Below are 72089 nucleotides of genomic sequence, written 5' to 3'. Positions count from 1 at the left end.
TGGTGTTGCACCTATGGCAGTGTCTAGATCTCGACATCCTACAGTTCTCTATGGTATTGGCTTTACAAGATGGGTTCCCAAGAACGAGAATTGAATGAAAAAAGGTTTTGGATTTTCCAGCGGGTTCGCTTGCTTTTGCGGCGGCTCCAGCCATGAACTATGGTGAGTAAGGTATCAAACAACATCTCCTTGTCGAGCTCTACATGACTGTATCCCTGATTTTGAGTTTTGATTAAGCTTGAAGAAAATGAAAGTCTAGAGGAAGAAAACTTGGGTGTCCAGAGTAATTCCGGAGTTTTGGACTAGTGACTGTTCTAATGGTGTTGGATCAGAATAGCTGCTGTCAAATTGTTTTGGTGCTCATAGTTATCAATTGATTCAATGAATGAAATCTTAAGGGTTATTTATTATGAACGAAGAATATCTGCAGTATCAACAAGGCCCCAGAATTGAGTCATCAAAGTAGTGTTGGTGATGTGTTGTTGCTAATTTGAAGCTAATTAAGTTTGAATTGGATTATTCTTGACAAGAATCAGTTATTTTAAAGAGGATTTGGGTGTCATTAGAAATTATTAAGGCCTGCACCAAATGTACATGCAAATATTGGTACTACAGAAAGATTGAATGATTACTGGCAATAAGCAGAAGGATAAGGATATTAGAATGTGAGTCGCATTGTTACTAATTCTAAGCTGCATTGGAGTTGGAGCTTTGAATTTAGGTAGGGTCTCTCAAGGAACATTTTCTATTAAAATGTTAAATAATATTATAATTGAGATTGGTGAATTGTTTGGCATTGCTTAACTTAAATCTTGATGTTATCGCTTTCTATAACAACATTTGTAGTCGATGAATTACATGTTGATTGTTATTGTTTTCTATAAGTGAATTTACAAGTGTTATGATTATGATAACATTCATCATACATATGCATTGTGGGGAATTGTGCATATGGATTGGAGATTAGTATAGAAGAATATGAGGGATGTTGATATCAAAATGGGACGAAAGAAATGAATTTTTTTGTGTAGTTGAGTTTGCATCATAAGACATTTAGGATTCATGATCAGCCGAAAATAGGTTTAGGAACTAAGATTATAGTTGGCATGTAAGTGCACATTAAGGGAAAGTAAGCCCTTGTAACAAATTAAGAGTGTTTATAGAACAATCTTATCGGGTTTCGGGTTTGAAGATCAGGAATAAACAAGATGACAACCTAAAGAGGTTTGTGGATTGAACTATTACGAGTGTTAGATCATATATTTGAAACATCTAGAGCGACTCCTAGTTGGTGAAATTCAGGGTATGAGACATGTAAGCTCTCTTGTTTTAATATGAGGACAAATGAGTAATTAACAGTCCATTTGGTGTACATGCATCAAATTGTTATCATTTATAAAGCATTGGTTGATAACTTGATTGTCTTACATAGTTAAGAATGACCTAATTAAAGAGGGAGATCCGTGTGAGAATTGAGGGAGGGGTTTTCACTAAACACAGAGTAGTCAAGGCATTGGAACAAGTTTTATCGCTTAAACAAGGAAAAGAAATGAGACATAGAGTTGTAGTCCTTAAACAGCTTGCTCAAGAGGCGTTTGGACCAAATAGGAATTCAGCTCAAGACTTGAAAGCTTTGGTAGAGATCATCAAATTCTGATGATGACTAAGTTAACTCTGGTTTGTATCTTTCCTATGTATGTCTTGATCTTCAAATGGGTGAAAGAATAACAAGAATGTCATGATATAGCAAGCTCAAGATCTAAAGTAAAAGGAATGGTAAGCTGGGTATTCTTAATTTTCCTTTAGATAAATTTTTTTTTCAGCATTGAGAGTCTTGCTTTTTTGTGTGTTGGTGTTTATTTTGTTTTTTGTGAAGGACGAGATGTTGTTTACCCGCCATTCTTCAACATCGGTCCTTTGGTTTTGAAGGGATAAGACTTAGGGCTGGCAATTTGGGCCGAAGCAACCGAATGGGCCGAAATTCGAACCGACCCGAACCGATTTGGGCCTAAAATTCGGCCTGCTGACTTTCGGCTCGGCTGAGCCGTACCGTTTGGCTCCATTCGGCTCGGCTATAGTATGCCATACTGTATACCGACGGTATACCGTACTAGCTGAATATAATGTATACATACCGCAAAATATACATATATGTATAAAATTGTGTAAGAGGCAGGGTTCGAACCCACATCCTCTTCCACAAAGACTCAGCTCCCAACCACTGGAGCACAAGCTGCTCTCGATATATGATACTACAAATGTTATATTTATTTCTCACTTAGTTCTTATTGTCAAAAGTCAAAACCAACAAACCCTAAACCCTATCACTTTCTCACTCGACCCCAGCCTCATTTCTCACTTCTTCAGTTCTTCGTTTTGCTCGACCTAAACCCGCCTCCCTCCCCAAAATCATCGATCCCAGATTCCGGCCCCTAAAATCATCAAAACCATGGACAAATCTCTTGCAGTACGTCATATCCCAAATCCCCAGCCTTATTTCTCCACTATTTTGACAAATTAACCTTTGTTGTTTGAAAATCCCCAAACCATCGAAACCTTAATTCTGGAAAAGTGTTGTTTCCTTCACCGAAAGGTAATCTCTACCCCTATTCTATGTTGTTATTCAATTTTTATTGTCGATTACTTGATTTTGATCAAAAGAAACTCCAAGGTCAAGAAGGTCAAGCTCACCGTCCTCCAGTTCTACAAGGTCGACGACAGGTGCAGAAGCTGAGGAGGGAGTGAAAGAGAAGGCAGAGGGAGAGCATTTTTCTGGATTAAACCCTAGATGTTTAGGTATGTTAAGTTGGGTCCTCATTCCTTAATCCCATAAGATGATTTTGGCCTTCTTCTTGATTTTTAATTTGGTTTTCTTTATCTGAGAAGGTAGTTTTGGAGCTAAAAAGTACTATTGCAGGTGAGAATCACTTATTCTCCTTCAATTGCGTTAATATTTTGTTTCTTGTTTAGCTTTAGGTTAGCTATAACTCGAATAAACTGGTATATGATTTGTGGTGGCGTTGAGGACTATATAGTTTGAGACAAACTTGTATGTATTTGATAGCTTGTGAACCCCCAAAGACTGAGGCTTTTGTCTATTTTTTTTGGTGTCTAATTCAACTCTTACCAAGAATTGTGATTTCCAATTGCAGAAACTTCAGAGAGAGCCAGGAATAGAGAAGGAACAACTCGATGATGTTGTTCTTCGCCAATTAACAGAAAGGTTATTGACTTTTTTTTTACCCCCTTTTATATTTTTGTTCATTAACAGACTTTTGATGTGGAAATTGTGGTTTCTAACATTACTTAATTTCTTTGCTAGGCAAGGACAAAACTGGTAGGAGCTTTCGTTGGAGCATACGTTGGAGCTTTTATTTAAAAGGTAATAGACTAATAGTACTTGAGCTGCATGTGAATGATGAATGCTATGGGTAGATGAATGCTATGTGAATGATGAATACTATGAACTGTTTGATGTATGCTGGAATGATTAATGGTAATGATTAATGAGTACTAGGAATGTCTGCGAATGGTAATGAACTGGAATGCAGATTTTTGTTTCTTGAATGCTAATTATTAATTGTGAATGGTAATGATTAATGGTAATGTTTTGGTAATGAATTAGAACTGCTTAATGATAATGAATTGGATACATTAATGCATTGGACCTGGTTTGTTGTTGTGTTGCTGATAAATGAATAAAATGATAGTGTTGCTGATCAATGATAAATGCTAATATTTGATTATAAGTAATGAACTGCTAATGTTTTGGTAATGACACTTGGTTGTTTTTTTTTTTTTTTGCATGTTTGTGTACATGGCATCTTCTTCTAGTAGCTTGAGTACCCCCTCAATATGCAGTAACCTTAATCACACCTCTACTTCATCTACAGTTCAGCCTTCAAACCCCAACCCAAACCCTGACCCTAACCTAAATATCATCCCTCAAGTAGAGTCACAGTCAGTCCCAACCATTCCTACGCATGAAGGGCATGATAATACATTTACATTTAGGGTAGGTGGAAAAAGAAAGAAAGCAACTAGGGTGAGGACAGGGTTAAAAATGCAAAGCCAGCGTTAGGAAGAAGCAAAACCTGGGAGTGTTTCACTAGGTCGAAACTGAGTGATGGGAGTGCTAATCAAGAGGTCACACAGTGCAATTTCTGCCAAGAAATTGTACCTGCCTCCACCACTGTGAATGGGACTTCTTCAATGTGGTCTCACGCAAAAAGTGCAAAACCAGCCCTCTTTACCAGCCACCACCAGAAACGAAGGGTCAAACCACTCTTAAATCAGATAATGTGAGTGGGGGGGTTACTTACCATAAATTCAGCCAACCTAGATGTGATTTAGGGTGTGTTAGGATGATCATCATGGATGAACTTCCTTTCATGCATGTTAAAGGGGATGGGTTTAAATAGTTTGTTAAGGAGTTGCAGCCTCAGTAGAAAAGAATGAACAGAAAAGAGGTTGCGAGAGGAGTGTGGGAGTTGTATCAAATTGAGAAAGCCAAGCTGATGAGTGATTTTGCTGCTCACTCAACAAGAGTGAGCATTACTACTGATACTTGGACGAGTATTCAGAACATAAACTACATGGTTGTCACTACCCACTTTCTGGACAGTGACTGGAACCTTCACAAAAGAATAATTAACTTGTGTTCAATCATTAGCCATAAAGGGGAGGATATAGGGAGGGTTTTAGAGCAGTGTCTTCGAGAATGGGTTATTAACAATGTCTTTACAATAACAGTGGACAATGCATTTGCAAATGATACCGTTGTTTTGTACATGAAGAGAAGACTTAGGAGTAAAATGACTTTATGCTTTGACGGTGACTTTTTACATCTTCGGTGTGCTTGTCACATCATAAATCTGATTGTGAGAGATGGAATCGATGAGATTGAGGATGGGATAGAGGCTATTTGGCACTGTGTGAAGTTTATCCGGTCTTCTTCAAGCAGACTTGATAAATTTAGGGATTTTTCAGTGCTTGAACAGTTGAGCAAGACTGCAAATGTTCCCTTTGATGTTATAACTAGGTGGAACAGCACATATTTAATGTTGGATGCGGCATTAAAGAATGAAAAAGTGTTTGAAAGGATGGCTGATGAAGATGACGCTTTTAAGAAGTACTTCGACGAGACGGATGCCAAAACTAAGAAGAAAAGGGCAGGTCCTCCTTCATCACAAGATTGGAGGAATGCACAAGCTTTTGTGTATTTTCTTGGGAAGTTTTATGAAGCAACCATGAAGTTGAGCGCTTGGAAGAAAGTGACAGCACATCTGCTGTTTTCTGAGTTGATAGGGCTCCAAACTGAGATTGATAGCAAGATGAAGGATGTTAGAGACCCTATTTTGCAAAGGGTGGCTTGTGGGATGAAAGCCAAGTTCGATAAGTATTGGGGTTCATTTGAACAAATGAACAAAATCATCGTTATAGCCAATGTGTTAGATCCTAGGTGGAAGCTGCAATACCAAAAAAAGGCATTCCCCAAAGTTGGTTCCTCACCGATGAGAGTTGCAGCAATAACCAGCGAGTTAAAGGGGATTTTAATGATGATGTACGAAGAGTATAGGCACTGTGATCCTGCCTCTTCCCAAACCACACCCCTTGAAGGAAGTCAGCTAATGGAGGGGGTTGAGTTTGACGGTGTTGATGGTGGACAAGCTGAAATTTTGGCTGATTTAATGCAAGAAAGAATGGATGAGCAAAATGAGATGATATCGAATGAGGTTGACAAATACTTGGCTGATCGATATGTTAATCCACTAACACCGGGTTTCGATGTGACAGTTTGGTGGAAAGTTAATGCAAATGCATATCCGATACTTTCAAAGCTTGCAAAGGATGTATTTGCCATCCCTTGAAGCACTGTCGCAAGTGAAAATGCCTTCAGTTTGGGGAAAAGGGTGGTAGATCCTTATAGGAGTTCCCTAACACCTAAAATGGTGGAGTGTTTGGTCTGCTCAAGTGATTAGTTAAGGGCTACAACACCTAACTTCTACAAGGAACCAACTGTGGTTGAGCTGGAGCAGTATCGCGAGCTAGAAGCAATGGAGAGAGGTATAATTCTGCAAATATTTGATTGAATTTACTCGTTTCTACGATTTCTGCAATTTTCTTGAACTTTTACTCGCTATCAATTTTCTGTTTTAATTTGTAGAAACTGCTGGACTTAGATTGGATGAACCAAGCTCTTCTACGACCACTGCTACAACATAAAGAAGATGCACATTTTAGTTTTTTGCTGGTGCAAAGGTTTTGGTATGCAATCAGTCTTGTCACTTACCTCTTCAATTTATTTTCATCATGTTTTCTTTAAATTCATCAATTCTGGGCTGCTGCATCAAGTTGCTGCATTCTGTTTTAGTCCAATATTGACAAACTGAAACTGTGCAGCGGCATCCCCATACTGGAGAAGATGAGGTGATGGCTGATCGGAACATTAAACCAACCTAACTTGTGTTTTTTTTTCTTCTGTTTTATGTATAATGGGGCTGCGTATTTTTCAGTTAATTGTTGGTCATGTAATTTCTTTATAAGTGTTGTGTTATTCTTTTTTTTTTTTTTTTTTTTGGACTTTTGGATGAGTTGTAGCTTTGTACTTTGTTGTGGACTTGTTTAATATGGCAATGTGCCGTATGATGTACTTTTACACTTTTAAGTTCTATAACTTGTAGTTGTAGCTCAATGATTTAATGTGCGGATGATATGATGTAGTGGGCTGCAGCAGCAGTAAATATGGAAACCATAAATAGGCTAAAACTGTGCTGTAAAAGCCCAAAAACTGGAAAACTGATTAGTCAATAAGTATGAAAAAATTAGGCTGCTAAAAGTAAAGAGCTGGAAAATTGAAATGGGCCTTCTCAAACCCAAAAAATTTAGATGGCCCAATAGTTCGGTGGAAGCCCATTACCGAATCAAGCCAACCGAATAATCGGCATATCGAAACTTCGGTTTGGGCCTTGCTCGGCCCGGTTTCGGTTACAGTTTGGGCTTACCGACCCACTTCGGTTCGGTAGTGGTTTGGCCCAATTGTGGTCGGTTTTGGGCCGAATCCAGCCCTAGGCAAGAGTATGTCCTCCCCTATTTAATAAAGTATTACCTCGCTTTGTCGAGTTTTTATTCAATAAAAAAAAAACATTAATTTCAACTATTGATAAGGGGTAGACCATATATGACTGTATTTTTCCAAAATCTTATACAAAAATAATCTTATTAACCATGTTGTATTCCATCAATGATATACTCACTAAGTTCTATTTGTTGAAATTCATGGTGAAACATAAAAAAAGTAGAAGAAACTAGAAAATCTTAGAAAACCAGAAACCAAGGAAGAAGACAATGTACCTCACCGCTGAAGGTTGAGTATGAACTGGTTGCTTTGACCTCACCGGAGGAGGAGGAGTAGAAGCCCGGTCCAATTCAGGCCTCGTCTCCTCTCTGTTTCGTTTTTTAATTTTTTAATTTTTTTTAGGGATAAAATGGGGGCAAAAGGCCCATAAGGAAAGAAACAAGAAAAAAAAAATTGCAGACATGCTGGGATGAAAAAAAGCTCCGGAAAAAAAAAATTTATTTACAAGAAAGAGAAATCAAGTCTATGGCAGGTGAGCCCTCCTTAAAATCCAGCAACTAAGAGCCGTTTTCTATCAAGTCTACGATGACTCATTGACTTAATGCAATTTCGCAAAGCAATTAATAAATTTAATTAAAAGTAAACTAAACAATTAAAAATAGAGATATAGAGAGCGAGAGAAAGTTCTCTCGAAACCCTAGCACCGCCGCTTCAGTATGCGGCTCTCATGAAGGCTCTCGACACCTCTACTCCCTCGTTCGCCTTGCTGTACATCCGCACGGCTAATCGATGTCCCTCTCGACGTGAGGGATGGCGTGGATTGTGGTGGTTGTTCTTTGGATTTTAATAATTAATAAATTTAATTATTTCTTGTTAAATTTAATTATCTAAAAGCAATTAAAAACACTTTCATGCATGAGACATCCACCCAAGGACGTAGCTAGGATTCCTTGGAGGGTTGGGCTAATTTTAGCCTAACAAATATTTTGCGCAGAACTCTTTTTCTTTTTTGAGGTTTGGAACCCAGTGGGAGGCTCATCCTCACATCTTTATTATTCAAAACATACAATGGAGGGGCGGGGGGGGGGGGGGGGGGGGGGACATAAAACCAAAACCTCGTAAATTACAAATTACAAGCATAGATCTAACTGAATCGTACTCTCCAAGACCCACTAACTTCAAATTCAAAAAATCACTGAATCATTATCAATACTATCGAGAACTCTTTTTCAATGTTGAAAACCATCAAATCATCAAGAAAGTCATCTTCCATCTTATTTTGAAATTTTATTTTTATGATATTTGGCAATCCGTCATTTTATTCAATACCTATAATATATATACATATATTTCAATATAACAATTAACAATTGACAAGCAAGATGGAAATCAGTAATGTAAATATGCAATTATGCAAAATTAAATGGCCTAAGTTTAGATATTCTCTCATTAAATGGTCTAAGCAAAATGAAATCAGTAATGCAAATTAAATGGTTATCAACTATCACAGACAAACAATTATTATTTATCAAACGGTGTTAGCTCAGTGGTTAGAGCACCGACTACCTATGTACGAAGTCATGGGTTCGAGTTACCATGGGGGCAGGAGTGAAACTCTTTGATCTTCTTTAAAACAAAAGAAAAAAAATAAAAAATAAAAATAAAAAATTACCAAACATGGAGAAAGAACTGAAGGAATGGATGGATTTCAAAACTTTTTAATTAGTGCGGAATTAGTTTAACCATTAAACTACTAACTAAACATAAAATCCATTCCTTTAACCCATGATCTTGGCTTATTGTGATATGTATATAAACATAGCATGCATAGTAAGGAAGAACAAAGAAGTAGTTTATGTTCTACTCACCCTTGGAGCGTGATCTCAATCCGATCCAAGTGAACCACCAAAGTTCCTCTCCTTGATCTCTCCTTGTGTGTGTTTCCTCCACCTTGAAGCACCTTGAATTAAGAACTCCTTCTTGTACTCCTTCTTGTGCTTGTGATCTTCTCCTTGATGTAATAAGTAAAGCCACAAAAAGATATGGCCTCTAAGGATCTTCACCAAGTGAATCAAGAGATGAAGAAAGATGAAAGAAAAGAAGAAATTATGCAAGTGTTCTTCTTTCCTTTAATTTTGTAATGGACCAAGGGAGAACTCTTTCTCTCTATCTCAAATCTGAAAATAATAGTGTGGAGACACACTTATTATTATGTCCATGCTTTCACTTTTATATAATAGGAAATAACTCCAATTACTAAAAGAAAAATATTGACTTTCATAAAGCCAATATGTTGGCTGGTCCATACATGTTATTGGGCACTAAAAATGTGTCTTGGGCTTTCATTTAAATCTCATTTAGTGAAGCCCAAGTCCACACCAAAAACCCGACAATCGTTTAGGCCCAATAGGTTCGGTTTTACCCGAAAATCCTAATTATGTCCAAATAATAAATCTAATTAATTATTTGGTCATAACCAACTCTTGTTTAATCTTCTTCATATACAATCTCAAGGATCCACTTATATGGTGTGCGATCTCTTAGGCTCTAATTAACAAGGCAGTGAAGTTTATAGAAACCATTCTATTTTGTTTACGAATCAAAAACTCTATTTTTGATTCTCCCTTGTTATTAGGATTATAAATGTTTATTAATCCTCGGGGACTTCACAAGTCATGAGTGACGTCTTGCAACATATCATGACTACCCTAGTTAATGTAGAATGACAAAGAACCTATTCAATTGGAATTACAATACAATACGGTCCTTCTCTAACACTATGTTCTAAATCACATCATCGGGGTATGGAATTGATATGTCAATCCCCTAATGTGATTTTCATTCTTATGTGATTCTTAGAATGTGATTAGAAACTCCTTTTTAATCTCATTCAATGCTTTGGCCAAAGACTCATTGAATCACATCTTTGAACATACACCTTATTTACTTAAGGATAGAGATTCCTTATTGTACACTCACATGTCTCCACGACCGAATTGATTATACCAATGAATGCATCTATTATATCCATTAAGGGACACAATATTATTGCATCATCAAGAAATAATCAATTCACTCATAAGACAACTATGGTGTCTCAGGTCAAAGGACTAATTTGTATTATTGCAATTTAGAGTTCAAGTTTGACATGTAAGTAAGACTCCATACAAGAACTCTAATGATCGCGTTCAGTGTACTCTTTAAATTAAGAGCACCCACATACTTGTATTAGTGTCTCCACACAAATGACAAGAGACATATCATCCTCCATATTGAGCATACATAGTATGTGCTAGTCTTTCCGGATTATCAATGTCCAAGTGATAATCCTATGACTATGAACCTTTTAGGATAAGAGTGTGAAAGAGTAAAGGTCTCACACATCTAACTCTTTAGATTACTTTCTCTTTAACTCATATTCCTTGGACCTTGTTCAATCAAATAGCAAATATAAGCAATGAACAATAAACTTGCCCTTTTGATTAATAATCATTACAATAATAATTACATCAAAATGATTGTTTTAGGACACAATTCCTTCAATCTCCCACTTGTACTAAACCCAATCAGCCATGAAACGTACACCCATCTTCTCAAGATGTTGTTCTAGCTTTGCTTGTGATAAAGGCTTAGTAAATGGATCCGATATGTTATCAGCAGATGCTACTTTGAGAGTGTTAATGTCTCCACGATTAACAATCTCCCTTATGAAATGGAAACGTCTTTCGATGTGTTTGGATTTTTGATGAGACCTTGGTTCCTTGGCTTGAGCAATTGCCCCATTGTTGTCACAGTAAAGTGGAATCGGTGACTCAATGGTAGGAACAACATCAAGTTCAGTGATGAACTTTTTCATCCAAACTGCTTCCTTTGCAGCATCTGATGCTGCAATGTATTCTGCCTCAGTAGTGGAATCTGCAGTAACGCTTTGTTTGCAGCTTCTCCAATTTATTGCACCTCCATTCAAGGTGAAGACAAACCCTGATGTGGATTTTCTGTCATTCACATCAGATTGAAAATCTGAGTCTGTGTATGCTTCCACTTGCAACTCTGATTGCAAATCACCACCTCCATAAACGAGGAATAAATCTATAGTCCTTCTCAAGTACTTAAGGATATTCTTAACAGCATTCCAGTGTTCTAAACCTGGATTGGATTGATATCGACTAGTTATGCTTACGCCATAACTGATATCAGGTCTTATGCATAGCATCGCATACATGAGGCTCCCTATTGCAGATGCATATGGGATCTTGCTCATCTTTTGCACTTCCTCAATCGTTTGTGGGCACATTTTCTTATAAAGGTGAATGCCATGTCTGACAGGCAGAAAACCCTTCTTAGATTGTTCCATGTGAAATCTATTCAGCACTTTGTCTATGTACAAGGATTGAGATAATCCAATTAATCTTTTTGATCTGTCTCTATAGATCTTTATTCCTAGTACATAGGCAGCTTCTCCAAGATCCTTCATAAGGAAGGTCTTGGACAACCAAACTTTAATTGAAGATAACATTCCTACATCATTCCCAAAGAGTAGGATATCATCTACGTAAAGTACAAGGAACACAATGGCACTCCCACTAACCTTCTTGTAAACACAAGGTTCATCCATGTTTTGTGTGAAACCAAAAGATTTGGCTGCATCATCAAAACGGATGTTCCAACTCCTTGAAGCTTGCTTGAGTCCATAGATGGACCTATGAAGCTTACACACTTTATGAATGTCATCTTTAGACACAAAGCCTTCAGGTTGATCCATATAAAGGTCTTCCTCAAGGTTGCCATTCAGAAAGGCAGTCTTTACGTCCATTTGCCATATCTCATAATCATAGTGAGCAGCTATAGCAAACAATATCCGAATGGATTTAACCATGGCAACAGGAGAGAACGTATCTTCATAGTCAATGCCCTCTCTTTGCTTATAGCCCTTTGCCACCAACCTAGCTTTGTAGGTTTCTATTTTACCATCTGAGCCTATCTTTTTCTTGAAGACCCATTTGTTTCCAATTGGTCTAATACCAGGTGGAGGGTCAACGAGAGTCCAGACTTGATTGGTATACATAGAGTCAATCTCGGATTCCATGGCTTCTTGCCATTTCTTTGAGTCAACGTTTGACATTGCTTAATTATAACTAGAAGGATCATGCAGGTTTTCATTATCACCAAGGAGATTTAACTCCCCAAGGCTTTCATGACACAAACCATACCTCTTGGGAGGTATCCGGATCCTACTAGATATTCTTGGAGTTTGTGTTATAGTTGGTTCAGGAAGTTGTTCAACGGGAAATGAAGTGTTAGTTTGTGGCTTGTTGGACATTTCCTTGAGTTCTACCATTTGCTCAACATTTCCATCAAGGACGTAGTCCCTTTCAAGGAAAGTGGCATTCCTGCTAACAAACACCTTTTGTTCTTCAGGTTGATAGAAATAATATCCTAAACTATCTTTAGGATATCCCACAAATAAACACTTGCTTGATCTAGCTTCAAGCTTGCCTGCTTCTAGTCTTTTGACATAAGCTGGACAACCCCAAATCTTAATATGATTGAGACTTGGTTTCTTCCCATTCCACATCTCATATGGTGTAAGAGGGACGGACTTGGAAGGCACTCTATTCAACAAATAAATTGCTGTTTGAAGTGCATATCCCCAAAAGGATATAGGTAAATCAGTATAGCTCATCATGGAACGAACCATGTCTAACAAAGTTCGATTTCTCCTTTCAGAGACACCATTGAGTTGTGGTGTTCCAGGAGGAGCTAATGAAGAAACAATGCCTTCTTGTTTGAGATAATCAATAAACTCATTGCTTAAGTATTCACCTCCTCGATCAGATCTTAGAGCCTTAATACTCTTGTCGGTTTGTTTCTCAACTTTATTTTTAAATTCTTTGAACATTTCAAAGGCTTCAGATTTGTGCTTCATAAGGTATATGTAACCAAATCGAGAGTAGTCATCGGTAAAGGTTATGAAGTATGAGAATCCACCTCTACTAATAGTGGACATGGGACCACATACATCGGTATGTATTAGGCCTAAGAGTTCATTAACTCTTGTTCTTTGTCCACCAAAATGTGACTTGGTCATTTTTCCTTTTAGACAAGACTCACAAGTAGGCATAGGATTAGATCCTAATGACTCTAAGTATCCATTTTTGGATAATTTGTGAATTCTATCTTGGCTAATATGACCAAGTTTAAGGTGCCACATCTTAATGGGGTTAACCGTTTCTCGAGATCTCTTAGATCCCAAAGCATTTTCCTTCATACAGCTAATACTACCATCTAAAGCTAGATGAAAGAGACCATCAATAATATTAGCATGACATATCATGCGTTCATTAATAGATACAAAACCACTTAGTTTATCAAAAACTACTCTAAAACCATCCTTCAAAAGCATGGAGATGGAGATAAGGTTCTTTATACATATAGGAAGATAAAGACAATTATTTAACTCCAATGTATCTCCTGATGGTAACTTCAAAATATAAGTCCCTACGGCTTTGGCATCAACTCTTGTGCCATTTCCTACACGTAGGGTGATTTCTCCAGCTTTAAGCTTCCTTGCTCCCACTAGGTCCTGCAACGAAGTGCAAACATGGTGGGATGCACCTGAATCAATTATCCAAGTGGAAGTATTATTAACTGTAAATATTGATTCAATCACATTGATCATACCTTCCGTTGAAGACTTGTTCTTCAAGGATGCAAGATAAGCTTTGCAATTCCTCTTCCAGTGCCCATCTTTGTTGCAAAAGAAACAAATACCTTTTGGTTCCTTTTGTTCCTTCTTCTTCTTCTTCTTTTGGACTGCTCCCTTAGGCTTTATCACTTGTTTCTTCTTCCCTTTGCCTTTACCTTTGGACTTACTGGATGAAGAATAAGTGATAATGGCCGCACTCCCACTCTGTTTCTTGATTTGCTTCTCAGCTGTTACCAGCATATTGAGAAGATCAGAAAGAGTATGATCCATTTTTTGCATATTATAGTTCATTATGAACTGAGAAAATGAATCATCCAGGGAGGAAAGAAGAAGATCTTGAGCTCGCTCCGCATCAAGTGCAAATCCAAGGTCTTGAATTTGCTCAATAAGGCCTATCATTTTTAGACCATGTTGATGCACATGTGCACCCCTCACTTGTTTTGTCTTGACAAGCTCATTGACTACTGTGAAGCGCACATTTCTATTTCTTTCACCAAACAATTCAGTGAGATGGAGTAATATAGAACTGGCGCTATCCATATTCTCATGTTGCTTCTGAAGTTGTGAGTTCATGGATGCAAGCATAACACATTTAGCTTGAGTGTCATCATCCTTATGCTTTTGATAAGCAACACGTTGCTCATCGGTTGTATCTTGAGCCAAAGGGGTGTGAGGGGGTGCATTTTGTAAGACATAAGCGATCTTATCGAATGTCAATACAATTTTCAAATTGCGGAGCCAGTCATTGAAGTTTGGGCCCTCAAGACGATTTTCATTGAGAATTTTGGTGATAGGATGTCCTGACATATTGCAATCTACATAACATAAAAATAAAATAAATAAGATTTATTTTAAAACCAAGTGACTCGGGTCTTAAGAATCAAATGGCACCCTCTCACTATTTTATCAAATTCCAAATCCCTCAAGGAATTCGAGAGTATAAATTAAAACTCTTAGTGAGTATGGAAGACTCATTTTCATTAAGCCAACCGCATCATAATAGAACTATAAGTTAACTTAATTTCTATGAGAGGATACTCTTATCCAATCACATCAAATGTGAATATCCATAACTTTGGCCTCTAAAGTAATTAAGTCTCACCATAATAGGATATTGATAAATTACTCTAGTTAAGCTATACCCATCATCTCATGTAAGTATAGAGATCAAAAATTAAATCTCATCATAATAGAATATTGACCAAGATTTGTCCCTACCTTACAACATCAAATGTTGAATAACCTCTTTTTAATCTTCCTAGCAAGAAATACCTCCGTTCAGAATGATATTCACATGCAAGAACATCTAATAGGAGATTACAATGATGGAAGGCCACAAAGAAGTATTCATAATACCTTCTTCGCTTTTCAACTTAATATCACTTTGAGGTAATTTTAAGGTCTCATCTTTAATAATCTCATTAATAACAATCACATTGCATTTGCTTTGATCCTAATGCAATCACACATTCATTATACTTGATCTATAATAAAATACTCCCACTAATTGTTTTCAGAAAACAATTTGATTTCATCAAAAACATTTTTCAAATGGAATCATGGGAAATATAAAATTACTTGATCAAGTGCCATGGACATGCAATTATAATAGGTCACATAGGATGATTATGGACTTGTTGTTTGATCCAACATGAGCCAATATGTTGGATCAAGGTCATGTTTGGGTGGTTGATTTTAATTTCGCGTAACGATTACGAAAATTAAATAACTAAGCTAAGCTATTACACTTTGCACTTGAACTTCTTTCAAGGCTAGATGACTTCAAACTTCTTCTTTGGATCATCCTTATGTGCATCCATCTTCGATTACAAGAGTGGATAAGGGGCATACAAGCTCCCATTTAAATTTAATCAAACTTGAATAAATTAAATAAGCTACTTAGTTACACAACCAAATGAATTAATTAATTAATTACATAACCCAAAGGAATTAACTACTTTAATTACATAACCACATTCATTCAAAATGAATAGTCGGCCAATCACATGCTCAATTATATTAGGCCATAGTCCATAATCATCCTTTAATTAACCAAGATTAATAAGGTTAATTAAACAAGCATAATTAACTCCATCAAAATAAGTTAACTACTAAATTACGTTAATTTAATGCAAGTAAATTAGTTGAGTGATTTAGGGGATGATGTCTTACATCATGCATCACTAACTTTTGGTGAGTAATTTAGGGGATGATGTCTCACATCACTTTTGATGAGTGATTTAGGGGATGATGTTTTACATCATGATTCACCAACTTTTGGTGAGTGATTTAGGGAGACATGTCTCTTATCTCATTCCAACTTTTGGTGGGTAATTTAGAGAAACTAATAGTAAAGATGACTAACTCTACCAACTATTTGGTGAGGGAATCATGGAAATGATTTTATGTCATCATTAACTATTGGATAAATTTCAATTCATGAATTTATGGATCAAAAGTGAGAGCAAACACCATGAAAAATTAGCTAGTTCATAACTAGTTTAGACATGTTCCAAAGCTGGAAATAAAATTCCAGCTTTGTGTTCTTCCATTGAACATTAGTTTACTTCATCTTTGAAGCCAAAAATCATGCATACCCTAAAGCATATATAATCTAATATGTTTCTAAGATTAACACCTTAATTAAGAAACATATAGAACCCCTTAATACATTCTTATATGCATCAAAGTTTCATAAAACTTAAACCACTTCCTACATGTAATTTCCAGAAACTTTTTCTAGCTATCATAAAATCTACCTTACATCACATGCTTCATAACTTTTATGATAAAGCAAATTTTATGATCTAAATTAAATATTACTCTAAGCTTAAGAAAATCACATCAACCAACATACTTAGCTATGTTTATAACATACCAAAATTAAGCCAATGGCTCTGATACCAATTGAAGGAATGGATGGATTTCAAAACTTTTTAATTAGTGCGGAATTAGTTTAACCATTAAACTACTAACTAAACATAAAATCCATTCCTTTAACCCATGATCTTGGCTTATTGTGATATGTATATAAACATAGCATGCATAGTAAGGAAGAACAAAGAAGTAGTTTATGTTCTACTCACCCTTGGAGCGTGATCTCAATCCGATCCAAGTGAACCACCAAAGTTCCTCTCCTTGATCTCTCCTTGTGTGTGTTTCCTCCACCTTGAAGCACCTTGAATTAAGAACTCCTTCTTGTACTCCTTCTTGTGCTTGTGATCTTCTCCTTGATGTAATAAGTAAAGCCACAAAAAGATATGGCCTCTAAGGATCTTCACCAAGTGAATCAAGAGATGAAGAAAGATGAAAGAAAAGAAGAAATTATGCAAGTGTTCTTCTTTCCTTTAATTTTGTAATGGACCAAGGGAGAACTCTTTCTCTCTATCTCAAATCTGAAAATAATAGTGTGGAGACACACTTATTATTATGTCCATGCTTTCACTTTTATATAATAGGAAATAACTCCAATTACTAAAAGAAAAATATTGACTTTCATAAAGCCAATATGTTGGCTGGTCCATACATGTTATTGGGCACTAAAAATGTGTCTTGGGCTTTCATTTAAATCTCATTTAGTGAAGCCCAAGTCCACACCAAAAACCCGACAATCGTTTAGGCCTAATAGGTTCGGTTTTACCCGAAAATCCTAATTATGTCCAAATAATAAATCTAATTAATTATTTGGTCATAACCAACTCTTGTTTAATCTTCTTCATATACAATATCAAGGATCCACTTATATGGTGTGCGATCTCTTAGGTTCGAATTAACAAGGCAGTGAAGTTTATAGAAACCATTCTATTTTGTTTACGAATCAAAAACTCCATTTTTGATTCTCCCTTGTTATTAGGGTTATAAATGTTTATTAATCCTCGGGGACTTCACAAGTCATGAGTGACGTCTTGCAACATATCATGACTATCCTAGTTAATGTAGAATGACAAAGAACCTATTCAATTGGAATTACAATACAATACGGTCCTTCTCTAACACTATGTTCTAAATCACATCATCGGGGTATGGAATTGATATGTCAATCCCCTAATGTGATTTTCATTCTTATGTGATTCTTAGAATGTGATTAGAAACTCCTTTTTAATCTCATTCAATGCTTTGGCCAAAGACTCATTGAATCACATCTTTGAACATACACCTTATTTACTTAAGGATAGAGATTCCTTATTGTACACTCACATGTCTCCACGACCGAATTGATTATACCAATGAATGCATCTATTATATCCATTAAGGGACACAATATTATTGCATCATCAAGAAATAATCAATTCACTCATAAGACAACTATGATGTCTCAGGTCAAAGGACTAATTTGTATTATTGCAATTTAGAGTTCAAGTTTGACATGTAAGTAAGACTCCATACAAGAACTCTAATGATCGCGTTCAGTGTACTCTTTAAATTAAGAGCACCCACATACTTGTATTAGTGTCTCCACACAAATGACAAGAGACATATCATCCTCCATATTGAGCATACATAGTATGTGCTAGTCTTTCCGGATTATTAATGTCCAAGTGATAATCCTATGACTATGAACCTTTTAGGATAAGAGTGTGAAAGAGTAAAGGTCTCACACATCTAACTCTTTAGATTACTTTCTCTTTAACTCATATTCCTTGGACCTTGTTCAATCAAATAGCAAATATAAGCAATGAACAATAAACTTGCCCTTTTGATTAATAATCATTACAATAATAATTACATCAAAATGATTGTTTTAGGACACAATTCCTTCAAGAACTACCTGGCCAAAAAAAAAAACATTCCCAATTATCTGGAATCTGGACCCCAAACATCAAACCCCACGAATCTGGAGTTCTGGACATCAACCGATTCAACCCATTCCGAATTATCAACATCAACCCATTACCCATTCCCTATTATCAACATCAACCCATTCCCAATTCCCAATTACGACCTCACCCTAAACACCAAACATCACAATTCAAACATCATCAGCATGGGTATTGGGTATATGGCGTTTACCTGAGAATCTGAGATTCAGGGATTGAAGATTTGAAGCCTTCAAGAGTTCAAGGAGTTGCACTATTGCAAAGATGCAGACCGTAGTGGAGGTGTGTCGGTGGACAGTGGCGAATCCGGAGGTAGCTCAGGCGGACTGAAACTCTAAAAGGGGAAGTGGCTCGGCGGCCGGAGCCTGGAACTCTGGAAGGCAGAATCAAAATCGATCTGAACGGGAAAAGGGGGAGAGTATGAGGCTCGAGACTCGAGAGCGACAGCAGCAACCCAGCAAAGCATTAGTATTTATTTTATTTTATTTGGGCTATACCTCTACTTGGCAGATTTTGGCCCAATTTTTCCCTTGGGCTATGTTAGCCGAATAGCCACCCTCAAGTATAAGGGCCTAATTATAGTGTAGGGATTATGAGTGGGGGTATCGTACCCAAGGGATTGGAAAACCCACTCTAGCTAAGGAAAACCTAAAGGATGCCAGATGAATATGCAAATATACAAATTACAAACAAAGGCTCACAAGTGAACCAAAGTTCACGGTGATTATATGCAAGATGGGTAGTGATTTGATTTTAGTTTTGGTTTTGGAGGTGATATGATTCGGAAACAAATAAATGAATACTTGAAATATTGTAAACTAGGCTAAGCTATATTAGATGTAATGAAATGGATGGAAGTTAGGACTTAAGGTTTTCACCTCTAGCATTTCTTGCAAACAATGATGCTTCTATAATGAATGATGCCGTTTTAATTAGCCAATTTCTCTCCTTGCATCCCTCTCGCGTATGACAAGGGACATGCTCCTTTGATAATATCAAGCAACCCCTCTCGGGTGTAGTACTTTACTACTTAAGTCATGCATTTCAATCCGGTTAGGTATCTAATGCATTTACCCAAGTGTATAAAGCTTGGAGATGAAGAGATTATACAAACCAACCAAGCTTATCTCTAAGTGATTGTAGTTCACAACCCTAACATTTCATATGATATGCTATCATGCTTTAAACAACCAAGGTTAATCAAGCCCTAATTGTTTCTCATGTCATGGAAAATATTCATACCCAAATTGATTAAGTTTAAGCATAAACATTCAACTCTTGAACTACCATGTTAAGGTGCTAAAGAAAAGTGCATCATATCAAACATAATATTTACATCAAAGTCATACAAGATTGGCTAGGGCTTTCAACCCTAGTCCCAACAAATTAACTTCTCATCATAATCAAATAAATAAGCTCCAACATATTTATGAACATCTAACTAAAAAGTAGGGATAGAAAAGTAACTAGTTATGATCAAATTGAGGATAGTGTAGATGAACTCATGGAAGTTTTGTCATGGTGATGATGATTCCTCAAGTGATGCTAGACTCCTCTCCTTCTTCTTCAAAGATTGATAATGGAATATGACATGTAGAAATAATTAAGTGGTGAAATGGTGGAATTGTGAAGCTTTATGTATATGAAATTAATAGAATGGGTAAATGGAAAAAATGATGAATTTGGTGGTGGTGATAGTAGAGGCTATGAATATATGGTGGTGGTGGTGGTGGAGGTTTTGTAGAGGAGATGATAATGATGATGAAGGTTTTGTGGAAGAGATGATAGTGGATTGTGTAGAGAATATAGGGAGAAAGAGATGTAATGGAGTGGTATGGGTGATGCTTTAAGAGTGTAATAAATGGATGCTTATATAGAGAAGAGAGAGAGAAGTAAAATGATAAATGGAAGCAAAATGGAGCAGCTCAAGCATTGATGAAGTATGGAGGTGGAGCATGAGAGTGGTAATAGATCCTAAAATTAAGGAAAAGGGTTATGGAAGAGAAGGAGTAAAAAGAGAGAAATATGATGAGCTATGAGAGTGTAGAGTAGAAAAAATGCCTTAGGAGAAGAGAGGAACAGCTGCTCTCTTTATTGTGCATGGGAAACATGAAAATGAAGAGTATTAATGGAGTGGTTTTGGGTCACCAAAGTCAAGATGACAAGCATGGGAACTTTCTTCTCCTTTCTTCCTTCAATTAAATCTCCACCAAGATTTCAGATTTAGCATTTGACTTCTTCATATCAAATGTTCATTGATAAGTGTAGATCATCCTGGTAAAATTTTGAAACTTAGTTTAGCATAGTTTTGTCGGAATTACTGCAGGAATCCACACAGGTCCTCCTTTGCAATTTTTTTTTCTTTTAGTAAGAAACTTGGACTGATCTTTTGAAGGCCTTCCACTCCGAAATAGCTCTTGAACTATTCATAATAAATGATCCTTAGGATGTCTAGAATGGATCTGGAAAGTTTTAGCTCATTTGGAGTTCGTTTGATTAGGCTGCCGCCCCTCCTTCCTTGTTTAGCTTGATTTCTCTAGCCGGAGTAGGAAAATGTACTAAAGTTGACTTTTCATTTCCAAGCTTCTCTATCATTTCCTATGTTACACCCGGAATTTTGAATAAAGAAATTCAAATCTGAAACGCGAAAACTCAACAAACACAATAAGATACTTAGAAATTTTTTCATTTAAATTAAGCAACACAAACAAATTAAACTGAATTACAATTCAATAAGTAAACACGCTCACCAACTCTCTATACAGTGGAAGATTAAAACCAATACACTTCTACATCCACGCTACGGAAAGTACACATCAGCTTCAACGACGGTTACTCGAGATTCTAACCTGCACAATAACCCTACACCATGGAATAGTACACGGGGTTGAAACAACAAACCCGATAAGTTTTTGCAAGCTCGTATGAGTTAGGGGTCGTCAACGGGCCGGGCCAGGCCGGGCCTTGCTATATTTTTAAATAATTGCGGGCCGGGCCGGGCCGGGCTTTATTAAAAATCAAAGGATCCAAGCCCGTCCATATAAAGCGGGCCTTGCGGGCTTTTTCGGGGAGGGCCGGGCTTAGCCTTGTGGGCTTTTTTGGGCCGGGCCTTTGCGGATTTTATTTATAAATAAATATTTAAAGACACAAGTATTTTTTTTTTTTAATCAAGCTTTAGAAATTCAATGGATAATGATTAAATACAACCAAAGATAACAATCTATATAACTATATTGTACCAGAAAAAATCTATATTTATATATAGATACTAATTTGTTGATAAATAAATTTTTAAAGACACTAATTTTTTATAAATCTATATTTATACATCATACACTCCAAAGAGTTACATATAGCAATTCAAAGAAAATGAGAAACCGACCGTTGGATGAGTTTATTACAATAAATTATGAGTGTGGTAAAAAATTTAGCCAATTTCACCATATTTTTGAATCCGATCGGATTGGTCAACCGTAGTCACTTATATGTTTTATTGGTTGACCGATGGCGTGGCAACCGCGAAACGTGCTTATTTTTTCACATCACGTTTGTATATATTCCATCGATGGATGTGCGTGGACATAAGATAAAAAAAATTAATTTTAATTACAAACACATTGGACTATACCAATTTTATTCCTAAAGTTATATGACTTATACATTGCATTTAAATTGTTTAAGTTCATTCTAAAGCAACCATGAAGTGGAAAATGAATTCGGAGAAACCAACCGCTTGATGGAGAGATTGTAATGTTTTATGGTGGTTGTAGAAAATCCAGCCAATTTGGTTCACGTTTCAAATTCGATCAACTAGGTCAAACGTAGTTACTCTTATAAACCTATATTTATATATCATACACTCCAAAGAGCAACCCCTATCAATTCAAAGAAAATGGAAAAACCGACCGTTGGATGAGTTTATTACAATAAATTATGAGTGTGGTAAAAAATTTAGCCAATTTCACCATATTTTCGAATCCGATCGGATTGGTCAACCGTAATCACTTATATGTTTTATTGGTTGACCGATGCCGTGACAACCGCGAAACGTGCTTATTTTTTCACATCACATTTGTATATATTCCATCAATGGATGTGCGTGGACATAAGATAAAAAAAATTAATTTTAATTACAAACACATTGGTCTATACCAATTTTATTCCGAAAGTTGTATGACTTATACATTGCATTTAAATTGTTTAGGTTCATTCTAAAGCAACCATGAAGTAGAAAATGAATTCGGAGAAACCAACCGCTCGATGGAGAGATTGTAATGTTTTATGGTGGTTGTAGAAAATTCAGCCAATTTGGTTCTCGTTTCTAATTCGATCAACTAGGTCAAACGTAGTTACTCTTATAAACCTATATTTATATATCATACACTCCAAAGAGCAACCCCTATCAATTCAAAGAAAATGGAAAAACCGACCGTTGGATGAGTTTATTACAATAAATTATGAGTGTGGTAAAAAATTTAGCCAATTTCACCATATTTTCGAATCCGATCGGATTGGTCAACCGATATGTAGAATATATATATATGCACATATTTTATATAGAAGTATAATAGTATAAGAACTTCCACACACACACACACACACACACACACACACACACACACATATATATATATATATATATATATATATCTCTCTCTCTCTCTCTCTCTATATATATATATATATATCTCTCTCTCTCTATATACACACACATATATATTAATATATATATATATGTATATATATATATAAACACACACACACACACACACACACACATATATATATATAAACACACACACACATATATGATATATTGATATATATATATATATATATCTATATATATATATATATATAAACACACACACACACACACACACATATATATATATATATAAATACACACACACACATATATATATTTATATCTCTCTCTATATATATATAAACACACACACACACATATATGATATATTGATATACAGATCCAATCCAGAGCGGAGCTCCGCTTTGAAATTAACGTGTGAAGTTCGAGTTTTGGGTCACTTTTCGTTCGCATATCCACATCTCGACCGTTCAGTTTTTAGGTACTAGTGTATAGATCATCTCTGCAAATTTTCAACCAAATTGATGATCGTTAAGGTATCTAACTCGCTTAAACCAATGGACGGACTGAATCTGTCAACCTGAACCGTACTAACTTTAAGGCAGTTATCAATGCCTTAACGATCATCATTTTCGCTGAAAATTTGCAGAGACGATCTATACACTAGTACCTAAAAACTGAACGGTCGAGATGTGGATATGCGACCGAAAAGTGACCCAAAACTTGAACTTCACACGTTAATTTTCAAAGCGGAGCTCCGCTCTGGATAGGATCTGTATTGATATATATATATTTATATATATATATATATATATATCTATATAAACACACACACAAATATATATCTATATGTGTCTATATATATATATATTTATAAACACACACACACATATAGATATATCTATATATATATAACACACACACACACATACATATATATATATATATATATATATATATATATATAAACACACACACACACACACAGACACACATATATATATATAATATTTTGCGGGCTTTTATGGGCCGGGCCGGGTTTTTGCGGGCCTCCATCGGTCCACTTGATCCGCGGGCTTTTTGATGAGGCCTAGTATGAGTAAACCTAAATAACCACAAAACACCCTTCCGACCCAAGGACAGCAAATCCCACAATGATTAATTCCAACATCAAAATCCTTTTCTTTTTAAGTAACACACATGTCCAATAGTGACAAATCAAATCATTCTAAATGAAAACCGGTAATCCCTGCATAGAAATTTAGTTCAGAAAATCACCAATAGTATACAAACCAAAACCATAGTAATCCCTGCATATAGTTTAGTTCAGGAGATTACCAAAAGTATACAAACCAAAATCAAATTAAAGCAACCAACATCACCTCCACAATTCATTCGAATCAAGTCCCACATGGATGACAAAAGAAAGGACAATGACACTCTCTTTTAAACAAATATACCCGTGGGCACACGATAACTCCAAATTATCCCCCAAGCAATATATTGTACTCAAAGGCACATGATAACTCAAAATTATCCCCCAAGCAGTACATTGTAATCACAGGCACACGATAACCAAAGTTATCCCTCAAGTAGTACATTGGCAGATAGACTAGAGCTCTAACTAAATCGTAAACTGTCACCTCGGCCGAGGTTCAACCTTACGATAATACTTGCCTCGATCACCAATGTGATAAACGATACTCAACCTAACATTTAAAAGTCCTCATGACTCAATGGTACCACAACTCGATTACTCTTTCAACACGACAAATCAACAATCCCATAATATAACATATTTCCACAAAAAATAAACTCACAAAACCACATTCTGAATAATTCACAGTTCATACGCACATCACAATGTCACGCCATCCATATATGTATATTTCACGTAAATAAATAAATAAATATATATATATACATATGTACATATACATATATATATATATGTATATATACGTGGTCATCCACTCAGAAATGCCACTAATACCAACTATAGTTCGCACACACCAAAAAACTGAGAAATTCATTTTAAAATAAAAATTCATTTTCCATACATGTGAACCGTAGTCCTATGAACTCCTATGAACTATATTCGATCAAGTTCATATCATTTAAAAACAAATCTTTATTTGCATAAAACAATTTCACGATTTGATAATAAAATGTACGAAAAGTAATTCGGTTCATAAATGAATCACGTGAGATTTACTCAACTCAAAATCCCACTGCATCTTCTCTTACTGCAGAGATAAGGTATCGACTAGTCTCCGTCAATCACCTAAGGAATGTACATCACAACTTAGTACACGAATCGAAAACAATTAAGTGTCGAACCCCCGTTTGCACTAAAATCCTGAAAGTAAAGCCAATTGAGGCTAAACTTCATCCGAGACCACCCGAGGTCTCCGAAATACTTAAACGAGCAAAATACCAAAGCTACAAGTCCATCAGATGGCCGGATCCTCACGGATCAAAACCCAATCGAACCGAAAACCCTAAAACTTTGAAAATTCATAACTTACTCACACGATTTCCAAAAATTACAAACTATATATCGAAATGCTCGTATCGATGAGTAGATCTACCGGAAAATGCCACCACAGATGGTGGCAGAGCTGTCGTTAACCACTGTGTGGCGGTAAAAGCTACATTCATCTCTTCATCTCAACAAGACAAACAACTTTCCCAACTAGCATGTAATCTAAATCAAAGTGGAAGTGGTCAGAATTTACCTTAAAAAGTTTGAAACCCGAAGAACCCTAGATTCTCAATCTTCAAAATTTGATCACCACGAATTGAATCATTGCAAGTCACCTTGGGAGAAAGCTTCTACGTCCTCTGGGCTCCAAAAACCCCCAAGAATCACCAGAAATGGTGGTCGGAATCGTGAGTTCCAATATGGCCAACAATGGCAGCACCGCCACCAATTCTCGGCGTTGCTGCGCCATGCACGGGCAGACCCAAGCCATGAAACTTCCCAGACTTGTAAATGAGAGTGAGGCGAAGAGAATGGGACAAGCGGCTGGTCGATTGGTGGCCGAAGCTGACAAAAATCGACGCCGGAAGATGGCTCGGCGATTCCGAGTCGAGAATGAGGAGAGAGAGAAAGTTTCCGGATTTGGAAACTTGACATTTTCTGATTTTTCCTACATATCCAAAATGGAAACTTTTTCCAAAGGCCATAACTTCTTCATACAAACTCCGATTTCCACGTTCCACATATACACGAACTCGTATCGACGCGATCTACGACTTTTGTGAAGGAAGTTTATGCAGAATCCTAACATATAAAAAGTCAAACCCTTGAATCAAGGCATTCTGAGCAAATAATTGTTTGAAATACTTTCACATCAACCTCGAACTACGTACTGATACCAAGGATCAACGAATAATTTCCATAAAAATCTTTGGAACATAATTATGAATTTTCAGGGTATTACATCCTAGCATGATAAAGAAAACATAATAAATATTTATATAAATAAACACAAATTAAAGTTTAAGCAAAAGTACAAGATTAGAAAAATAATGGAATTGGATTAATCAACATTAAATTGGACTTTAGAATAAGTAATTCTATGTTTTAGGGCAACAAATATGTATATGAATTATGGTCCAACAGGCTACAACCCAAGTAGCCCCTATAGTGGCTTTGTCCTTGCATCCACCTTGAGTACATCATTAATACAATAAAACATGATTAAAATTAAGACGACATTGTTATTAAACCAAAAAGAAGACCCAGACATATATAGGAAGGACAATTAGGGAGACCATAACATAAATTATTGAGAGATGATTTAAACTTAGATGCATTGGCCATCATGGTTTCAGACCAACATGAATTAAACCGCGAAGCCCTCATGATTTGATGATCTCTACCAGAGCTTTCAAGTCTTGAGCTGAACTCCCATTGGATCCAACAGCCTCTTGGGCAAGTTGTTTACGGATTCCAACTCTGTGTCTCATTTCTTTTCCTTGCTCAAGCGATGGAGCTTGTTCCAGTACCTTGATTGCTCCAAATTTAGTAAAAACACCACCCTCTCTCATACCGATCTTCAATCCAACTTCTACGCTCCTCATATTAAGTGGTTGATCAGCAAAATGAGGCCTCCCAATCACAAGCACACCACAAGTCACACTCTCCAAAACTGATTTCCAACCGCCATATGTAACAAACACCCCTATCGACGGATGATTTAGGATCTGCACTTGGTTCACCCAAGGAACAACTTTTCCAGTAAATGTTCTTTCGATAAATCTTTTGGGAAAGTTCTCAAGGTTTCCCCTAAATGACCAAAGAAATGGGAACCCCCTTCCTCTAAAGCCTCGACTAATGCTGCTGCCTCCATTGGGGCAGTGCCCCTACACTCCCAAAGCTGATGTATGCTACTGATGGAGGCTTGTAGTTGTCCAGCCACAGTAACATACATCCTTCTCTTCCTCGCCATCATCTGATTGTGCTGATGGTACTGGCCAAACTAGATGTAGTGGTCCAACAAGGAGCAACTTTCTGAGTATTTTCTTCAACTCCTCGCCAACTTTCAAGTCCATTGTTTCAAAAGAGTTGATAACATGCAACCGCAGTTGCTTGTGGCAGCTTCTATCCCATTTTATGCGACATATTTGCAAGTGGCGCTATGTTTCCAAATACAACTTCCTTTGGTAAGTCAGATGCTCGGAACTCATTTGAGAATCCTGGAAGGAAGTCCAGGGTCTTGTCTTCTTGCCCTACTAGAGTAATGTTATGCATGGAAGTTACTCTATACAAAATTATCGATGTATTGGACACAAGATAAAAAAAAAAAAAAACAATTCCAGTCTCTAGATGAACAAGCATCGGGCGTGGTCCACTACATGTAGTCACCCAAGGGATGTTCATTTTCTCAGCAATGTCCCCGAAAACTAGCGAAATGCATCTGAAATCAAGCAATCGAACTTGTGTCCTGTTTCAGCCTCCACTTCTTTGAGTGCCCTGACTGCCCTCTCAAAGCTTTGAGGTGCCTTGTCAAGGAACAACCCAATTTGCTCCAGCGGAGGTCCAGAGGGGGGCACGTAACCCTCCGGCCAGTAAGCCATCCCATACATTGTAAGGCTATCTCCAATAGAAGGTTCAAAGTCTATAGTTTAGACCATGGTTGAGCAAAAACCATCTCCAATCATGGATTAGTTCTATTACAAAAAATGTTCCATGGAGGTCTAAAGTCCTTTCTTGGTCTAAATATAGACCACCAAAGTTGGCCCACTTCAAGCTAGAGGTGGCAAACGGGCCTAGTCGTGCTTAGTGCCGTGCTTGGGCCGGCCCATTTATTATTGTGCCGGGCTCGTGCCGGCCCATTTACTTAAATATCAAGCCCGACCCGGCCCATGGCCCGAGCCCATATCGTGCCGGGCTGTGCTCGTGCCGGGTCAATAACGGGCAGTGCTCGTGCCTACTCACTATAAAGCACGATTTTAAAATCTTAATTTGAACAAATAAAAATTAATTTTATTTAACTATTTAGAAAATTAAAATAAATTAAGTTCTACAACGTTTTTCTTAATCTTAGTTTTTTAAGATTAGATTTTTAATAATTTTTTATATTCCACTATAAGAAAGAAAGAAAAAAAAACTCAAAATATATTGTTTTTAGTATATTATTGTGAGATTAATCTTTATTAATATAATGAAGATTTAGTATCTATTATTCTTTCCTTCATTCTATAGTTGTATTATTATGAGATTAGTCTTTATTATTATACATATATTTAATATTTAGAAAAAATACTTATGTCAAAACAAGGATATAATATTTTGTTTCATTATTTTGACAATATAAAAGAAAGCATTGGTGGAATTGTCATGAGATTTTAAATAAAAAGGTCTCATATTCAAATCTCATCATTGTAGTTTTTTAATATTTTTAAAAACAAAATGAAATTTTGTGTTTGTAACGGGCAGGCCCACAATATGTAGTGCACGGGCCGTGCCAGGCCCATTACAGGCTCGGGCCGGGCCGGGCCAATGGGCCAATATTCTTAGGCCCAGCCCGACCCGTTATTCTAACGTGCTCAGGTCGTGTCTGGCCACTAACGGGCTTGGGCCTTGCCGGACCGCTTTTAAGCATGCCGGGCCCGTGCCGTGCTCGTGCTTAGTGGCCCGTTTGCCACCTCTACTTCAAGCTTCAAGTTGCATGATTGCATAATTAATCCAAAAAATTTTTTTGAATAAATTTGATTTTATGCAATCTTTAATTTTATGAAATAAATTTGACCTAATAGTTTATAATAATAATAATAATAATTATTTATTAGTGGTATGATACATCAACTAAATATAATTATGAAGTATAATACAAAATGAGCAGTTACAATAATACTTTACTGCATTTATTCATTACAATAATACTTTACTGCATTTATGCATTTAATAAGATTCGATAAAGATAAAAAGTGATTTGTGCAGATAAAAATCTAATCGGTAATCTGTAGAATTATGTATGAATCGACACGTGGACTCGAAAAGTCTTATCTAACAATATAGTAAGATTTCTTCAATCATTAAAATTATATTTTTATCTCTAAAAATAATGCTAAGTATATTTGAATTAGTAATATAAATGAAAACACTTATAATTTTGAAGTATACAAATTAAAAATAGTAAAATATATTAAAGTCTATAATTTAGACCTCGAATGATTGGAGTTGGAAAAATTATAGACGTCACTATTTGGATGAATAGTATCATTCAAAGGTCTAAAATTTTAGACCATGGTCTATTTTAGACCTCCACGATTGGAGATGGACTAAGGCTCTACATTATCCAAGCCCTTGTTGTTGGAACCCGAGAAGAGGGAGCCACGGCCGAAATGGTACGTGCAAAACTATAAATTGGAAAAGAGAGCTGGGATGGGAGGCGAATGGAAAATTTAAAACGGCCACAAGGCACTATGCCAAAAAGGCCTTCAGACGACACACTTCAGACGACATAAGTTTTGTTTTATGTCGTCTGAGTTTTTCAGACGACATAATTTTTGTTTCTGTTGTCTGAATATACACTAAAACCATACTGGTTTAATTTGGAAAAATGGTGAGCATTCAGACGACACATTTGTGTAGTTGTAGAAGGTGGTGATTTCCTATCTCAAATTTGGATAAGTGGTGAGTATTCAGACGACACATTTGTGTAGTTGTAGAAGGTGGTGATTTCCTATCTCAAATTTGAATAAATGGTGAGCATTCAGACGACACATTTGTGTAGTTGTAGAAGGTGTTGATTTCCTATCTCAAATTTGGAGGGATATCCAAAAGTTGATGAGCTTTTCCCTCTCAAATACCCAAGCCCTAGTTAACTAGAAATTGACATTCGGACAACATTTAAATGTTGTCTAATTGCGGAGGTTGTTTTAAAAATTTTTGAGTTATTTTGGCTTGTGCTTTTTGACCTCTATCCCTCGCAAATTAAGTCATTTTCTCTCCTTCTCACTCTTCTCTCTCAACCCGACCTGAAACCCGCGACTTGTGCTTTTTGACCTCTATCCCTCGCAATTATCCTTCTCATCAGCTCTCTCAGATCTCGATTCTCACTCTCGATTCTTCTTCTTAGCCTCTCCTTCTTCTTCTTGGTCTCTATTTCATCTTTCGCGTCCGGATTATGGAGCTCTCCAGCAACCAGTACAACACTCTAGAAAAATTAGGCTTCTTCTCTATTTAGGTTCTTCCATTTGTGGGCTTCTCGATTTGGGGATTTAACGGGTACTCAATTAGCCACTTCAACAATCCAATCTTGCTTAGATTCATTCAGTTTACTTCGACATCCATAGCTGGTGAGTTAAATTCGAGATTTTAGATTAGGGTTTTGATTATTTGGCAAAATTTAAGAAATCTGGTGTTTTCTTTTGTGTTTAATCTGAGAGTGGACATTGGGGCTTGCTAAATCAAATCAAAATTATTCTGTCATGGTCTCAGAGGATGGAACTGCTCCAGCTACTACACGAATGGGAAATCCATTCTCTCCTTCTCAATTTTTCTATCTTTTGTGGGTAATGGGTAAAACCAAATTGGGGTTTTTTTTGTCTGATTTTGATTTTGATTTTGGGGTTTGTTTCTGACTTTGATTTTGTGGTTCCTCACTTTGAGGATGACTGCAGGAGGCGTTCTAGAGGCAATCCAGATTCAAGAGAATTTTTGTGTTTAGTGGGAGCAGTCTGGTTATCAAAGAACATTTAATATTTTTGTACATAGGTATTATTTGCGCATCAGCATTATCGTTTTGAATGTAAACTTTGTTAGTCTTCAGGGTAGAGTTTCTTTGCTTTGGTATATATCACTGAGCTTATGTGTTTTTGGTTTGTACAGGGAGAGGGAATTTCAGTAGCAAGATGATCGATTTAGCTATGAAGACCACCTCAAACTCTTCGTCGACAACTCTAGATCGATCAAGACCAAGCTTACAGTTCAGTAATCAATGGTGTTTCTATTCATGTTATTAGTTAACTGATAAAGATAAAGCCTTTAACCCTCTTAATATGTTCTTTAATTTTCTTTGATTATTCATATGATATGAAGTAGAGTATTCACAATTGTGTTGGGCTTTGATTTTTGCGTGTGCTTTTGTTTTCAATGGGATTTCCTGTTGGTGGTGGCATCAAAATGATTTTGTTTTTGGTTTTTGTTTTACTGAAATTGGGAGGTTGCTGTTAGCCTAATTGCCAAATTCAAAACCACTGGAAGTAGATCTTGGTAAGGAGAAATGTCTTTAATAATCTGCCATTTTCAACCCAACTCAACTCAGGCATTTTCTTTGTCCATCTTCAGTAGATCTTGGTAAGGGGAAATTTCTTGGTAAGGCATTTTCTTTCTCCATCTTCAGCAGATCTTGGTAAGGAGAAATTTCTTGCTAAGGCATTTTCTTGATCTGCTGAAGGAGAAATTTCTTGCTGAGGCACTTTCTTTCTCCATCTTCAGCAGATCTTGGTAAGGAGAAATTTCTTGCTAAGGCATTTTCTTTCTGCATCTTCATCATTTCCATCAACAACCCAACTTAGGCATCCTCTTCCTCCTCCTCCTTCTACATTAGGTAAAGGTCATTTTTCATGTTTGCTTTGCTAAGTTCTTTGTTTTGATTTCTAGGAATTTGCTAGAAAATTTTTTGACATTGGAATTTAGCAATAGGTGGTTAAACATATATAGCCAATAAGTGGATGCGTTGAGAGTGTGGTTTTGATATGGGTTTCAAAGTTTTTGACTGTTTGTGTTTGAATGCCACTCCTTGAAATTGATTTCATGTGTTCACTTACTAGTAAGCATAATATTTTGAGCACTTTTGGTAGTAGTAGAATTGTGTTTTCTTGTGTCTTGTGTTTGAGTAATAAAGTCTAGAATGAGATGAGATGAGAATGTCTTGAGAGTGCAAGTAACAAGGTTTTAGATAGTCTGATGCTGTAGGACATAATGAAAGAGATGTAAATAAGGATATAGTCAGTGACTGATTTACACCATCCCCTAAAAGATATTAATTGTGTACAAAAAATATATGAATAAGGGATAGTTTCCATTTTCGGTACCCTAATTTGCAGTCTTGATGCTTCATGAGCAAGCAGCTTCTGTAGTTACTTAAAGAATGCTAGCTACATATACTTTGACTCCAACTACTTGAAGTTTGACAAGTTCGATGATCTTTGCCCGCTTGCACTTGTTAAAGAGGTACAACATCAATGTCTTCTATTTTGGTTACCTATGTAACATGACCCATTTACATTGATATTATAAGAAAATGTTTGTTTGTTGCGGTGCTGTTTGTTATTGTAAGGCATTGTGACTTAATCCTTGACAATAAGCCATTTCTTTCAGAATTTTGATGATGTACTAGTTCCTACTGATCATGTAAGTCGAAGTTATAATGATAAATACTGCTATGTGACACCTCCCACTTTCTTTATAGTTTCTCAAGTTATAATTTACAGTAGTCATATTAAGTATACCCATCCAGATGCAAACTAGTCATTATTGCTGAGCAAATCATATAACTCTAGTCAGTCCCTTGTAAAGCCACTTTTTTTCTTCTTTTCTGAAGCATCTCTAAAGAAATTAAAACTTATATATCCTTATTTTTGCATATCCAATATTATCCATCATTGACCAAACTTCTTTTTATTAGTTAACTGAGAGAGGTGGTTACATGGACTTTTGAAGCTATGTGACGCACCAGGAATAAGAGGTGCCTACGGGTGTATGTCAATAAGGATATAGGCATTGAACAAGGGTAAAGCTTTGTGACACCTCCCACTTTCTTACATACCAACCTTCTCAGCTCTATCAATCTAGTTACTCCCTATATATGTTGTATTTGCAGGGACATCTACAATCATTTTGTAAGTGATGCAACTGGAGGAGCAGCTTTATGCAAATGGAGATAGGTACTTCAGCTGATCCCTTCCCAGCAAGGTTTGTTTACTTTATTTTAAAAGAAATATGCACATATATAAGAGATCATCAAGATTGGGAATCAAGAAGGGGGGGATTTACAACATATTTGGGATCAGTAAGGTGAGTATTACATATTTCCTTATAGCTTCCTCTCTTTATTGGTTTTTTTTTTTTTTGGCTTTTCTGCAGTAAGTAGGTATTGTTGGAGTGTTGGAGTGTATACCCTTCGATGGTAATGTTAAGCCTTGCCTTAAAATGTACAATGCCCTGGATCATAATATTAGCACTTGGTTTTGGAGAGTGGAGTTCTACACTTTCTGAAGCTTTATCTTCAATTATATGTCTAATTGGGTTGGTCTTCAATTATTTCCTCGGTCGTACACTGAATCACTTTTACTGATTGTAGGTAGCAGAAGAGCTTTACCAATCTGGTTTCATCAGTTATCCTCGCACAGAGACCGATGGCTTCTCTCCAAATACTGATTTGCATGTTAGTAATTTCTTCTTTATAAACTTTTTTTTGGCACACATAAGCATACTTTTCAATTTTTATTGCCTTTGCTCTTGAGGTTTATAAATTTATGCCTTATCAAATGTAGCACCATATAATCTTTATCTTAATTATCTGCCTTATGTTAGTAATATATTATTAGCTTTGTGAGTAATGGATCGGTATTTCTTTGAGCTTGGCAATTGTACAAGAACAACAAGGGCATCCTGGATGGGGATCATATGCACAGCGATTGTTGGACCCTGCTTCTGGGCTTTGGAGAAACCCTAGTATTGGTGGACATGATGACAAGGCCCATCCACCTATTCACCCAACCAAATTTTCTTCTGGAGAATCAGGATGGAGTCAAGATCACAATGTAAGTAGTCTAAGCATTCAATGGTGTTATAATGGTCATTGCATGTTCTTCAATTGTAGTTTCATTTGATATAAGTTAAGATCTATTTTCTGTTTGTTGCTTTCTTAAATTTTATGTTCATTTTTGTTTTCAGCGACTGTATAAGCTGGTTGTTCGCCATTTTCTGGCATGTGTCTCACAGCCAGCTGTAGGGGCTGAAACTATTGTTGAAATAGATATTGCTGGCGAAATGTTCTCTGCATCTGGGAGAGTGATACTGGCGGTGAGTTTTCCATTGTGTTCTTATGCCCTCTCCCTTCACTGTTTGGAGTCAAATTCGTGATGGTAATTTTTATTGAATTGCTAAAGAGTCTTATATTTTTCTTAGGTCGCTGGCTAGGTGTTATGGTATTTGTGGTCAAAATGGTGTTATGGATTAGATGCAAATGTTGAAAATATGTAACCATTACATTCTTTGGAAACTTTTCTCTAGTGATTCAGCTGGCAATACCTTTTTTGAGGCTATAATTAATTTCAATTGTATATATGCTAGTCCCCTTTGAAACTTATACTAGTTTGGAGACAGGGACCCAAGTAATGGTCCAGTTCCAATGAAAGTTATTTCATTTATTGTTGTTCTCTCTCTTCTATTTTCTTCCTAGTAAATCTGTGTCAGTGGTACCAACTCTAGACTGAGAAGTTGAGTACCATCATTGTTGCGACTAGCTTTTTTGTCTTTCTTGCTATATGTTTGATATGCTTCCACCGTGTCCATACAAGTGCACAACTGCATGCAATATACTAACTTCTGTCTTTATGTGTGGGTTTGACAATACATAATCTATAGTCTTGATCTGCTTGACAAATATACTAACTTCTGTCTTTATGTGTGGGTTTGACAATACATAATCTATAGTGCTTCAGATTTTATACGACTCAATTGCTTTCTGTTGCTTCTTGCTATCTTATCTGTTATGTTATGTCTTTGATATGCGTTCATTGTGTCAATACAACTGCTGCAGTATCTGTCTATCTGTGAGGGGCTGACACTACATACTACATATAATGTTTATGTGGTTGGCAAATAATTGTAGTGTTTGAAATTTTATCTGAACCATTGCTACTGCTTTTGTATCAGAAAAATTACTTAGATGTGTATCGCTTTGAATCATGGGGAGGTTCACTGCTACCAACATATGCTGTTGGACAACAGGTTTGCTATTGATCATCCAACTAAGCTATGCATCTAAATTTATGATTAGAGTTTATGATTAGTTCACTGGAAGAGGAAGACAAACAACGATACGATTGCAAGTAATATAAAAAAGATTTGGTATATAGTGTCATTATATGATGAACTAGATTTACATAGTTGATCAGAAGTTGGGATTTTTTGTCTAATTCTTCAAGTCAATTACCAGCCTTAAAGCACTAATTCGAGTATTGCTGTTTTACCTCCACAAATGCAAATATTTATGGGTTTAGTTATGCAATATGAAGTTTTCACTGAAAAAGGTTGTGACAGGAAGCAAATTAGTAAACCTGTATTGGTGATGGTAGCTTAGCTTTTTGGTTTTAGATAACCTCGGAAATGAGCTAGCTTTCAGCATTCTTTTTGGTCTTTCTATCATCCATCTTCCCCTAGATTTACTTAGTAATTCCTACAGTACCTCAAATCCTTCAGATAAGCACTTGTAATTGTAAAAGGCATGTTAGGCTATGTTAGTTTTGACTTGTGTAGCAACTGCAGCTTATTTAGGCTTTAAGGAAAATGGAATTGTCTTCAGAAATCGAAGACAATTTAGGTAATTCAGCTTTTCTTTTACTTGTATTGTTCTCTTTACAGATGAGGACCAAGTTCTAGCAACTGTGAGGGTTCAGCCATCTCATGGTTAACTAACGGCATTTGTGGAACATCCTAGAATGAGCAGGCTGATCCCCAACTTCTTTTCCATTCAAATGGTAATTTATTTTCCACCCACTTTATTAACTGATCAGTAAAACTATACATTTCTACCTTAGTTATACCATGCTGGCCTTAATTTTCACTACATGCATATGGTTCTACCCTAGAGGCACATGATTTTGAATACAGGTATCTTAGATTTTAGTCTTATGAGGTGTTAGTGGAGCTTATTGAGATGTGGTTATGTCTTCTGAAAATACTGGTTCTTCCCTAACTTTATGCCTTTTATATGTCTGTAACTTGTCTGAGTTTCTTTTTACGTACCATTTGGCTGTACTTGTTTGAAATTGTTTTTGGTTTTGGTTATGTTTGTTGAAGTTCGCTGCAATTAGTAGATTTTTGTGCTTTGTTTTGGTTGTTAGGTGTAGTTTGCTGAAACTATTTTTGGTTTTGGTTATGTTCGTTGGAGTCTGCTATTTAGTTTTGGTTTTGGTTAGTACTGACTCTTGAGTTTAAAAAGTCATTTTTGTCAGAACCTGCTGGGTTTTTTTTGTTTTGCTTAGGTGGTGTTTTGTCTATAGCATCACCTCAGTTATTTCCTTTTACTGAAACTACACGTGTGAAAGTTTATCTAATTATATTTAGTGTGGCTATACTAACTCATAGTTTGATGCCCTAGAATCTATCGAAGATGGAGGTAAAGAAGCTCTTTAATAACATCAATAGCTCAGAGTATGTGATAGTTATCTAGACATAAATGTACTAAAAGCACTAGCAAATATAACTTCATTCTATGTGCATATTATCTGCAGGGTTATGCATATATACTCACGCAGCCCGGAATACCTTCCGTTTTCTATGACCACTTCTATGATTCGGGTGATTCAATTCATGATCAGATTGTGAAACTGGTACAGCAGTGTAGCTAGGTAGTTCCTTTATTAACTTGTGTCTAGTAGATTCTTCATTCATTAAGCATTTGGACTTGTCTGCAGATTCAGATTAGTAGATATGGGACATTTTGAACTGATCGATGCTCATGATTAGGTTGTGTACATAAGACAATGGTGGATTAATAGAAATTGCAATGAATGATTTTGGATGTGGGTTTCATACTTTCATGAATGGGCAATTTTAATTTCCAGAATGCATGCATACCAATTGTAACAGGGGACTACTAATATGTGTTATCTCAAATTGCAAGCTACAACAAAAGCACACCAAAATGTGTGGTTGCAGCTGCACAAAAACAACACAAAACCCAATTGGAATTCTATTGTCCTTTTGCCATTGGTACAATAGAAAATTGCAAGCTACAACAAAAGCACACCAAAATGTGTGGTTGCAGCTAAACAAAAACAACACAAAAATCAAATAGAAGTCTATTGTCTTTTTGGCATTGGGACGACAGAAAATTGTAGTCTAAAGGGCAAAACAACAACATAAGTTAGACGAAAGTGTTGGCTAAAACGTATAATAACAACAAATAAGTGTGGTTGGAATCAATCACAGACAATATAAAAAGACCTCATAAAAGACCTTTCACACAACACTTAAGTGTCGTATGTATGTACCCTAGAACGACACTTAATTGTCCTCTGATGCTCTTTACGACCACATATAATTGTCGTTTAAAGTAAATTAGCACAACCTTTAAATGCTGTTGTATGAGAGAAGACACTACATAAGAGTCTTCATATTTCTTATTTAAGGGCATTCAGACCACATAAATAAGTCTTGCAAATATGCTTCACACAATAGTATTTAAAAAATACTGTGGTTGTTTTATTTATCAGACAATACAAAACTGTTGTTTGAATGCTTTTAAAGAAACAGATCACAATGTTCCCAAAATGCAAAACTCATCAGACGACACACGACTTTTATTTTTTTATGTCGTCTGAAAAATCAGACGACAGAACACTTCTGTCGTCTGATGCCCCCAAGAGACGACACCGTACTAGACGACACATTTTTGTTCGTTCAGACGACAGAACAGTTCTGTCGTCTGATGCACTTTTTGGCATAGTGAGGGCTTTGGGATTAGAACCAGAGTCACAGGAAACGCTCACTTGACCGACAACCCGCGTTCCGGATCGGCCGATCCCAATCGCGGTGAGTCCACGACCCGAATCGCTGGGTTTAGCGATCCCTTATCGGTCCTCCATCATACCTCCCATATGATTCAATCAAGTCTGGATTTGATGTTTACCCGTCTGGTTATCTTCAAACCTCATGTTCCTCCATCTATGCGATCTAGATTCCTGTATCAGATCTTCAAGCAGACTTATCGTGTTTTTTTTTCTTTTTGTTCTTTTGAGATTAGGATTATCGGCTATGTAATCTATATCCCTAAACCCATGATTTATCTTCTTCCTTTCCGGAAGAGAATTTTATTCTCATTATAATAACTATTTTTTTATCAAAACAAATAAGAAATAATGATTATTTTCTGTTATTTATAATTTTACATCTTTACCCATTCTAATTGATGATGTTTTCATAGTATATGTATAAGGGACAGTTACGTCAAAATTTTTTTGACTAATATATCCTAGCGTACGCATACCACGTACCCGTACCGGAACGTTCCGCGTTTCAGGAAACATTGATTAGAACTAGCAAGTTTATGGCTCATTGTGCAAACTTTCAGCCTTTCAAGTAAAAAATGAACTAAAAGGAAGCGGATCGACTAATAACTTTGAGGAAGGGAAGACTGAAAGAAAGCAACAGCCAGTTTTTTGTTGCAATACAAGACAGAACATATCTATAGATTATAATAAGAGGACGAACTTGATTAACCAAGTACAATTTTCTTTTTGAATAGAGATTGACAAAGTACATAAGAGTAGCTGAAAATTATGACATTAAATGACCTGACCCCAACTCATGAGGAATACTAGTTTGATTTTTGGAAAAGGAGTGAGAGAACCAAAACATGCAGCTGATCCATCAATCAAGTTAGCCAAAACGAGATTGTGATCACTGACTAAAATATAGCGTGTAGTAGAAATAACAAGATTCAAAAAAAAAAAAAAATTGGATAGAAATAATAAAAAAAGCGTAAAAATATAAATGCGATGAGTCACTTTTATATACTCGATCGATGAATTTTTTACCTAACTTTGTTTAATTTATCTTAAGTTTAAATCTATTGATGAAGAATAATGAGTAAAATAAATAATTTCTAGCTATTTTTTTACCAGTCACCTTGTAATATATATCAGATATCTAATGACAATTGAGGCATAGAATTCAATAGGTGGACATAATTATCAACCCAAGAAAATATCAGAAAGATGTGACATTTTATATTGGCACCGTAAAATAATTATTAGGATTTGTCGATATTTAAGACCCCGACTGGTGGTTCTCCACTTCTGACTCCTCCATATCCCACCATTAAAGCCCCCCATGGTTTAAGTTCCGGCTGTTTTTGTGCCAGCAGCTAGCTACTGTTTTGCAAGAAAGTCGGTTGTCTAGATGCCTCGTTGTAAGCTTCCCTGCCTTTAGGCTTACCAACCAAAATCACCAGTTGGATATAATAATTGGATCTGCTACACTCAACATTGTCGACTCAAAAATAATAGAAACATTTTTCTTCAAAATAATAAATAATAGAAATATTATATAATATCTTATATAATTAAGTCAATTCTTGATAGAATGGTTAAATTTTTGAAATACCACATATGTCATCACATAATTAATATAAATATTAATAAAATTTTTATTTCTATATGAGGATAAGATAGTCAATAGACTATATCATATTTTAAAAAAATTGCAATAAGTCCCATGAAAAAATGAGAAGCTTCTCCAAAATCAAGAGAGAAATTGCTGTAAAAATGAAAGTCAATTAACATGTGCTCTGTACATGTTAAGAGGCTAGTATAGTTATTATAAGAATAAAGGGTTAGATTTATTTATTTTTTTATCAAATACAACAACTAGTCTATTGTGAGTCGAACTCACAACCTCCCACTTACAAAGAGGAGACTATGCCACTAGACCAACAACTAATCTTTGAAAAATCTCTCTCTTATCTTCGATCTCTTTTTCCCCATAGACTATCATGTTTCTCTCCATTACTTAAATCAATTGATATATAATATTTTAGAGTTTTAGTACCAACACATATCCAACCCTTTCCTAAAATAATTTTTTAATTATTTTATTTATTGCATTGTTATGCATATGCTATGCACCACATGAACAAGAAATTTCATTTCAAAAGAACCGCGATACTAATCCTTTGTTGCTCAATAAAATCAGAAAATTATAGTAGAAACAACCCAAATCAAAAATCTTTGACACAAAAACAACAGAAATCCTAGACCATAATTCTTTTTTTTATTAAAAAGGAAACCCTAGACCATAATTAGGATAATCGTAAATATATGATTTGAATGTATTCTTAAATTGTGTTGAGGAAGTCTTTGTCGTTGGAATTGCAGTAAACCTTTTCATTTGTTGAAGAGAATAGGAAGAACAATGGTGTGAGAAAAGCTTTGAGGGAGCCTATTGTGAGTGGGAAGAATGAGAAAATATGGAACTGTGGAAATTTAAGCAAAATTTAATATGGATAATTGCGACTTTTTAATCCTTCTAAATGGTTATTTTCAACCTTTTAGGAAAAAAAAAGATTATAAATCAATTTCAATACTAAAAAAATGTCATTTTTCAAAATTTCTCTACTGCAACAAACACTTTAATTTTAATCGAAACAGATTATAAACAATGTAGTCATGAAAATCAGACATAACATTTAGAGCACTCACGGCTTCGGCAATGTCCAAAATGTTGATCCCATTTTCGAAAGCGTAGCTGAGAATTTCGTGAGCTTCTTTCTCTATGGTTTGCTCACCGAACATCATTATCTTAGCTTTCTAGATAAGAAGCTTGAAGGTTTGGGAGTTTGTTGTTTTGGTTTTCAAAGTGAAGATGAATGTATAAAAACTTTATGTGCTTTTCCTTAGCAGCTTTTTATTTTTATTTTTTTCGATTTTATTTTTACAAAACTACTCAAGTAAGGGACAGTTTTGTAGAGACTGTAAGGGATAAGTGAATCTGACGGCTGTGAATAAATGTATAGTTTTATGTTTTTGTAATTTCAGGCTTTAAATTTAATACATGTGGCTCAGATCTATTTATCTCTCACAATTCTTTAAAACTGTCTCTTATGTGAGTATGCATGTTTGTTTAAATACGTACATTATTAAATGAATTGTTGTGAATGTTTGATGCATGTATTGGTTTTTTTTTTAAGGAGAAGAAATACTTTATTAACTAGATACGATTACAATCGTACATGAGGGCATCCAGTATAAATTCTGGAGCAGTAGTAAACCATTCAAGCTGGACATTTGATTCAAAACTATGATGAGCTAGACAATGAGCAACCATGTTTGCTTGTCTAGGAGAGAAGCAGATTGTCACTTCCCCTATGGTAGTCACTAAACCTTTGATATCAGCAATCAAAGCTACCAGTTCAGATAGGTCCCCAGCCACAGAATTAATGGCCTGAACTGCATTTAAGCAATCACTCTCAATCACCTCCCTTGTAACATTCAAGGCCTGCAACAACTCCAAACCAAACTTGAGTGCCAACAGTTTAGTATGCAACGAAGAGGTGACAAAATATGACCTGTGCGAGAAGGCAGCAATAAAACCCCCGTGAGAATTCCGTAACACTCCACTCGTCCCGCCATACTGAATAGAAGGAAGGAATGCTCCATCTACATTGAGTTTGAGGATACCTTCCCTCGGTGCAGTCCATGTCTTACTACGAGAAAGTCGACTGCGCTCTATAGCATCCGAATACTCCACAAACCAGGCCATGGCAGAGGCCACAACACCAAGCCCTGTGTGTGAGCGATCCCTCCACATCTTATCATTCCGATTCCTCAAGAGACTCCACATTAAAACAAGTAGTTTATCAAAACCCTCGAGAGTCATAGTAGTGGCTCTATCCAGAAACCAATCCTTCCAGGACACGAATGAATGTGGAATATAGAAAGGAGGAGCACCTAGGATCTCAGTACTGAAGGGACATTGGCAGAATAAGTGTTCCACAGTTTCAATAGCATTAAAGCAGACCACACAATGCAAATCACTGGAATACCCTTTGGTGGACAAAGCAGCACGAGTAGGAAGAAGATTATGCACTGCCCTCCACCCAAAGATAGTGACCTTACTAGGGACTTTGGCCTTCCACAGATCCCACCACACCGGACCATACCGGTCTCTAACAGAAGTGGAAGCAAACTGATTGCCCAGGAAAAAATCACAAGCTACTATATAGGCAGACTTCACCGAAAAGAAACCTCTCTGATGTAGTTTCCAAGCCACTCTGTCTTGACGATAATGTCTACTTAGAGGAATAGATAGAACCTGTGTCGCCACCTGTGGATCAAAACACAAATGTACTGCCACCTCGTCCCACGACCATGTATCCTGGTTAATTAAATCTGCGACTCTCTCAAACACAGTATCCGGAGGCTGGATTAAAGAATGATGGGGAACCGAAGGTATCCAGTCCGAATCCCATATACCAACTGAAGCACCGTTACCAATCCTCTAAGACAAACCAGCCTACAACACTGGCCTAGCCTCCATAATACTACGCCATGAGTACGATGGTCTCTCACCCATATCTGCAGTGAGGAACGTGCCGTGAGGATAATATATCGCTTTAAATACCTGGGCCACAAGAAACGAGGGTTGGGTAAGGAGACGCCATCCTTGTTTTGCTAGCATGGCCAGGTTGTGGGCATGGAGATGTTTGAAACCCATGCCTCCTTTAGCTTTTGGAAGGCACATTCTCTCCCAAGATCTCCAATGGATTTTACGTTTATCCTCAGTACTACCCCCAAAGAATTGACAACAACAAAGTTGTTGAAGATCATCATAGAGTGACCTAGATAAAGCATAGGAATTCATGACATAGTTTGGCAAAGTTTGAGCAACCACCTTAATGAGCAATTCCATATCCTCCACCCCCCCCCCCCCACACACACACACACACACACACACACACACTCTGAAGTTAGCGCGCCAACTAATGAGCTTTTTTGTGCGTCTCTCCTTCAAATAGGCAAAAATGGTCATCTTGTTGTGCCCAACATGTATAGGGAGCCCTAGATACAACCCATGCTCTTTTACACATTCTACACCCAAAATGGCCGCTAACTGCTGAGTCCTCTGAGGAAGACTAACATTACCACTGAACACTACACTGGATTTCTGCAGGTTAATGTGCTGACTAGAAGCCTTTGCGTACAATGTTAAAATATTCTTGAAGGCTCGGCATTCTGCAACTGAGGCCTCACCAAATAAAAAGCTATCATCTGCAAATAGCAGATGGTGAAGGATAAGTGTAGTAGGAGACATTTTCAAACCATTTATCAACCCATGCTGTAAAGAAGAAGTAAGTAGAGATGAAAGCCCCTCAACACAGAGGATAAAGAGGTATGGGGAGAGCGGATCGCCCTGTCGAATGACTCTGGTAGGTAAGATAAAACCTGTTGGAGTCCCATTAATCAGACTAGAGTAACTGACTGACTTAACTGTATTCATCACAATCTTGACCCAATTCGGACAAAATCCCAACTTCAACAGAACTGCCTCCAAATACTGCCATTCTAAACGATCATAAGCCTTAGAAATATCCAGTTTTAAAGAGAAGAAACCATCTACCTGCCTGCGGAGCTTCTTCATAAAGTGAGCTACTTCAGTAGCCACCAAAGTGTTATCAGAGATTAGCCTCCCTAGGACAAAAGCACTCTGCAACGGTGAAATAATCTGAGGGAGAAGCAGCTTCAATCTATTTGCCAAGACTTTTGAAGCAATTTTGTAGACGACATTACATAAAGCAATTGGTCATAAATCAGAGACTAATTGTGGCTCTTTAATCTTTGGAATCAGAGTAAGATAAGTGAAGTTGGATTCTTGAGAAATCTGACCTATACAAAGAACCTCCCAGACCGCCATACAAACGTCCTTCTCTACAACGCTCCAAAACTTTTGGAAAAAGGAAGGCGACGTACCATCAAGACCCGGAGACTTGGATGGGTGCATCTGAAACAGGGGCATGTATTGGTTAATTACACATATATGGTCGAAAATTTTCAGTGTCAAAGTAGATTATACCATACGTCCTTATTGTAAAATTCAAACTACTATTTCCTCAAAATCATCAAGATCAATATCTTGATGTTCATCTAGTCATCAGATCATGTCTACGTAATCGATTTGTTTACAAAGTTCCCATGCATCTACATCAAGATCATTAGCTATATATCTCTCAAGTTTTGCAGTTTATAGCATTTGTTTTTTACATCAACATCTTCTATTTCATTCCATCATATCTGGCATTTTGTTCGTATACGCGACATAACTCCCAGGACTCCATTATTGAATCCCATACTGAGAATTAGGTTGCCTTTATTTCATTCCAGAACTCTTCTTCATTAATTGTAACCACACAATGTACCTTATTTTATTGTAACCACACATAGCATTTATGTAACCTAGCGCTGTCAATGGTTCGTGTCGGGTCAAGGTACATGTCATGTCACAAGAGACAAACCCAACCCATTTATTAATCGTGTCGAAAATTTAAACCCAAACCCAACATATTTATTAAACGGGTAACCCGACCCGCTTTTTAATCATGCGGGTTCAACCCTCTTTATTTCGTGCGGATTTCGAGTCGTGTTATCGGGTTGTGTCGAAATTGACAGTCCTAATGTAACCTGGCGTCCAACTATTGGATTCCATAGTGATAATTAGTTGCCGCAATAATTAGGAAGGGAAATAAAAAACAGAGAGAACAAAAGACTTTTATGTTCATTCAGTCCTATATATATGTTCTCTCTCAGTCTTCCCTTCCTCAAAGTTCATAGCCGATCCTCATTTCACTTCTTACCTTGAAATTTTTCATAATGAGCCACAAAGTTGCTAGTACTAGTCCTCGAAATGTTGCCGTCTTAGTTTTTCCATTCACCTCCCATCCCACCGCTCTTCTTCGATTTGTACGTTCCCTTTCAACTGTTGCCCCGGATATGCAGTTCAGCTTCTTCAACATTTCTAGATCAAATAGCTCCCTCTTCTCAGGTTCCGGCAACAAGGGCTGTGATAATATAAAGCCTTACAACGTATGGGATGGCTTACCAGATGGTTACATACCTCTCTCCAGAAATCCACAACGGGAGCACGTTGAGTTGTTTATTGACAATGCACCTCGGATCTTCGAGAGGGCAATCAAAGAGGTGGAGGCTGAAACAGGACACAAGTTTGGCTGCTTGATTTCGGATGCATTATTCTGGTTTGCTGCAGACATAGCCGAGAAAATGCACGTCCCTTGGGTGACCTCATGGATTGGTGATATACGCTCACTTTTTGTTCATATCGAGACTGATATAATTAGAGATAAAGTGGGAGCTCCTGGTAAGGATGTATTGTGTTTTTTTTTTTCCCTTTTACATCAATAAATATGTAGAACAATTTTCACTCATGTGTTTTTCTATTCTGTACGTACATAGGACAAGACAACAAAACCCTGGAATTCCTTTCGGGATTCTCCGATGAGTTTCAAGCGTCTGACTTACCCAAGGAGATTGTATTTGGAGATATAGAATCGCCATTTGCAAGAATGTTGCATAAAATGGGACAGAAGCTGCCACAAGCAGCTGCAGTTGCCGTCAACTCTTTTGAAACAATGGACTTGAAAGTTACTGAGGAACTGAAGAAAAGACTCCAAAAGTTGATCCTTGTTGGTCCACTACATCTTGTCCGGCCACTACAATCAGTAGTATCAGATGATGAGGATCAGCAGCAGGAGGAGGATGTATGCTTACAATGGCTGGACGACCACGAGCCTGCGTCGGTAGCATACATCAGCTTTGGAAGCCTGGGGGCACTACCCCCCATGGAGGTAGTAGCATTAGCTGAAGCTTTAGAGGAAGGTGGATTCCCCTTTCTTTGGTCATTTAGGGGAAACCTGGAAGACTTTCCACAAGAATTTATCGAAAGAACAAATAAGTTATCGATAGGAAAAATAGTTTCATGGGTGAATCAAGAGCAAATCCTAAATCATACCTCGATAGGAGTGCACGTAACACATAGTGGTTGGAACTCGATTTTGGAGAGTGTAAGTTGTTGTGTTCCTATGATTGGGAGGCCTGGTTTTGCTGATCAACACATAAATATGCGGAGCGTAGAAGTGGTATGGCAAATTGGTGTGAGAATTGAGGGAGGCGTTTTCACTAAAACAGGAGCAGTCAAGGCACTGGAACAAGTCTTATTTCTTGAACAAGGAAAAGAGATGAGACAGAGAATTGGAGTCCTTAAACAGCTTGCTCAAGAGGCTGTAGGACCCAATGGGAGGTCAGCTCAAAACTTGAGAGCTTTGGTAGAGATCATCAAAGCTTGATGACCAAGTGAACTAAGTTTAATTCTCATTGATCTGTATCCCTCCTATATATGTCTTGGTCTTCAGGTGGGTGAAAGATTAACAAGAATATCATGACATAGCTGGTTCATGACCTAAAATCATAAGAACGGTGAATTAGCAGGTATTCTTAATTTTTGTTTTAGATGATTTCTTTTGTTTTGGCATTGGTTGTGGTGCTTCCTTGTCTATTGGCGTTTACTTGTTTTTGTGAAGGATGCGATGTTGTTTCTGGTAAGAGTATGTCCTCTCCTCATGATTGAATCTTTTTTCATTTTAATAAAATTTTAATTACCTCGCTTTGTTGAGGTTTGATATTCAATAAAAAAGAAGTTAATTTCAAGTATTAATTAGTAAGGGGTAGACCATTAGTATATAATCTTATTAACCATGTTGTATGCCATCGATGATTTACTCGCTAAGTTCTATTGACCCCTCATAACTACTCAGTCTTGTAATAATTTTTAGGATAACAACGATTTTCACAAAAAAGGTTTAGGATAACTACTTAGTCTTGATTTTATTTTTATCTTTTGTAGAGGTTTATATACATACAACCTAAGAACCGCTCACCTAAGAGATAATTTGTAAGAGACTATGAAGGACAACTGAATTTGAGGGCAGAATACAAATACATAGTTTTAAGTTGTTATAATTTCATCTTTAAATCGAATACATGCGGATAAGATGCAGGGGTCCCTCATAGGCCCTTAAAGATGATTCAAATTTGCTCACCACTATTCCTTAGGTGGTACCACCACTCAATAAGAAGCTGTCATGTGTGATAACTCATAACCATGCTGCTAACCATGGTTAACTTAATTATCAGGAAAGAGAAAAAGAAATTTAATAATAATTCAATCTTTATCCTCTTATTCTTCTAAAAAAAATTAATTAATTAAAAAAAAAAAAAAAGAACCTTTATCCTCTTAATTTCCAAACGTTTTTCATAACCATCTAGCTTCCTCTGTGAGGAAAGATATACCAAAGTCACGAAGTGAAAGAAATAAAGAAACAGAAGCCATGAACAACAATGGCAGCCTTTCATTTGCCTCAAACCCAGATTCGCATGCTCACAAGCACAAAAAGCAAAACCCATGTCCCTCACTTTCATAAGCAAAATCCATCTTCCAATGCAAAAATCTCAAATATATAGAAACCTGCTCCCGCTGCACCATCAATTTTCAAAGACTATAGATCTCCAAGTCAACTTAGATGGTGGACATTTGGTTGCACGTAGAACACTCGCACCCGATCACGCCTAAACCTAAGTAACCCTAACCGAGTACGATCTCATTCAGTCTCCACTCTCACACTCGGCCTCCCATCTCATTCTCTCTCTCTCTCTCTCGACTCCACACCGAGCCCGACTGCACACCGCCGCAACGACCGCCACAATCTTGCTGCAGAACGCTGCTGGACGCCCGCCGATCTTCATGCTGAGCCCGATCTTGCTGCAGAACGCTGCTGGTTGCCCATCGATCTTCACGCAGAGCCCAATCTTGCTGCAGAACGCTGTTGGCTGCCCGTCGATCTTCACGTCGAACCCAAACCGGGCCGAACCGAAAATTCAAGTCACCAGATATTTCGGCCTAGCCCATGTAGAAATAGTTGTCGGTCCAAATTTAGGCCCAACCGAGAACTCCGGGTCGAAGTCGGGTTCGGCCCAAAACCGAGCCGGGCTGATCCGAGCCCAGCCCTAATTAGAATGGTGGGTCTTGGATTAAGTCTAAAACTGATTTATGTTTTGACTGAAATCTAGATTTCAATATAGGACATCGACGTAGGAAAAGATTAGGAGGGTTTTGGGAGGGTCCGAAGTGGGGGGCTGGCAATTCGGGAAAAGGCTGGATTATTTTTAAATATTTTTTCTTTTCTTTTCTGATAATTAGATTAACCATGGTATGATTTATAACACATGGCAGCCTCTTATTGAGTGGTGGTATCACCATCTCAGGGATAGTGGTGAGCAAATTTGAATCCCCTTAAAGATATCACTTAGGTGAGCAAAATTGCATACAACTTTATACGTACATATAGGAAACTAATACACATAATGAATGCCTAATAATCAACTAATTACTGGCATGACTAAAGATGCTCTAACGATACCAATTTGGATAAGAGTACTACAAGGATTCACAGTTTTGATGGACTTGTAAATCACATACCACTCATGCACGTCCAAATTAAAGAAACATTTTATTTGAACCTCCTATTCCGATCCATGCACGTCATATAACTGGAGGAGCCAAGTAGGTACTTTCATTATAGAAAAATGCTGGTGACTAAGCGCGGAGGAATAGTGCTTGCAATTAGGGCTGTCAAGGGGTAGTGTCGGGTTAAGTTCGTGTCGGGTCAAGGTATTTGTAGTGTCACAAGATACAAACTCAAACTCAACCCATTTAATAATCGTGTCAACAATTTAAATCCAAACCCAACCTATTTATTAAACGGGTTACCCGTTTCCAACCCGCTTAACCCATTTAATAAATATGTCGTGTCGTGTTAGACAAAATAACTCATTTAAGGGTTAACAATGCGACCCATTTAACTAAAAAATACATAAATTGATTAAATTCACTAAAAACTCTATAAGACGAATAATATAAATAATTATATATATTCATAAATAATTAAATCCAATAATTATAAAGCAAAATATTTCAAATTGTCTAATACTATGATCAAATACTCCAAACGTCCAAAATTTTAAGAAGAAGCATAGCATAATCGGGTTATACGGGTTCACTTCGTGTAGGCGGGTTGACTCTTGGCCGACCCATTTATTAAATGGGTCATGGCGGGTTGACCCACAGCAGACCCGCTTTTTAATTGTGCGGGTTCAACCCTTTATTTCATGCGGGTTTCGAATCGTATTATTGGGCTGTGTCGAAATTGACATCCATACTTGCAATACTTAATCCTAAGCGACATGTTGTGCAGAGGCTGACAAAAAAGTGGGTCGATAGATAAGAAGTCGAATTAAAAAGTGGGTCGACATGCATCATGAGGATCTTGATCTTGATGTTCATCTACCAGTCGAATTAACGGTGCACGATCTTTATGTTCATCTACCCACCAAACCATGCATGCATGTCTACCTAACTAATCGATACGTTTACAGAGTTCCCATGCATGAACATCCAGATCATTAACTATCTCTCAACTTTTGCGGTTTACAGCATTACTTTGTACATCAACATTTTTCATAGGGCCAGCCCTGAGGATGCAGCCTGAGGCGGCCATCGACCTCCCGTAATTCAGTGGTACGTAATTGATTTTTTTTGACCTTCTAAAGTCAACCAAGATCGAGCCCAGATGGCTTAATTATATATTTTGTCTTTTTATTCCCTAGTTTTTTTTGTTATTGAATAATTTTCCTTTTTTTTATTTTATATTTTTTTTTTCCTCTGGTCTAATGATATTTTTTGGTATTAAACACTTTTTGTCCTTCTTTTTCTCACTGCAACTAATGTTCTTTTGAGAAATGTTTTTTTTTTTGGGGTATGATACTAATGTTCTTTTGAGAAATGTTTGTTTTTTGAGGTGATTCTAGTCATACCTTCAAATTTTCTATTTGGATCTCTTAACTTTTTTGAAAATTTTGAAATCCTCTTTTACCCTTGAATAAAAAAAATTCCAAATATATATAAATCCTCACTCAACTACCCAATGATACCTTGCCTTCCACCACTGCAACTCTCTCGACCTTGGCATTGGTGTCAACTACACTAATGAAAAATATTTTTCTACATTAGAATCGTACTATTCTAGCCTGCTCTTCCCAACTTTATCAATTTACTCTCATCTGTATTGAGACAAAAAAAAAAAAAAGGTGCCGTTTAACAAACCAAAAATCCATTGAAACAACAGCAACGTGCTTAGACTTTAAAACATGAGGCAAACAACTAGTCTGCCAAAATCATGTATAAACACCAGTAATTAATTGGGAATAGTTCATAATCATATCATGAATGTTTTTTTGATAAGAATCATATCATGAATGTTAATTATCCTACCTACAATACGTGAACAAGAGAAAGAAAGTTTATCAATATCAATTAAAATAGAAGGGCAAATTAAGAAGAATATCTCTCTTTGCAACGTTGCAGTGGTAATGCGAGGTCTTGCCGAGATCGGAACTTCATGCCTTAGAGAAAAGGAAGTGAGTAAGAAAGAGAGAAAGGGAGTAAAGATGGAAATTTGATGGCAAATATTTTGAGAGTATGTCCAAATAGCAAATTTGGAGGTTTGAATAGACTCACCTTTTTTTTAATTTTTTTGGATTTAATACCTTAGTTCCTTTTTTTTCATTGCTACAAATGTATTGGGTTCAGTTTATTTTAGAAAAAGAAAATTCTTATGACTGTTTGCCTCTGGCATCCAAAACCTTGATTTTACATCATCAACATATCTGGCACTTTGTACAACATAACTCACATGGTCCACTATTAATTGAATATGGACTAAGAATTAGGTTGCTGTTATTTCATTGTAGCCACTCATACTCACATAGCATTTTGTAACGTAACCCGGGGTCCATTAGTTATTGAATTCCATAGTGACAATTTTGTAGCCGCACTAATTAGCAAGGAAAAATAGAGAACAAAAGACTTATGTTCATTCAGTCCTATATATATATATGTTCTCTCAATCTCCCCTTCCCCAAAGTTCATAGTCAGTCCTCTTCATTTCATTTCACGTCTTACCTTGAAAGTTTTCATAATGAGCCACAAAGTTGCTAGTTCTAGTCCTCAAAATGTTGCAGTCTTAGTTTTTCCATTCGCCTCCCATCCCGGCTCTCTTCTCCGATTTGTACGTTCGATTTCAACTGTGGCCCCAGACATGCAGTTCACCTTCTTCAACACATCTAGATCAAATAGCTCCCTCTTCTCGAGTTCCGGCAAAAAGGGTTGTGATAATGTAAAGCCATACAACGTATGGGATGGCTTGCCAGATGACTACATACCCCTCTCCAGAAATCCGCTGGAGCAAATTGAGTTGTTCCTTGACAATGCACTTGGTAACTTCGAGAAGGCAATCAAAGAGGTGGAGGCTGAAACAGGACACAAGTTCGGCTGCTTGATTTCAGATGCATTCCTCTGGTTTGCCGGTGACATAGCCGAAAAGATGCACGTCTCTTGGGTGCCCTTATGGATCTGTGGACAACGTTCGCTGCTTGTTCATATTGAGACTGATATAATCAGAGAAAAAGTGGGAGCTCTTGGTAAGGATGTATTGTTTTTTTATTCCTTTGCTAATGTCAAAAATACATCAATAAATATATAGAACAATTTTTATCACTTATGTGTTCTTTTAATTTATGTGCACACAGGACAAGAAGACAAAACTGTGGACTTCCTTCCGGGATTCTCAGATCAGTTTCGAGCATGTGACTTACCCAAGGAAGCTTTATTTGGAGACATAGAATCCCCATTTACAAAAATGCTGTATAAAATGGGACAGAAGCTGCCACAAGCAACTGTGGTTGTCATCAACTCTATTGAAAATATGGACTTCACAGTTACTGAGGAGCTGAAGAAAAGACTCCAGAAGTTGCTCCTTGTTGGGCCACTACATCTTGTTCGGCCAGTACCATCAGTTATATCAGATGATGAGGAGGAAGAGAAAGATGTCTGCTTACAGTGGTTGGACAACCACCGGCCTGCGTCAGTAGCATACATTAGCTTTGGAAGTCTGGGGGCACTGCCGCCCATGGAGGTAGCAGCATTAGCTGAGGCATTAGAGGAAGGTGGATTCCCCTTTCTTTGGTCATTTAGGGGAAATCAAGAGGACTTTCCACAAGGATTTATCGAAAGGACAAACAGGTTATCCATAGGAAAAGTAGTTCCATGGGTGAACCAAGAACAAATCCTAAATCATACCTCGATAGGAGTGCATGTAACACATTGCGGTTGGAATTCAATTTTAGAGAGTGTAACTTGTAGTGTTCCTCTGATTGGGAGGCCTGATTTTGCTGACCAACACATAAATATGCGGAGCGTAGAAGTTGTATGGAAGATCGGTGTGAGAATTGAGGGAGGCGTTTTCACTAAAAGCGGAGCAGTCAAGGCATTGGAACAAGTTTTATTGCTTGAACAAGGAAAACAAATGAGACATAGAGTTGGAGTCCTTAAGCAGCTTGCTCAAGAGGCTGTTGGACCAAATGGGCGTTCAGCTCAAGACTTGAAAGCTTTGGTAGAAATCATCAAAACTTGATGATGACCAAGTCAACTCTGGTTTGTATCCTTCCTATGTGTGTCATGATCTTCAAATGGGTGAAAGAATAACAAGAATGTCATGATATAGCGAGCTCATGATCTAAAGTAAAAAGAATGGTAAGCTGGGTATTCTTAATTTTCTTTTTAGATAATTTCTTTTGTTTTAGCATTGAGAGTCTTGCTTTCTTGTGTATTGGTGTTTATTTTTTTTTTTTGCAAAGGACGAGATATTGTTTATCCGCTATTCTTCAACATCGGTCCTTTGGTATTGAAGGGGTAAGAGTATGTCCTCCCCTCATGCTTGTATCTTCATTTATTTAATAAAATATTACCTCGCTTTGTCGAGTTTTTATTCAATAAAAAAATATGTTAATCTATTGATAAGGGGTAGACCATATATGACTGTGTTTTTCCAAAATCTTATGCAAAAATAATCTTATTAACCATGTTGTATTCCATCAATAATTTATTCGCTAAATTCTATTTGTTGAAATTCATGGTGAAACATAAAAAAAAGTAAAAGAAAGTAGAAAATCTAAGAAAATCAGAAACCAATGAAGAAGACAATGTACCTCGCCGCTGAAGGTTGAGTATGAACCCGTTGGTTCGACCTCGCTAGAGGAGGAGTAGAAGCTGGTCCAATTCAAGCCTTGTCTCCTCCTTGTTCTACTTTTTTTTTTTTTGGGGTAAAATGGGGGCAGAAGGCCCATAAGAAAAGAAAGAAAAAAAAATTTATTGTCCCCCAATAGACGTTTATTGGGAGCCAATAAATGTTTATCGACCCCAATAAATATTTTGAATTGACGTAATCTCCTCGTTTTTTTCCTTAATCAAAGTTTTAGTTGTCTAATTTTAGAGAGATTAGATCTCATTCCGGCAATGTAAAGGTTTATATCGGGGGGGGGGGGGGGGGGGGGGGGAATTGGGGAATAAAGGTGTATTAGGGGGCAATACACCTCTCTGGCGACCTATGAGATCTCCGGCGATCTTTTTGGGGACCTCCGGCGAGGTATCATAAACTTTTATTACCCCCAATAAATATCTAGTGGGAGACAATAAATGTCTATTGGGAGACAATAAAGGTTTATTTAGAACAATAAACCTCTCCGGCGACCTTTGAGAACCTCCAGCTAGGTTTTCAGATAAGTCCAGTGGCCGGCGGTCAGTGACCACCGGATTATGGCAACCATGATCCCAGTCCGGTCGCTAGTGATAGGACTCCGGCGAAGTCTCCTATGGTTTCTCTCACTTCCATTCTCTCTCTCTCTCTCTCTCTCTAACAAAAGGGTGGGGGCAAAATAGGCTTAAAAAAAAACAAAAAACAAAAACTTAATTGGTTATTAGGAAAGACCTTAAAATGTAGGAGTGTATTGAGATAATGTAGGAATGTATTAAGATACTAAATATTAAAGTAGTAAATGTCATTAATTAGAACAATAAAATAAATAATAAGAACCAAATGGTTAATAATATTAACTAATTACTTACCAAAATTTTGGAGTGAAGAAGAAAGTAGTAGGAGAAAGAAGTGAAAAAAGAAACTTGTAGTTTCCTTCGGTGCAAGGAATGAATGGAATTTTGGTGTATTAGGGGGAGAGAATTGGGGAATAAAGGTGTATTAGGGGGCAATACACCTCTCTGGCGACCTATGAGATCTCCGGCGATCTTTTTGGGGACCTCCGGCAAGGTATCATAAACTTTTATTACCCCCAATAAATATCTAGTGGGAGACAATAAATGTCTATTGGGAGACAATAAAGGTTTATTTAGAACAATAAACCTCTCCGGCGACCTTTGAGAACCTCCAGCTAGGTTTTCAGATAAGTTCAGTGGCCGGCGGTCAGTGACCACCGGATTATGGCAACCATGATCCCAGTCCGGTCGCTACACTACTAGAATTTTGTTCATAGACATCGGCCCAGAACCGATGTTAAACTAATTTTCGACCGATGTCTTAGTGGGTGTAGAGAAAGATATAGACATCAGTATAAGCGCGTTTTTAACCGATGTCCCAGACAACAACCAACATCGATTCTAAAAAACAAATCGATGTATAATCGTTATAATCATCATATTTTTGTATGTTAGGTATGTCTAATTCTTCATATTTTCACATTTTATGCTTAATAAAGTATATCTCGAACAATACCTAAGTGAACATTTAAATCGATTACAATTTCAGAAATGATGTCTAATACACTCGTAGACATCAGTCTCTAAAAAAATTTGTTTGTTCGTGTCCATTTTTACGTGCATCTTGCCGTTTATTCTCCAGAGAACGATGTATGTACATTTAGGCAACATCAGTTAATCTATTAAGAATGATGTTTTGTGTTACTAGGAACATCGTTTTTCGTTAGTTGAAACGATGTCTAGTAGTTTTGTAGACATCATTTCTATTTTTCAAAACCGATGTCCTGTATTTCATGGTAAATCGGTTTACTTTATAACAGCTGATTTGTACGTTGACACTAGATAACGGTCTGGTGTTTAGATATCGATGTGCATTGATTTTGTGTACATCGATTTTGGGGTGACATTTCGATATGTTGATATTCTTGAGACATCAGTCTAGTTTTAGGTACTGATTTCTAATCTCTGAATTGACATCATTTTCTGTCATTATTGTTTTGTTCCCCATTTATATACATCAGTTCATATATATAAGAATGATGTGCAAATAATCATCTAGCTGCTGGTGGTGGGAAAATATTTTGAAATACATTCTCATCATTCAAAAATTGGGGCTTTCCATTAATTTTCTCATCTTCATTCATGATTCTACATAATTCACAAAATAAAACCCCAAAACCTACAAAGGCTAGCCTATAAACATATTAGCAACCAACTACAAAAGTTCAACACCAAACTTTGCTTCAAAGCAAAAACTAGTCTTACTCAAAATCATGTTGGTAGCCAAACTCTGTATATAATCAGCCACTTCAATACGTACAAAGTCTGGTCTTTGACAATTATATGTAGATGCCGGATCAACAAAGCAATGGTGTCAAATTCATCTCTTTGAGTAAGAAGTTCATGCAAGTACCTGTGTCAAAAGCAAAGACATGAAATTGCAAGCAAACTCGTTTCCAAATGCAGCAAAACCCCATAATCCCATATCACCTTTCCACACAGTTACATTGCAAGTCATGTGTAAGCAAAGGGAAAAAGAAAAAAAAGGGAAGACAGCTGCAGCCATTACCTAGCTTCCATAGTTATGTATCAAATCAATCTTAGAGAAGACATTTATGTGTGGGAGCTCCATATGTATCATGGTTGATAAAAAAGAAGAAATGCAGTAACATACTTTGCAACGTCACTGCATATATGGGCGTCAACTAAATGCGTTGCAGCCAACTGCAGAAAATCAGGAAGCCAACCAAATGAAGAGCAGAAGGCACATCAATCATTCATGGTCATGGTGAATGGTCAAAGCAACAATATCACAAAAGAAGAATATAATCATAACCTGAGGTTTAACTTCTTTATGAGTTTCATGATAATATTCCTGGTGTTGGAAAATCAAAGAGAAGATAGTGATCTGCAGTAACATTGATAGGCAGCAGAATGCTATTATTAATTTTACCACTACTTAGGGGACAAACTACAAGAAGAATGCTAACATGCCATGTCATTTGAGCAACTTTACAATCAGCCAAATATATATGCTTGCATAATTTCTGATTGTGGATTTCAAAATGCATCACTTATTATTTGAATTTAAGTATCATTGGTTGAACATTTTAGTATAATTCTGAGCAACCATAAGACTAGCTCCAATTTGAACTGATTCTTGATATAACAATGAAAATCACATACTGGCGAATTATACAAACGCTCAGAGAAGCTATCACAGAGAAAAGAAAAAAAGAGAAAAAAAAAAAAAAAAACACTATCACAACAACTCCAAGAAGCAGTTATGATGTATCATAGGAAAACAGTATAATAAAACTACCCATACAAAGAACTTGATGGGAAAAGATAAGAATAAGGATAACAGAAGCCAGATGCACAAACCCTGTATTCAGAAACATTATTTTCATAATCTGTAAAGCACAAGATAAAATGAAAGTTAAGAGTATCAGGCTTAAGGATTCAAGGAGCACTCTTCTGCATAAAAAGAAAAAGAAAAAGAAAACAGGATTCAAGGAGCACAAGAAAAATGGTATACTTATATGCACATGTTTTCAGTGACATCAGTAACTAGCAAAATGAGAGACTTCCAGGGCCTTAACTGAGCTCCTGATATAGTCAGAAACAAGTAGAAATTTAACAAAATCTACATAAATGTGCTTTTATTTATTTGTATAATAAACACACTTGAACTGACCATATTGTGAATACCTACCCTAGCACCAATTACTGAACAGTTCTTTATTCAGGTCAGCCAGTGTTAGGTTGGGGTAAATTATGCTAAAGAAAACGTTTTGTATTATTCTCACATAGCCACTTTTGCAGCAGGACATTATCATGCACTCTGGGTACATAACACCTTGAAGAGCACATATCAACCCATTGTTTCCCATCTTGTTCCAGCTTTTCACTTTTATCGACTGGATCATCTTCAAAAGTCAAACCAGCTATACATATGTTCTTCTGCTAGTTGATTATCAGAAGAAGTCTCACCAAACACTGCCTAAAACTAACGGAAAAAGCAGCAATAAGCCAAATCTTTTCAATCTAAACTACTTCGACTCTTGGTAAACCAAAGAACATATACACTATGTTCTGAACAGTAGTAAAATCAGTAGCAATTTATAATTCGGGAATCCACCAAATTTCCTCAACTATTCTAATTTATTGGTAAAATATGTTTTCTTGATAACAGCAAAAAGAGTGTGACCATACAAAGAAACAGACAAAATATAAAAAAAGACTCACACAAGGAAATGGTTTTCATGAGCATTTATTTAAATATCTATATTTCTGCCGCACTTATGTAAGCGTATGTATTGTGTAAAGAAACATGTATGGCAATAAAAATGACTTACTTTTTCCCTTCCACATCAACACCATGTACCAGAAACTCGTCTGCATACTTGGCAAGGAAGTCTAATATTTCCTTGTCAAGATACACGTCACTGAACTTTTGCCATCTATATGTGACAATTGCATATTTACCTTCCTGCACATAAAAGACCAGCTACACATTAAGGCCAACGAATAAAAGAGGGGCTTGAATAAATTAATGAGATGGCGAATGTGTGACAGTTGCTTATTAGGCTAAAGCACAAAAGCCTATTATATATTAAACATGGTACTTGAAAATGCTTAAAGAAAAAAAAAATACAATAGTTCCAGTAGCTTGCTGCAAAACTCGTCCACTGTGTTCTAGCATTCATAATATGATCTGAGTTTTAATAAACTGATATTTCAAAGGCAATAATTAAAACTGCTCAAGAATACGTAGTCTAATGAGACTGCTTAGCCTTGTAAAGAAAGTGAACAAATGAAGGACATAAGACGTATAATTCTGGATAACTTCATACCCTCTTTCTATAGCTAAGGTCTAAAACAAGCCTTTCTTTTCCAACAACACGAACAAGATCTTTAAGCCTTTCAAGGTTTTGCCCATTATTAAATACATACTGCAAGAAAACCATGACAAGTTTTAGAAAATGTTTTCCTGATATCAATTGTTCTAAGAAATATACATGGTTTTTCAATTTTAGAAGAGGAGAAAAACAGAACTCACAAAAGTGACAATGACGTGGGTAGCCCCTTCTTCTATGTATTGCAAAGAATTATCTGAATTGATCCCACCTCCTACCTGAAAACCACCTAGATTATACCAGTCCTCGTAGCAAGTTCAGCAGAGGAAAATCTGTAAGTTTAAACATATCATCAATCATAGAGAACAAAGTGAAATAGCACACTCACAAGGTTTATACTAATCTCAGCATGTGCAATGAATAATGAGAAATCTGATCCTTTTGCAAAAGTTGGCACCTCTTTGATATCAATTTCCCTAAACCTCGTAATCCTAACTGATGCAAGTTAGAATAGTACAAATGCACAATAACTTCTTTCAACAAAATGTGTAACTTTCAGACCATGATCCTATTTACAACAAATAAAAATAATCATGCAGTAAACTCTGAGACCATGATGCTATTTACAACCACACATCCAGTAGATAAACACAAATGATATATCTCCTTAGCTTAAGAGTTGAATAAATAAAGAACAAAGCATGGTTGAGTTCAGAAAAGGATTTTACATGCAATATTGAACTGGAGGAAAATAAAAAACAGAGCAACTAATATTGCTGAAGGCCATACCTTCTGTGAAAGAAACCAGATTTCCAATCCTATTGCGAGTAATTGAAACCGGATTTCCAAGCCTTCGAGGAAGTAAGCACATAGCAATACTAGATATAACTCAATCAACATAAAAATTACAAGTATGGCCCACCAAAATGGCAATAGTAAAGCTAAAATGAACCAGGTGTGAGAACATTGGCAAGATTTCGCAGAAAGCCCCTCCGAGGAAGCAAGCACATGGCAATATCACTTGCTTGAGTAGTCTTTGCCGCTGCTGCTGCAGCCTCCCCAAGACCCTTAAAAGCTTCTGTAGACGAACCAAATTGTCCAAGCCCAAACAAGCCAACCCTCTTCGAGCCAAGACCAGGAAGCCTAACAACCGTAGACTGGCCAGACTTTCCTGTGAAGTCCTCCTCAGTCAAGACCTCAGCCAACACCCCACCCAAACAGGAATCCAGCTTCTTCAATATCAGATTTTCGAATTTCGAGTTCTGATCTTTCGCCAAGTCCTTCTGCGTAACACCAACACCTGCCCCTTTCCATTCCGTTACATCAATCTCTTTCGTCGCGAAAGTGAGCTTCATAAATCACAATCAAATCAATACATCACACAACGAAATCCAGTTACAATCAAATCAAATTGCTCACATATTATGTATAGCTTCAATTCCACAAAAGTCAATCACATAAACAAAAAAATTGAATCACCACATCAAAATAGATCGATCCTTTACATATATAAAGCTCAAGATCAATCAAACAACTAATAAGAACAATCATGAACAACTACAAAGTAGTTCTAGATCAGATTTTTATTTTCCTAAAATTAACACCAAAAACTAATCTAGATAACAAAATCTCTATACAAATAACACATGCATGCCAAGCAATTTTAGAATTCCAAATATTTCAGCGAAACGGAGCAGAGCAAAACCTTTGGGGCTTCAAAGACCGGAGAAAGCTGAGTGAGGCCGAAAGTGGTGTGAGCCATGTGCTTCTTCCCTCTCAAGGGCGTGACTGCAAAACAAAGTCACAGACTCGGCGCGTGCCTTAGTTTCGTTAAAAACGAAGAAGAATATGAAGGTGAAGAAGATGAAGTGATTGCGATAAAGGAAGAAGCCAATGACACGACACTGGCAACCATTGGAGTCCCATCGGTGAGGTAGTCGCCTGGAGTGTTTGGGATGATGTGGAAGAAGAGATCGAGGCAGATGTTGCCGGTGGAGAGAAACGTGGCAGAGTCGTTCTCCGTCAGGCCCATTGGGAGGTCGTGCTTGGTTCCGACGTCGTTGAAATTCGCCACCATCAGGTCCACGAAGGGTTCGCCGGTGGTGGGTTTGGAGTCGGGTTTGGATTTGGGTTGGGGTGGCGCGCGGAGCGGTGGTGGTGGGTGAGGGTTTGTGGAACTCGGGAAGACCGAGAATACTGGGAGGAGCCATGGCTCAATTTGTGTGAGCTAGCTACCTATGAAACTAGGGAGGGAGAGAGAGGGAGATGAAGGAAGCAATGAGGAGCTCTAGAATGGCGGCGAGTTTGAGTGAGCTTAGGGTCCAGAATGAAGGTCGAGTTTGGGAGGAGATCCAGTTTGGGGTGAGTTCAGAATGAAGGAGTCGAGCGAGAGTAACATTAGGGTTTTCGATCTGTTTCTATTTGGGCGCAATTTTTTTTGTAAGTGTGAAAGTTTTGAGTTTTAGTCCCCTCTTCTTCATTTCACTTAAAAGACTTAGCGTTTTTTGCAAAAATAGGTTCCCGCAAATTTTCGAACTAAACTTTTAACACAGGTCATTTTAAGAACTGATGTTAATGAGATACATTTAAATCGGTATTTTCGTAAAACGATGTTAGATTACTTTTTTACATCGTGGGCAAGTCTGACCGATTTAAAACATGCGATGTCTATGAACAGATTTCTAGTAGTGCTAGCGATAGGACTCCGGCGAAGTCTCCTATGGTTTCTCTCACTTCCATTCTCTCTCTCTCTCTCTCTCTCTCTCTCTCTCTCTCTCTCTCTCTAACAAAAGGGTGGGGTCAAAATAGGCTTAAAAAAAACAAAAACAAAAACTTAATTGGTTATTAGGAAAGACCTTATAATGTAGGAGTGTATTGAGATAATGTAGGAATGTATTAAGATACTAAATATTAAAGTAGTAAATGTCATTAATTAGAACAATAAAATAAATAATAAGAACCAAATGGTTAATAATATTAACTAATTACTTACCAAAATTTTGGAGTGAAGAAGAAAGTAGTAGGAGAAAGAAGTGAAAAAAGAAACTTGCAGTTTCCTTCTGTGCAAGAAATGAATGGAATTTTGAACTATTTATAGAAGTAAAAAATTGAAATGTTATTGTAAACATTTTGAACATTTGGTAAATATAATTCAATATAGTAATTAATAGTTGTAAGTTAGTTATTGATTGAACATTTATCAAAATTTTCATATTCGTATGAAAAAGAATATATATATCGCAATGTTGCAAATATGACCCATCTGCAGGTGAAACAAAAATGGCAAGGCTTTCAAAGACTACAGAGGCAACCAAGGTTCGAACTTTGATGCCCCAATTTTTTTTTTGATTGAAATTGCAATTGGAATCATGTGGTGGGGTCGCCAAGTCAACTACAAATAGGAGATAACTTGGGAAGTTTCCGAAAAGCTCTGAGAAAATTGCAAATCTCGTTTATTTTTGAAAATTTCAAAAAATTCTGACGAAATTCTCTTAATATGTAAGATGATTTTATTCTTCTTCCTTGTGGAGGCAACCATGTACATTTAAAAAAACATTATTAATTGTTTTAGGGAAACAGAATTAAGAGTAAATTGCTGTGTATTCTCATTGATAATATGAGACTCTTTATATAGAGGCTTACAATGCATAGAATCTTAATCATACAAGGAAAGTAATCGTACATTGAATAGGAATCTAGATCCTTCTAATGTAACCCTATTACCATTAGATTAAGTAACCTAGAGATTGGGCCCAACACAAATTAGGGTTTTACTTGAACACTCCCCCTTGTGTTGCCCAAACATGGTGCTTCTCTCGTTGCCTCGTTAAAAACCTTGCCGAGTAACAAAAACCCAGTGGGACAAAAATAACCTCGGTCGAAGGGAAAAAGAGCACAACACACCCTTCACGTTTCGAGGTGAACATGTAGACATCTCCCCCTGATGTCTGCGTCTCCCCTTGATGACTACGATCATGGGAGTTCAGATAATTTCACAAGCCAATTCTTGCCACATGTTTCTCGAACGTGGATTTGGGCAATGACTTAGTAAACAAGTCTGCCACATTGTCCTCAGATTAAACCTAGTTCACTTTGGTATTTGAGGAGAGTCTGTTATTGCTGATTATGCTTGGTGTTGTCTCTTTTAATGTAGCCTTGCTTCATTTGTTCAAAACGGACAGCATTATCCTAAATGCTCGTAGGCTCATCTTGTGGTAGACTTCAAACCACAATTGTTCGAACATGCGTAATTATGGATCCAATCCTTAAACATTCACGAACCACTTCATGAAGAGCAATAATCTCTGCATAGTTCGAAGATATAGCGACTAAGGTCTGTTCTGTAGACCTCCAAGATATCACGATCTTTTCCCATGGTGAACACTTAACCAGTTTGGGAATGACCTTTGTATGGGTTAGAGAGATACCCAATATCAGCAAAACCTTCCAAAACACTTATGTCGTTTTAGGGTGGGGATAGAGAACGTAGGCCAGCGTTGGCGGTGTTTCTGGTGTGTGATGGGTCTGAATCCATCATCTCTCTTTAGGGATAGAACGAGCCCATATCAATCGTACATCTCAAGTACCAAAAGATATCTTTTACACCAATCAAATGGCGTCGCGTTGGCGCAGAGCTATACCTTAGCTAACAAGTTCACTGCAAATGAGATGTCTGGTCTTGTACATTGAGCTAAGTACAATAATGCGCCTATTGTACTCAAGTAAGGCACTTCTGCTCCTAGCACATCTTCATCATCATCCTTCAGACGAAGAGGATCATTTTCAGGATCAAGACTACGGACGATCATGGGGTGCTTGAAGGCTTGACCTTGTCAAAATGCCTAAGCATCTATCGACACGATGGTCAAGTTCCAACCCGAGACATAATCGTGTTCTCCCATAATCCTTCATCTCAAAATCGGATTTCAAGTGTTCAGCGGTTTCCCTTAACTCTTTAAGGGCTTCTAATGAAGATCATGTCCAACATAAACAGCGATAGAATCCGAAACTTGTTATGGAAACGCGTGGGCATATCCCTTCCCAATCAAGTAGTCACATTAGTGAGCGTTTCAACCTATTTGTAAACTTGCTCCGTGGTCTAGAGCCAGTTGACTTAGGTAAATGAAGTTCATCATGAACCTTCATGTATATTCCGTATCGAGATTCCTATAAGATACGTAGTGACCACATTTGTAAGCTGCATGTTCAATCCCTATAACATACGTAGTGACCACATTTGTAAGCTGCATATTCAGTTCTTCGGAAACTACCAAACTGACAAGGTAGTGGAGTGCAATGACATCCATTAAGAGAGAATATGTCTCATCGTAGTCGATTCCAGGGCGTTTTATGAGAAGCCTTGCACCATAAGGCGAGATTACCATCTCTTTTTCTCTCTACTCTTTCTAACGAAGACCCATTAGTCAACAGGTTTTATGTTACGAGGTGTTGGCATCACTAGCTCGAAAACCTTCCTCTTCGTTAGAGAATTCATCTTAACCTGGATCGCATCTTTCCATTTAAGCCAAATCTCTCTACGTTGGCATTCATTCATCAACGAAGCGTGGTTCGATAACATCGGACTCAACAAACTCATGTGCAACGAAATGCGCAACTACATCAAAAATTATGATGGAGTTCATATCCCATGTCTCATGTACACTAGGGTAATTTTCATAGAGCTCTATATTCTCAGGAATAGGTTCTGATGTTGAGGCGTCCCCCAATAATAACCATAACCTGGAAGATTCTCACGAGATGGATTTTGAGTGTCGATGATCAAAGGATTGGAGTGTGTCAAAGCATCCTTTGAACCCAAGGGCCTCCCACGCATCCTAGCTGGGGCCATGGCCTGTAGCGCTACAGTATCACTCTCTTTGGCGTTGGCGCCATGCCTACCTCCGTGTAGGGTGGCGCTACGTCCTCTTGTAGGGATGTACTTCCTTGTAGGCATATTTGCAGCAGATGTATGATCTCGTCACTTTAGTAGGGATCGAGATGAGACATAGTAGGGACAGGCCACGACAATTCCTGTCGCTCCTGCTGAACATCTGTGTTCTTATCTCCACCTAACGACGGGAAGACTATCTCATCAAAGTGACAACCCGCAAATCTAGTGGTAAGGAGATCGCCTTGCAAGGGCATTATGTGCTGGACGATTGTTAGAGTCTCAAATCCAACGTAGTTGCTCATTCATCTGTACGGATCCATCATACAGCACTGTGATAGCGCAATTGGCACATAAATGGCACACTCAAAGATGCATAAGTACGATACTTGTACCCAGTCACTAGCTGTAACACAAAGGTAGATTGAGTGGCGATGGGTCGCAGACAAATTAGCATAGCTGTATGCGGCATTGCATCACCCCAAGCGGATATAAGGAGATTGGTTTACATTACCAATGTCCAAACTACCATCGTAGACATTTCCGCGAGACCATTTGGGTGTGTTCATGAGAATGTGATGTCAAACATCAGTCCCAATACAATAACCATCGAAAGTCTTCGATGTAAACTCACTAGCATCGTCAAGTTCAATTGACGAAATAGGATGATCCGGGGAGTAAGCCCGTTGTCATATGATATTTGCTAGAAGTGTAGCATAAGCAGCATTACAAGTGGACAATGGCAAAACACGTGACCAGCGTGTTTGCGTATCAGCTAATATCATAAGATATTTAAACGTCCGCAAATTGGTTGAATCAGTCTATAGAATCCCCATGGATTCTATGTAAGAACATAATGAGTATTTTCATATCCTTTGCATAGGACTGTCTCAGTCCTAATTTCCCTAAGGAACAGGCTTTGTAAAATGAGCGAGAGGCTTTAGAAGCAACCAATGAGAATTTTGGTTGGGCCTGAGCGTCTGAAATGCTATTTGAAGCAAGTTGGTGATTGCAACATCACCTACGGCGCCATCACCATGATGGACGCCATCCATGGCATCGTGGATAGGGACTGCGCTAGCCCTAGGCTGGTGGTGGACAGAGGCGGTGCCCTAGGCAGCTGCGTCTGTCACATTTAGTCCAGAAATCAACTGTTGATTCATACTTCGTTTCACTCGAAAGAAATGATGTCCATGTGAAGTCTTTAGTAGACGGATCATCATATCATGTCTAGGATCATCTATCCTGTTGTGACAAAGCCAATATGTGTCTAAATCCAAGAGATCTTCTCTCGTAACTTTATTGGATTTAATAGCTCGAATAATGACATAAAGTCCACTAGAGAGACACATAAACTTCTCTAAGATGCGCCTTCGTTCGCAATCATTAGAGGTATTGCAAAGGAACTCATTTCCGTTCTCTACATGCGATTTCGCATGAAATCCGTTGGCAATTCATAGGTGCTTTGCCCTAGGAGCGTAGAGAGTTTTTGCGACAGTAATCAAGGTGCCTTTTGGCAGGGGGAACTTGGGCTATTCCATGTCCTTGAATTAATACTGATGACCCAACCATCATAGTCACAAAGTAATATGTTCAGAATCAAAATTGAGTGATAATGAAAAGAACTCGAAATTTTATTCATAAGCCAACTGAGTTACATCATTGTCTCTTTAACCAAAGAAAATCTAATCCAAAATGCTAGCTAATGCAAAACAATGGTAGTCGTCTAACTTATTTCAGTAATTCCAAAATAAATGTGACCAAGTGAGTAAAGAGATGTAGGTGGAGCAAGGCTCGCTTAAGTACAACTAATCTCATAACCTTCCTAGATATCACACTTATTTTGGGTGATCCTACTTTGAAGAAAGACTAAGCCATTGGCATTTACTACAAAGTATATGGCAATTGCCTATTACATCTCTTGGAAAAATAAAGACTTAAACAGAATTGGCTATCTATTGATCCCAGCCAGATTTGTAGTCTTCAACCCTTCACTCTAGATCATCTTCTTGATCTTCTTGTTCCACATAGTGAGCTTCTCTTGCTTCACAATATGCTTTGTAGGCGGTGACTAGTTCTTCACGAGCTCTACAAATGTATGCCCAATGATCAGACACTCTACATCGAGAACACACATCTCTTTGCTCAAACTCCATTGATTGAGGTGCTTTGAAAGCGTCATTTAGATGGCTCTTAGTGTTGGTGGCACCACCTACATGGCCAGAGGCGTTGCCTCCCTCTCTCTTTCCACATTGATCTCTTAGGTTCTGTGTTCGCCTATTTTGGCGGTTACCTTCCCAAGTAGAGACATTATATGGACCAGAACGTCCAAATGTATCCCTAAGATTAGGGTTTCGCTCTTGGTGCCCTCTCTTTAGGGCGCGACTATAATTGGATTTCATAATATGTTATGTTCCCACGGGTCTCGAATTATAGTTCTTCAGAAGGATGTTGTCATGCTTTTTAGCGACATTCATAGCTCCAATGAGCTCATGAAACCTTGTGATCCGCCTTGCAGTAACATCAATTTAATAGTTCTTAGCAACCATCAATGCAGAGAAGGGGAAGGTAGAGAGAGTCTTCTCAATCAACATCACATCTGTGATCTCTTTATCACAGAATTCCATTAAGAATTTAATGCGAAGTGCTTCCGAGTTGTAGTCAAGAACTGACTTGAAATCACAGAAGCGGAGGCTATGCCATCTCACTTCTAGGTCAGGAAGCAGGGAGTCACGGACGTTGCCAAATCTTTCTTTGAGTGAGACCCACAGCCTTCTCGGGTCTTCTTCATTCATACACTCGTACTGGAGCGAATCATCCATATGACGAGTCATTAGGATGATGGCTTAAGCCTTATTTGCCTCTAAGGCTGCTCTATTAGCTTCTAAAGCTTAAGCGTGCTTAACAGTTAGCACGTCCTGGCTAGGCTCGAGAATCATATCCAAGATTCCATCAGCCTTAAGATGCTAGCGGACATCACGAACCCACCTGTGATATCCAAAGCCAGTTATTCCCAATGGGGTAAAGTCCAATTTGTTCAGGTTACTCTTCCTGAAAGAGAACAAGAAATTAGGATTAGTTTCGGAGCGCAATAGACTACCACAAAAACATATAAAATTTCTGAGCGTAATCGCTTCCAAGAAATTAGGAATTTCCGAGTGTAGTCGCTTCCAAGAAATTCGATTCCAAGAGATATTGGATTAGATCGAAACAATTACGTAAGTGGTCGATCAAAAATTCTCTACAAACTCTAAGTTTGGAGATCTCAACAAGCTCTAAGCTTGGAGTGAGCACGAACCCCCACAGTTCGGCTTAATTTAGTCTCCCCTATGATGAAGAAAGGAGGGTAGAAGAAGGGATGTTGCAAGTCCCCGAGAAAAAGAAAATAAATTGAATAAAAACTCAAAAAACGGGAACTTTTAGTAAAAAATACCTTGAAATAGGTGGCCAGAAAATTTGGCCGGAAAAGTCGCCGGAAAGTTGACGGGAATAGGTCAACCGGTGCTGACCGTCGATGACGTGGCAGTGGGGTCCTGATGACGCGGCAGTGGGTCCTGGAAGCTGACGTGGCGGTGGGCCTTGTCAGTGGGCCTCTGGGCTTCAGGGCTTTTAGGCTTCCTTCTTTTCCTCTTTTTTCTTTCTTTCTTTTCTTCTCTTCTCTTTTCTGCCGGTTTTCTGTAGAAGATTTAATCGAGCAGTTCACCCACTTTTAGGCAGGTTTTTGTGCTTTTTCTTCCGGTTCCTGAATCTTTCGCTTGAGAGGCTTCTACTATCAAAATTTTGTGGAGATTGGAGGTCCGAAAGATGGTGAACCGGTGGAATATTTGCTGCGAGTTGTATGGAGCGTCCGGTGGCAGGTTCGGTAGGTTTCCGGCGGGTTCTGGTGGTGGGGCCACCGGTTCTGGACTCTTGGGATCGAGTTCTTCAAGGTGTGAGGTGGTGGCAGAAAAGGTTTCAAGGTTTTGTATTTGGATTCAAGGTTTTTAGCTTCTTGAATCAGGGTTTGGCTATTTGTTTCAGGGTTAGGGCTTCGTACTGATAACGTGTTTTAGGGAAATGGAATTGAGAGTAAATTGTTGTGTATTCTCATTAATAATAGGAGCCTCTTTATATAGAGGATTACAATGCATAGAATCTTAATCATACAAGGAAAGTAATCGTACATTGAATAGGAATCTAGATCCTTCTAATGTAACCCTATTACCACTAGATTAAGTAACCTAGAGTTTGGGTCAAACACAAATTAGGGGTTTACTTGAACATTAATAAGTTTTCTACAAAAATGTAACAAGTACATAATTAATAAATGTGTAATAGTCAACTAATTATATTCAAGAACACAATCGTAATTAATTAATGGGTATTTGGTGCTATGGCTCGAAGGAGGCTCGGTAGGAAGCGTTGCACTCATAGTTAGATGAAATTGATCGGTGTCGGGCTTGGATGCGATTTCCCGAGGCACTAGGTCGTCGTACGAGGCTCAGTCTTTATCTTCCATGTGCGACGCTGGCTCTCTGGTGATTCAACCCGGTTGGGTGCGGATCTACTGGAGGTTTTCACCGTTCGTGATTCTGGTGTCGATGGGGTTTTGGTTTAGCAACAAAGGGTCCTAGTTTCACAGCGGCAGCGGAGGAGATGGCAGAGGAGGGCTATACCGCTGTGGTACGATGGTCTGTGCTGAGGGAACAAGGCTGGGCTTGGTTTCGGGCCAGTTCTGTTGAGCTATGGGTTGGACTCTTCTTATTGGGTTCCACTGGGCTACTAGTCTTTTAGTTGGTTATTTTTTTTCAATTGTTTATTTACAACAATTTCGTACCTTGTTAAGGAAAGCTATGCACTTTTGTGCACTTATGTCTTTTATTTTTAGACTTGCTATTTACCATGTCTTTTCATAGTTCATAGACTTGCTTTACAATAAGTGAGCATGGATGTTCTTTAATGAGTGGTGCTAAATATATATATCACTTTTTCTTATTTTCTCTCTGTATTCAAGGCAGTGGAAAGGTATGTAATGTACTACTCTAACTTGAGTTTCTAATGAGAAATCGTTTTGAGTTGATTCAAAAAAAATTATATTCGAGAACACAATCATGATTAATTACAGAATATTACAGCTCATACCAACAACCACTTCAAGTCTTCAATCAATTAACCAAAATTTTGATTGAATTTGAAATCACAAGTTCTTGTTTATTTTAATTTAAATAAATTTTCTTTTCACGTCATTAAGGTTCATAAAAAAATAAAAAATAAAAGTAATCACTCTGAAATTCTCAAATTGGCATATCTCCCTCTACACATAACTTAGAATGTTGATTCTGATGTGAAATTCACACTCCCCATTTTACAGTTCACGCTCTATATATATATTTTTTTAACAATCCACACTCCATGTTTGTCACGCCCCTGATTTTACACACATGAAAATCGATATATATAATCCCATAATTATGCATGCGTGAATGTTTAGTCATCAATGCAAAATACCTGAAGTCTTTTTCCCTTTGACTTACACACATATTGATGCCCTGAACCCTCAAAGTTAATATACACTCGCTCCATAGAGTTATATATTACACAAGCATACGAATTAAATTGTCGACAACAAGATAAAACGTAAATGCTCCTCAGAGCTCACTACTACGGAAGTCCAAATAACAGTAAAGTCACAAAATTTGCTTCCTACCGTCTAGCTGCAAGTATGCAACCCCAACTTCAGCCACGATTTTCCTGACCTGCAGGATTAACCCCTACACCGTTTGAATGGTGCACCGGGTTGCCACACAACAGACCCGGTAAGCTTTTGCAAGCCCGTATGAGTAACTCAAACCACACACAACTCACGCGAATCACGAGAATAACTCACACGAATCACGTTTAAATCAATAAACAAAGCACGAGATAAACTCACTCAAATCACGTTTAAATAAATAAACAAAGCACGCGATAAACTCACTCAAATCACGTTTAAATCAATAAACAAAGCACGAGATAAACTCACTCAAATCACGTTTAAATCAATAAACAAAGCACGAGATAAACTCACTCAAATCACGAGATAAACTCACTCAAATTACGTTTAAATCAATAAACAAACGCGGCAGACAGACTAGAGCTCTAACTGATCGTATTCACTAACCCGGCCAAAGGCGTGAACTCCCGATTTTCCCACCCACGATCCTCAACTCGTAAGTCTTTGGACCCGCGGTATAAATACCAAAACATTAAAGGAGTCACAGTGGACCCAAAATGTTACACGAATCTAAAATGAAAGATTCCCCGTAATTGATCCCTATCAATTACTCCCGGTAAAAACCCATATTTAAATAAACCACCCGCGAACTAAAATGTTCCTCAAATACACAAATCTCAACTCTTTTCAAAACAAATCGAAATCAACATTTCTACAATCATTTGTTTTCCAAAAGCCACGCCCCAAAACAATAAAAAGCATCATTTCATGCATATTGTTTCAAAATCCACAAACCACCAAAACACATATATTTCACGTATATATATATATATATATATATATATATATATATATACGTAGTCATCCGCTCAGGAATGCCTACTAATACCAACTATAGTTTGCAGTTAACTAAATAACTCTCAAAAGATAAAGGTAAGCCCGTTCGTGAATGAACTTCGTGAGATTACTCACCTTGAAATTCCTGCTGCGTCTTCACACCACTAGACTACTTACATAATGCACTCTGTCAAGCACCTAAGAAAAGTACAGCCTTGATTCAGTCAATGAAACACAAGGAATAACTTTCGAAACCCTAAATCGAACCAAAATTCGCAAAGTGACGCCAATCGAGGCGAAACCACATCCGAGACCACCCATTGTCTCCAGAATACATCTACGATCGATGTGACCAAACCACAAGTCGATCGGACGCTTGAATCCTCACGGAACGGATAATTTCACCGACATGAAACGGCAAAAATCATAACAATTCCATACGAACTCCAAAATTTGCATATTATATATCGAAACGCTCGTATCAACGAGTAGAACATATATAATACCAAAAACAGTTCGTTAAGTGGCCGGAACACCGCCGGAACGCCTCCACAGATGGTGGCGCACCTCCGCCGGCCAAAACTCAATATTTCACAAAACTCCCAACATCAAAGTTCTTCATCTAAGCATGCTTGTGAACTTTCATAACAGGCTCGAAGTCAGAAAACAAGCTTAAGGGATCGAAAACTACCTCACAAGCCGTGAACAGTAATCCCAACTGAGTTGAACCGATTTCCACGTAAACCGATCAAAACAAACACCATAGATTGATTAGGAAGCCTATTCTGAACTCAACCAAGGAAACACGAAGTCGCCGGAGTTGTGTTTTCCGGCCGGGTCCGAAAACACCAACCTGCACCGCCTTCTACCGCCGCCACCACCGAGAATCGGCACTAGAGGACACCACAGGGAGGAGCGCACGGAGGAGTCGAGCTGATCTGGAAAGTCTCGTCGCCGGAGATGGTCGGAGCTCGCCGGAAAAGCCGGGTCGGGTCATCGGGTTCGGGTCGGGTCGAGCGCGGGTGATGAGAGAGAACGGAGCGTTTCTGGTTTCCGGAAAAGGAAAATGCAAAAATGGAAATAGTAAGTTTCCGAAAATGGAAACTCCTATTTATAGAACTTTCCC

At 37.5% G+C, this 72089-nt stretch overlaps 5 protein-coding genes, 1 long non-coding RNA gene and 1 pseudogene across 14 annotated transcripts; 4 read left to right on the top strand and 3 right to left on the bottom strand.

The window, feature by feature from the left end:
• Nucleotides 1–27077: 27077 nt before the first annotated feature.
• LOC112198741 lies at nt 27078–29323 on the bottom strand (annotated as a pseudogene).
• Nucleotides 29324–31345: 2022 nt separating this feature from the next.
• Nucleotides 31346–33030, top strand: LOC121052713. The gene is made up of 3 exons (XR_005809862.1): nt 31346–31440; nt 31555–31651; nt 32775–33030. It is a non-coding gene; the product is annotated as an uncharacterized LOC121052713 (long non-coding RNA).
• A 574-nt stretch (nt 33031–33604) lies between these two features.
• On the top strand, nt 33605–35757 carry LOC112198739 (DNA topoisomerase 3-alpha-like). The gene is made up of 4 exons (XM_024339860.2): nt 33605–33642; nt 34310–34493; nt 34627–34755; nt 35611–35757. Exons 1-4 carry the CDS (start codon nt 33605–33607, stop codon nt 35695–35697), a joined length of 438 nt encoding a protein of 145 aa, XP_024195628.1. The 3' UTR covers nt 35698–35757.
• Nucleotides 35758–41667: 5910 nt separating this feature from the next.
• Nucleotides 41668–44097, bottom strand: LOC112198738. Its single transcript, XM_024339859.1, has 3 exons — nt 43418–44097; nt 43081–43297; nt 41668–42645 (listed from the first exon to the last, which is right to left on the bottom strand). Exons 1-3 carry the CDS (start codon nt 44095–44097, stop codon nt 41668–41670), a joined length of 1875 nt encoding a protein of 624 aa, XP_024195627.1.
• A 1160-nt stretch (nt 44098–45257) lies between these two features.
• LOC112198391 (flavonol 3-O-glucosyltransferase F3GT2) lies at nt 45258–47046 on the top strand. Its single transcript, XM_024339504.2, has 2 exons — nt 45258–45828; nt 45924–47046. Exons 1-2 carry the CDS (start codon nt 45324–45326, stop codon nt 46811–46813), a joined length of 1395 nt encoding a protein of 464 aa, XP_024195272.1. The 5' UTR covers nt 45258–45323; the 3' UTR covers nt 46814–47046.
• Nucleotides 47047–51435: 4389 nt separating this feature from the next.
• On the top strand, nt 51436–53400 carry LOC112198073 (anthocyanidin 3-O-galactosyltransferase F3GT1). Its single transcript, XM_024339090.2, has 2 exons — nt 51436–52061; nt 52170–53400. Exons 1-2 carry the CDS (start codon nt 51560–51562, stop codon nt 53051–53053), a joined length of 1386 nt encoding a protein of 461 aa, XP_024194858.1. The 5' UTR covers nt 51436–51559; the 3' UTR covers nt 53054–53400.
• A 2385-nt stretch (nt 53401–55785) lies between these two features.
• Nucleotides 55786–60306, bottom strand: LOC112200476. Of its 9 annotated transcripts, none has more exons than XR_005809419.1 (5): nt 60253–60306; nt 58751–58879; nt 58545–58643; nt 57498–58180; nt 55786–56596 (listed from the first exon to the last, which is right to left on the bottom strand). XR_005809419.1 is itself a non-coding variant. In XM_040517814.1 (5 exons), the coding sequence occupies exons 2-5, from the start codon at nt 57615–57617 to the stop codon at nt 55960–55962; spliced, it is 384 nt and encodes a 127-aa protein (XP_040373748.1). In that variant the 5' UTR covers nt 57618–58180; nt 58751–59071; the 3' UTR covers nt 55786–55959. The 9 variants fall into 9 exon arrangements, 1 of the variants encoding a protein (XP_040373748.1); XM_040517814.1 differs by lacking the exons at nt 58545–58643; nt 60253–60306 and having other exon boundaries at nt 55786–56101; nt 56363–56412; nt 56525–56596; nt 58751–59071; XR_005809422.1 differs by lacking the exons at nt 58545–58643; nt 60253–60306 and having other exon boundaries at nt 57498–57697; nt 58047–58180; nt 58751–59143.
• Nucleotides 60307–72089: the final 11783 nt, after the last annotated feature.

This window comes from Rosa chinensis, chromosome 4 (assembly GCF_002994745.2).
Source record: "Rosa chinensis cultivar Old Blush chromosome 4, RchiOBHm-V2, whole genome shotgun sequence".
NCBI classification, from domain to species: Eukaryota; Viridiplantae; Streptophyta; class Magnoliopsida; order Rosales; family Rosaceae; genus Rosa; species Rosa chinensis.
This window is presented reverse-complemented; position numbering and strand designations above follow the sequence as displayed.

What these genes read in the sequence shown, in the direction of transcription:
- LOC112198739 (XM_024339860.2), top strand. Translation starts at nt 33,605, where the DNA reads ATGGAGATAGGTACTTCAGCTGATCCCTTCCCAGCAAG. An exon ending in GCTGATCCCTTCCCAGCAAG is followed by an intron (nt 33,643 to 34,309) that starts GTTTGTTTACTT and finishes TATTTCTTTGAG; the next exon opens with CTTGGCAATTGTACAAGAAC. An exon ending in GATGGAGTCAAGATCACAAT is followed by an intron (nt 34,494 to 34,626) that starts GTAAGTAGTCTA and finishes TTTTGTTTTCAG; the next exon opens with CGACTGTATAAGCTGGTTGT.
- LOC112198738 (XM_024339859.1), bottom strand. Translation starts at nt 44,097, where the DNA reads ATGAAGAAGCTCCGCAGGCAGGTAGATGGTTTCTTCTCTTTAAAACTG. An exon ending in TGGCGCGCTAACTTCAGAGT is followed by an intron (nt 43,298 to 43,417) that starts GTGTGTGTGTGT and finishes TGCTTTATCTAG; the next exon opens with GTCACTCTATGATGATCTTC. An exon ending in CCTCGTTTCTTGTGGCCCAG is followed by an intron (nt 42,646 to 43,080) that starts GTATTTAAAGCG and finishes CTGGGCAATCAG; the next exon opens with TTTGCTTCCACTTCTGTTAG.
- LOC112198391 (XM_024339504.2), top strand. Translation starts at nt 45,324, where the DNA reads ATGAGCCACAAAGTTGCTAGTACTAGTCCTCGAAATGTTGCCGTCTTA. An exon ending in AGATAAAGTGGGAGCTCCTG is followed by an intron (nt 45,829 to 45,923) that starts GTAAGGATGTAT and finishes GTACGTACATAG; the next exon opens with GACAAGACAACAAAACCCTG.
- LOC112198073 (XM_024339090.2), top strand. Translation starts at nt 51,560, where the DNA reads ATGAGCCACAAAGTTGCTAGTTCTAGTCCTCAAAATGTTGCAGTCTTA. An exon ending in AGAAAAAGTGGGAGCTCTTG is followed by an intron (nt 52,062 to 52,169) that starts GTAAGGATGTAT and finishes ATGTGCACACAG; the next exon opens with GACAAGAAGACAAAACTGTG.
- LOC112200476 (XM_040517814.1), bottom strand. Translation starts at nt 57,617, where the DNA reads ATGATCCAGTCGATAAAAGTGAAAAGCTGGAACAAGATGGGAAACAAT. An exon ending in ATAAAGAAGTTAAACCTCAG is followed by an intron (nt 56,413 to 56,524) that starts GTTATGATTATA and finishes GATTTTCTGCAG; the next exon opens with TTGGCTGCAACGCATTTAGT. An exon ending in ATATGCAGTGACGTTGCAAA is followed by an intron (nt 56,102 to 56,362) that starts GTATGTTACTGC and finishes CTTTTGACACAG; the next exon opens with GTACTTGCATGAACTTCTTA.